Source organism: Hesperophylax consimilis, chromosome 21 (assembly GCF_061612785.1).
Source record: "Hesperophylax consimilis isolate HC1 chromosome 21, BYU_Hcon_1.0, whole genome shotgun sequence".
Classification (NCBI taxonomy): domain Eukaryota; kingdom Metazoa; phylum Arthropoda; class Insecta; order Trichoptera; family Limnephilidae; genus Hesperophylax; species Hesperophylax consimilis.
The window spans coordinates 30,394,910-30,466,998 of NC_142856.1; the positions used below are offsets into that span (position 1 = coordinate 30,394,910).

The 72,089-nt window shown below is 34.3% G+C and overlaps 1 protein-coding gene across 1 annotated transcript; it reads right to left on the bottom strand.

The window, feature by feature from the left end:
* Window positions 1–12,264: 12,264 nt before the first annotated feature.
* LOC149413838 (lymphocyte antigen 75-like) lies at window positions 12,265–25,317 on the bottom strand. The gene is made up of 6 exons (XM_089644481.1): window positions 24,986–25,317; window positions 24,386–24,571; window positions 19,256–19,513; window positions 16,768–16,968; window positions 13,831–14,052; window positions 12,265–12,545 (listed from the first exon to the last, which is right to left on the bottom strand). The coding sequence occupies exons 1-6, from the start codon at window positions 25,080–25,082 to the stop codon at window positions 12,265–12,267; spliced, it is 1,245 nt and encodes a 414-aa protein (XP_089500607.1). The 5' UTR covers window positions 25,083–25,317.
* Window positions 25,318–72,089: the final 46,772 nt, after the last annotated feature.

Consider the following 72,089-nt stretch of genomic DNA (forward strand, 5'->3'; position numbering starts at 1 on the left):
TGACGTCATCTGCAAAGAGCAATACCTCGACATCGTTGAAGCAATTGGTTATATCATTGATGAAAATGAGGAACAAAACCGGGCCAAGGTGACTACCTTGCGGTAGGCCACTGGTAGCCCGGAAAGCTTTCGACATCCAAGATTTTATTTTAACAAACAGTTTACGATTTGACAAATAGCTACTAAACCACTTTAGCATGTTATCCCTTATTCCTAGAGCAAATAGTTTTTGGATTAGTAGTTTATGGGATACTTTGTCGAATGCCTTCGAAAAGTCTGTATATATACAGTCGACTTGTTTATTTTCTGCAAATGATTGTATAATGAAGTTTTGAAATACCGTTAAGTTAGTTGCGGTGGATCTTCCTTTGATAAAACCGTGCTGTTTTTGATTAATTAATTTTATTAATTTGGGATAGATTTCATCAAGGACCAATGATTCAAAAAGCTTTGGCAGTACTGACTGTATACAAATGGGGCGATAATTAGCTATGTCAGTATCGTCTCCTTTTTTGTAGATCGGTGTAATGAAGCTAGATTTCCAGCGGTCTGGAAAATGTCCAAGGGACAAGAGACGGTTAAATAGTAATGTAAGTGGTTTAGATAATGTATTAGAGCATGTTTTGAGGAATATTGGTGGAATGTTGTCTGGGCCAGCGGATTTGTCAGTGTCTAAGGAAAGTAATTTTTGTTCGCAACACTTTTGTGTGATTTGGCAGTTTGTTAAGTTTGTGGTCATATTAAATTTGTATTCGGGTATTTTATCATCTGGAGTGTCTTCATCATATGCATTTTTGAAGAAGTCCGAAAAAAGGTTTACAATATCCTGTGTATTGTTTGCACTGATTCCATTCATATGCATTATTGGCGGGTAGTCTGTGTTTTCATTGTTCATTTTTTTAAGAAATTTCCAAAGGTTTTTGGATTTAAAGACAGTGTCCTCGACAGAGGTTATGTACATTTTGTAACATTGTTTGGAAAGATCTTTACATTTTTTCCTAGTTTCGCTAAAGATTATATAATCATTTATGGATTTACTTTGTTTGAATTTTTTGTGTTGACTCTTTTTTTGCTGAAGAGAGGCTGTAAGCTCTGATGAAAACCAAACCGGGTAGGTATAGCTTCTTGGTGTGTAAAAAGGTACATAGGATTCAATAGTATTAGAAAAATATAAATAAAGTTTATCTAACGATTCATCAACGCTTTCATCGGATAAAAAAGACCAGTCTGTATTTGAGAAATGGCAGTTAATTGAGTCGAAGTCGGCTCGTTTAAAGTTTAGGACGCTTTGTGAAGGTTTCCTTTCATTATCACATGTCATATTTAATTTAATGTATAGGGGAGGATGATGATTATCTATAGGTAGAAGTGGATCATTTGAGAGTTCAACAGACATTTTAGGATAGTTTGATAAAGCTAAGTCTAATAAGCGATTGTTACTGTTATATATAAAATTATGTTGATGAAAGTTTAGAAAGTTTACCATGTCCAAAATTTCACGTGCACGATCGTTTTCACTTTCGTTTATGATGAGACCACAGTTATTTGCTTTCCATATTAAGTTTGGTAAGTTATAATCCCCAAGAATAACAATTTTCGAGTCAGGATATTTTGATGAAATTGTTTCGATGTCTTGACAGTGGTTTCTATATGACTGAGGGTCAGAAAGTGGTGGTAGATAGGCCGTTCCAAATATAATTTTCTCGAGAGGAGTCGTTATTTGCACAAAAATATGTTCGATGTTATTGTGTTTCGTGGTTAATTTTCTTGCTGACAACTTCTGTTTTATTGCAATTAAAACTCCTCCACCTCTTGACTTGGAACTTGATCTGACGTTTCTGTCGCAACGAAATACTTTGTAGTTAGTAAGACCGAGTTCAGTCGATTTGATTTCCGAGTTTAGCCAGGTTTCCGTAAGTATAATGATGTCATGATGATGAGAAGGTAGAGCTGCTTGTAGGTCATCGAGTTTTGATCGCAGTCCGCGGATGTTTTGATAATAGATTTTTATGGTTCTGGTTCGGTTAGGTGGGATTTCTTGAATATTTTTGTAACTTCCTAGTTTTTTGGTCGATTCGGCACGATTCGGGGGGTGGAGTTAATGTATTTTATGGTGACATCTTCACCATTTTCTTTCCTTTTTTCCAGCTGAACCCTCAGATCGCTCAGAAATTTTTGTTGCGCCGGTGTTGAGTCGGGGTAAATTCTGACATTGTTCTTGAGAAGACTTCGTTTGCTTAGAATATTTCTGGATTGTGTTGAATTTTGTAGTTCTATTTTTATTGGTCTAGGCTTGTCATTTAATAATTTTCCAACCCTATAAAATTTAGAAATATTTTTATTTGCTGAATTGTCGATTACACCGATTATACTGGTGACAGCTGCCTGGTCATCCGAGATCCTGCCAGCTTCTGTCGCTTTAATGCTTTCGGGCACATTGCAAATAATAATATTTTTAGATCGCACTTGTTGTTCATTCATTTCCGAAATTGCCTCGCAAATATTAACGTTGTTTTGCGAAGGATTTGCTCTAATATCCTTGTATGCACGCAGTTCACCTTCTAAATTAGCAGTTTTGGATGCTACAGCTGAAGACATGGTACTTATGGCACTTAAAATTTCACACGCAATTGGGGAAATTTTAGAGAGTTGATCCTTGTTAAATTTGTTGGCCGGATCAAAAAGTACTTTATTTAAGGCATTGACAGCTATTTCTGCTTTGGAGATGAAATTTTGCACATCCATTGTGAAACGTTTAAAAATTCACTGTTCACTGCTTATCACTGTTGGGAGTCGATGATACTTAGGCGTGATAAAGTTTTTCCGTCCTCTTTTTGTAGTAGTTTCAGAAACCGTTTGAGAGGTGGTTGGCAAGGGTTCCTCGAGGCTTTCTTCAGAGCTGGTATGTTGATCGGTATGTCCTTGTGTTTGTATAAAATCTTGTGTAGTAAGAGATGACGATAAACTCGCGAAACACATTTGCTCATGTCTTTTCTTCTCTTTTAATTTTCTCTCTCTTGTCCTTTCTTCTTTTTCGGCTAACTTTTTGTCTACACCCGCTAAGCATCCTGGACGGCCTGGTTCTCTTTGTTTTTGTAAAAATATTTTGTCTTTTTCTATTTTCATCCGTTCCAAAGCATCAACGTGTGCTATATCGAATATATTGTTTAAATTGTTTTGAAAGTCCTCCTCACGGCGCTTGTAAACAAGTGTTTTTTTTTTTGGAATTTTTTTGCAACTCCCTCCAAGCATGGTGAAGATCCACAAGTTTTTTTACACAGTTAGGTATAGCTCTAGTAGGGATTCTAGCTTTTTCCCAAAATATAATACACTCTCGAATGACGAGATTCGCGCTTTCACTAACAGTCAATTTAACTTCGCGAATGTTAAAAAAAAGTACTGCAAGAACTTGCCGGTTAGACGGTAACTTTGCGCCTGTTATTTGATAATTTACGTCACCAACTAAGAACATACTTTTTTTATTGCTTCTTAATTCCACTGCCATCTTTTAAATGTAAAACAATACGTGATAATCACGAGAATAACTGAACACAAATGACAGATACCGCGAGTGCGCGCCGCTACTTCCGCGCAACTTGTATGAACATGATTCGGTGCAAGTCGGCACGGGTTATCGTGCTCCGAATAAGGTTAAAAAAAATCCGAGTGTTTTAGAAGCAAAGAAACAAAACTAAGACCTATGCATTAGAAAATAAAAACTTTGAAATATAAGGGACACCCTAATATATATAGCGTATCATATCCTCGCACACTCTTCGCGTAGCAGTGTTACACAGTTGTTTGTATTGGTGTATTTGTTTCCGATTTTTAACAAAAATCTCTGATTTTTAATCGAATTTGAAAACTATGATAATTTTTATTTTTTAATTCAATTTATAAATGTATAACGGAGGAATATCTAAAATCTGAACCCAGAATTTATTATATTTATAGAGTTATTAAAGTTATTAGAAGCAATGTGTAGTAAATACACACCACAGATAAGGAAAGGAAAGACCCTGTCTCAGAATGGCATTAAGAAAATGTATTTAGAACCTTATGCAATTAATTAAAATGGCCTAGCAGGTTGCATACGGTTATATTATTAGCTATATTCTTTAGTCTTTGCAAACTTTGACACCACATATCTCAGAACAATGTCAAGTGAAGTCAGAACCCCGTAGAACCAAAGTGACGAAATGTAATATTGATTTAATGTAGATTAATCAATGTGGATAATTCAATCAAATTTTGGTGAATATTAAAAAGTGTAAAAGAACAATAAAAAATCAAAAAACATTAATCAATCCAAGCCAAGCTGAAGACAGAGTAAACAGGAAGCTGGTATCGAATAAGAAGAGACTTGCTACACTATCGATAACCTTGGAGAGTATTTTTCTCGCACATAAATAAACGACCGTAAATTCGATTACGATCTCTATTGTCCAGCTTGAAAAGACCACGAATGGCGCCCGGTAGCTGCTGGAGGACCGCGCAATCCCCTGTCCCGGCGGTGGCAGCGGGGGGGTTCGCGTAAACCCATTGGTTGTAACCCGCCTCCGAGAGGGATTTGCCTGCAAAACAACAATATAGGTATGTAAATGTAAGTACAAGTTTATTCCTACTATTTATGTCATGTTATCTTGCATCATTTATTTATTTCACAAAAACAGAGTAAAAGCCAATACATTGCAAAAACTTTAAATAAAAAAAGCATAACAAATATATAAGGTTACATGTAGAACAAAAAAGGTTAGGCGAAGGTAAATTAGAATTATAGTTCGTGCTTAAATATTGAAGTAAATGTGGAAAACATCCTCATTTTCTGGGAAGCAGTTAATTAACCTGGTAAGTCTTCCCAGGGTATTAGTTAGTCAGTTTTGCACCTGGGAATAATCTTGTGTCGGCGGCCTAGCGTGAAATTATTTATTTATTTAGTATCAACGGTGTAAATATATCATACACCATAATAATATGTCTCAGAATAACAATTAATTATGGCATTTGATCACAAAATGACGACAGAAATTAATATTATAAATAAAATTAATACTAGAAGGTAAACAAGTACATACAAAATATTATCAACAAGTATGAGTAGACTTACGTTATATTAGTAATAATTTAAAATATAATATAGTATAGCCTTTTGTAGCTAATTTGCAAATAAACAGATCCGTTACATCTGCGTACCTATTACTAACTTCATGTAATCTAGGTATAAGCGAGTGTTTGAAATGCTCAGTCTTAGAATTGTTACAATTAAACAGGGTTTTAGAACGGGTAGCTTATTATCCGGGCATGGAATCCTATTTCAGCCAGAATGTCTGATATTGATAAAAAACTGATTTAAGATTTTCACGGCCAAAAGTATTTTTGTTATTTGTTTTTGGGGTGTTATGCCGTGTTACAAAAATGATAAAAAACTGTTCATTCTTCTTCTCTTCTTCGATGGCGCTACAGCCCATATCGAGCTTTGGCCTCCTGCAACAGTCGCCTCCAACTCCTCCTGTCCTCAGCGGCTGACTTCCAGTTTGTCACCTGGAGAAGCTGTGCTGCATCCCCTCTTACCTCATCTTCCCACCTCAGTCTGGGTCTTCCCACTTTTCTCTTTCCACCTGGGTGACCAGTCAGAATTCTTTTTGGGACGCGTTTATCCGGCATTCTCTGTACATGCCCAGCCAATCTCAGCCTGAGGAGTCTCATGTGTGCAAAGATGCTAGGGGCCTTATATATATCGTACAATTCTATATTGTGCCGGATACGCCACTGTTCGCCCTCTTTCACGGGTCCACATATTCTTCTCAGCACCTTTCTTTCAAAAGTATCCAGCATTTCAGCCATCTTTACCGTCAGTGTCAGCGCCTCACATCCATATGCCAATACAGTTCTTACAATGGTCTTATATATGGTTATTTTGGTTTTTCTGTGGACACTACGTGACTTAAACACTGGCAGCAAAGAGAAGTATGTTTTGTTGGCTGCTGTGATTCTCCTTCTGATTTCTGCTGGATCCTCATTGTTCTCTGTCAGGCTGGAGCCCAGGTAGGTGAATTGATCGACCACTTCGTATGAGTAGTTGTCTTTAAATAGTGCACTACTTCTTCTTCTGTGTGAGGGGTTCCTGCTCTGTACCATCATTTTTGTTTTGTCAACATTAACTCGCAGTCCTACTTCCCGCGCCGCTGTTTCTAAAGGGTCGAAGACCTCTTTAATGGCTGAAATTGATCTTCCGACAATGTTGATGTCATCCGCATATCCGACAACTTGACTGCTCTTGAAACAAATATTGGAGCCAGTGTCTATTAGTGTTTTTCGTATTACATGTTCGAGCACAATGTTGAAGAGAGTGGGAGCCAGAATGTCCCCCTGTTTAAGTCCCTGTGATACTGTAAATTCTTCCGACAATTCTCCGTCTATTTTTTAAAAACTGTTCATTATAAGACTTTAATATCGTTAGACCATTTCCCCACAAGTGTAGGCAGACAGGATGGACCGTCAAACAACTTGGACTTAGCACCCCCAGCTTGGTTCGTTCACATTTGTACATCGTCTCATACATTGTATGATATGAACAAGACCGTTCATATCAGTTGTTTAGCAGTCGAACCTCTCTGTAGTCATCCTGCAAGGAAACGGCCTGATGGTATTAAAGTATGAGATGATGTATGGATGTGATTGAAGCAAGAATGATGTGCCAAGATCGAGTTGTATAGCGGCCAAACGTCTCTGTAATCATCCTGCAACGAAACGGGCTGATGGTATTAAAGTATGAGATGATGTTTGGATGTGATTGAAGCAAAAAGAATGTCTTAAATATTTTACAAGCAATAATTATTCGCCTGAAACACTCATCCACATTGAAAAATCTCCTGATAAAAGAAACATTACGCCAACGGGACTCGAATCCGTGTCCCTTCGATTATAGGCGAATAATTATTGCTTGTAAAATAATTGTTACCCTTTGTGCTATGCATAAAAAATCTTGTCTTAAACATTAGTTTACCAAAAAAATAATAATCAAAAAGAATGTGCCAAAACCGAGTTATTTGGCAGTCCATCACTTATGTAAATCGTATAGGCTTTGTCAGTACTGTCGCGACAGAAGACCGTATCGCATCGCTATGTCGTGTAACTCATGTAATATAATTATAAACGAGTGTCTTACGTTCATTCAAAACATGACAGACACTCTGGATGAGATTGCAATTACACAATTATGCATCTCTACTTACTCTGAAGAGGAAATAAAGGATGCGAAAACTATCCTGTTTGAAAAGCTTCAGGATAAACGTACTTTGCGGAAAGGTGATGGCAGAATCAGCCGAGACCTCCAGGACATCCTGAAAGCATTGAAGGAGATCGATCCTGATAAGCTAACAGTGTTCGTTGCTAAACAATTGCATAAATTGCCTCCCATCAACTTCGACAGCATAGATGTGTCCAAACTCCTTAAGGAACTCAATGCACTAAAAACGGAAATAACTCATATAAAAACCGAACTAAAAGATTCATCGACCACAAAAAATGAAGACATAAAACAAGAACTGGCACTAATGAGAGAGCAAATTGCAAATATTCAGGTCCCAAACAAACAAAGTAACTTAACTGGGAATTCGGAAGTAATTATTAACCACTTAAATGTGGGTAAGCAACAATTTCCAGATAGTAAACAAATACCGACGGGCGGCGCATCCTACTTATTTATTTATTTATTTATTTGTTAAGATTATATTATTATTATCGACTGGTTCTAGTAATACAATGTCAACCACACACACAAAGACAATGAACGAACACACTCCAAATAGTCCAGTGCAGCCGGGAATGAACTTCGCACATGCTTTAAAACGAAATAATAAACAGGTATCGCGTGACCACGGCCCGCGGCCCCGGCCTCCTGCGGAAGATGAGAGAGGATTTACATTAGTTACTAGAAAACCCAAACGTAACTTGAGAGGAAAAGCAACCTCAACGACACTGAAGTCGGCAGATTAATTTACGTCAATTTATATTTCAAGGTTTACCTTGAAACTACCGAGGACGACGTAAAGACCTACCTTGCAGATTATAATGGTCTCGAAAATACTAAGATCGAAAAAATTAAGCCTTACCGTCCCACGCCATTTAACACCTTCAAACTTTCTGTAAAAGCAACTGAAGGGCCGAAATACCTGGTGGAAGAACTATGGCCGGAAGGAATTGTATTCCGTAAATATATAGAATCGCGTGCATCAACCAAATATCAAAATGACAACCGATAAATTAAGAATTATTTCGATCAATTGCAGATCGGTCCGTAGCTCCGAAAAATTTATTCACGATCTCTGCGAATCATATGACATTATACTAGTCCAAGAAACGTGGCTACTGCCAACCGAGATTGAATTTTTGTCCAATATTCACCCGCATTTCAATAGCTTGGGCACCTCTGCCGTCAATATAGCTAACTACTCTAAGTCCCCTACTAGGTAGGCCGTACGGCGGAGTTGGGATAATTTACAAGCAAAATTTAAGGGTTACCACAATCCCGATGGACAATTGTCGTATGGCCGGAATCGAGGTGAGTCTGAATACTGAAAACTTAACCATCTACACGATCTATATGCCGACTTGCTTAACTGACAACTTTGAGGAGTTTACCAAACGCTCATTGACGACAAAGATTATATAAATTCAATTATTATCGGAGACTTCAACGCTAATCCCGACTCACTCTTTGGAATAGAGCTAAAATCTTTTTGTCAAGAATTCGAATACATTTGTGCCGACACACAAATTTTACCTGAGAATTCTTACACATACGTCAGTGACGCGCATAGTACTATCAGGTGGTTAGACCACTGTCTAGTTACGAAAAATATTTATAAACAAATTATCGAGATGAAAATACATTACGATGTTGATTGGACTGACCACCGACCCCTCGAACTAACTTTAAATACGAATGGAATAGTAACATTGGAAGAATTTTCATCTATTTTAAGGGATCCAGCATTATGAAATCCGAAAAATATATGTGATATCGGAATTTATAACTCATTTTCGCAAACTTATCTAGCTAAAATCAAGCCAAAAAATACATTTCGTGAGGACGGTGGCAACCCTGAACGTGCCAAAATAAAACACCTCTACGGATGTATAGTACAAGCATTACGATAAAGTGCCACTTGTATATTTAGAAATACTACTACACCAAAATATAAGCAAATTTGCGGATGGAATGAATTTGTTGCAGACAAATACGAAAAATCAAGACAAGCGATGCTCACCTGGATTGATAATGGGAGACCACACAATGGTCCCATCGCGGAGGATAGAAGGACAAAGCGTGCCGCCTTCAAAACAGCTCTAAAACAATGCCAAAATAATTCGACACAACTCCAGATGGATAAAATAGTAGCGGACTTAGATAATCGGGACTTCAAATCATTTTGGAATAAGTCTAATAAAATGTTGAACATGCGTTCCAAAGTCTCGTGTAACATAAACGGAGAAACAAATCCTGAAGTAATCGCCAATATTTTCAAAAAACATTTCGCGACTACCACGCCGACCATCTCCTCAAACGTAACGCATTTGAACGCCTATGATGACATTGACCCTATAGTTACTGCAAACATGGTGAAAACCGCCATCAAAAACATGAAATCCGGAACATCAGCAGGACATGACGGCTTAAGTACCGAACACGTCAAACATGCAGGGGTAGCGATTCTAAAACTACTGGCAACATTGTTCACCGATATCATAAAGAGAGGTTATCTACCCAAAGACATGACAAAAACAATCATAATACCGATAGTAAAATCTAAACTGACAGACATAACTTTACAGGAAAATTACAGACCGATATCCATCGCCACCGTCACCAACAGAATATTTGAACGAGTTCTCTTTGATCAAGTCGGACCCCAATTAAAAACGAAAGATAATCAGATGGGTTTCAAAACTGAATGTTCCACAGACTCAGCCATATTCTGCGTAAAACGGACGCTGGAATACTATAGGAAGAGAAAAACAACAACTTACGCATGCTTTTTGGACCTTAGTAAGGCCTTCGACAGAGTCTACCATCCATTATTATGGACCAAACTAAAAAAAAGAGGCCTACCATGGAAAGTAGTACGAATTCTCGACACATGGCACCGTCAACAAGAAAACCTAGTTAAATGGAAAGATGGTTTCTCAGAACCCCTTTTCTTAAAGAGTGGAGTCAGACAAGGAGGTTGTTTGTCCCCAGTACTGTTCAACATATATATGGATGAATTAACTCACAGGTTAAATAACGCTGGGGTAGGCTGCCATATTGGAGGAAAATTCATCAACAATGTGAGCTACGCAGACGATATGGTGCTGATGGCACCGTCAATAAGGGAACTAAGAATTCTCTTGAAGATCTGCGAAGAATATGCACTCGAAACAAACATGTTATATAACGCGAAAAAAACAGCACTGCTGGTCGTCAAATACAGAGAAGGACCAAAAAATATTCCCCCAGCATTTTTGAATGGAGAACCTCTCATAATAGTAGAAACAACGAAATATTTAGGGCATATCATCACCAACAACTTGACGGATGACGACGACATCGACAGGCAGAGGCGAGCACTGAGCATAAAAAGTAACATGCTTAGCAGAAGATTTAGACTCTGCAGCCCGAAGGTGAAAAGGACGCTATTCTTAGCTTTCTGCACTACCTTGTATACTTGCGAGCTGTGGGCCAATTTCAAAAAGCGTACCATGGAAAGGCTTCGGATTCAATATAATAATGCTTACCGCATAATGTTCGGACTTCCAAGGTACTGCAGTGCCTCCTCGATGTTCATGGAGGGGAGAGTTCCCGGCTTTGCAGCCCTAATGAGAACCAGGATAGCAGGAACGAGAGGAAGGATCAACAACTCCAGAAACGTCCTCATCATCGAAACCCGCCAGACCTCAGGATTGAGCATCGAAAAACATTGGAGAAAAATATTGGCCCCCATAATTATCGCTCCGATATACCAATAAGTTCCAAGAAATGTAAATGTTTTATGTTATCACTCTCCACTCTATATATTTACTTTTACTTTTTCTTATATTTTATTTGTTTTATCATACTTTCATATTTTATTTTATTTGTACCTACTTATCTCTGTATATAACATTGTAGTTATATTTTATGGAATGTGTGGGATTGCACTCACCTCCCCACATTCTGGAATAAACAATTATTATTATTATTATTAATGAGATTGCACAAACTCATTGATACTACTGTAGTATTACTAATTACTTTCTCAAATACTACTGTAGTATTACTACTTACTTACTCAAATACTACTGTAGTATTACTAATTACTACTACTGTCGTCACCGTCACTAAAACAGTGTAAGTTTGTAGATGATTTTGCGTAACGAAACCTAGCATAAAGGGTTTAACTAAACCTACTATAGATGCTTTGTAGATGATTTCTCCCAACAAAACCTAGCCTTAAGGCTTTGTAGATGATTTTTCACAACAAAAATTACTCGTGGTAGTGAATGAAACGGTATAAGTTTTGTAAATACGCCACTCGAATGAGCGACGTTGACCACCACTCGTGAGAGAGGAAAAAATAACATTTACCGACGTATTGTATGAAAGTAATTAACTACTTGCCGTGATCACTACTTGAGTTGTAACATTTTACTGTATAAAATAAATTATTTATGAAAGCTCTATTAGAAATAAACCTAAGGCTTATTTTGCACATTCCCCTGGTTACCAAAAGCATGATCAATCCTTCATTGACTGGATTAATGCATAATAAAATGTACACTTCCACATTCCCCGGTTACCAAAAGCATGATCAATCCTTCATTGACTGGATTAATGCATAGTAAAATGTACACTTCCACATTCCCCCGGTTACCAAAAGCATGATCAATCCTTCATTGACTGGATTAATGCATAATAAAATGTACACTTCCACATTCCCCCGGTTACCAAAAGCATGATCAATCCTTCATTGACTGGATTAATGCATAATAAAATGTACACTTCCACATTCCCCCGGTTACCAAAAGAATGATCAATCCTTCATTGACTGGATTAATGCATAATAAAATGTACACTTCCACATTCCCCCGGTTACCAAAAGAATGATCAATCCTTCATTGACTGGATTAATGCATAATAAAATGTACACTTCCACATTCCCCCGGATAACATAAGCAGGCTCAATCATTAACTGGGTTAATGCATAGTAAAATGTACACTTCCACAATAAGTTAATATTACGATTACAATCCTAAAGCTTTGTTTTTACCATCAATTGTCCTGAATTGTCCATCAATCCCAATAACGCCCACCATGACCATATCCTTATCAAATTTTCCAGACGGATTACTATTAGCATAATCAATGAATATGTCCGCGCAGAGTTGTGCTTCCTCTGCGCTGTTCAGGATAATAAGGTGCCCTTGTTCGGCTGCACACACTTTGAAGGCGTCGTTCCAGGAGCTGTCGTTGTTGGTGTGAAGTTTATAACTGCTTTCTGGCATCGAAGGATAATGTTTGTATCCTGTAACAGATAATCTTCGTAAGTGACCATTGTAAAAAAATATTTTTTTACATTTGTCGAAAAGAATGTGACCTTACTGGGGTACCTCGTTTGTGTGAATTATAAATTGTAAACAAGTCAAGTTTTTTTAATACGTTAATTAGTAATTTTTGTAAGCGTTTAAAATATAAAGATAACCATAACATTATACAAGAAAAATGTATAGTGTTTTTCCACTATACAGCAAAGCAAATATTCATTAGAAGAAAAAAAAAATTTCAACAAAATAGTGGAGGTCAAGAGAAAATTTCTTACTTCAAACGTCCAAGATTGAATATGCCATTTTTAATTTGTGTTCGGGAATATTCGTTGTAACTTCGGATTTAACGATGTTTCATACTAAGATCAAATCCATTGTTAATATTTTGTTGGAATTGTCCACAGACATAGGAATTAATAGACGAGAAGATAATGGCGAGGGGTAAAATCAACTGTTGAAGAACGAAGGGAGTAAGGCTGACTGTGATTCGTCAATAAATCAATCTGACAGTAAATAGGCATCTCGCATTATAATATCACCATTTACTTCTTAAAAGTAAAATCTGCTTTAGAATGAATAGACATTTTTACATGGGAGCGCAAATTACTCGCCACGTTATGAACAAATTTGCGAAGTCCAAATTCGGCAAAAAAATTCGGTTGCCTTTTCAGAGTCGAATATTTCGTTTAAGTATTTAGTTAAGACACTTTTATAAATGTTCATAATTTACTTCCCAGCAACCAACCAGCTTTGTGTTTCGCGTCCAGACGTTTCTCGATGTGATAGTATATGTTTCTAAAACTGATCTATATTATACGATGTGAATATGCTTAAAATAAAGTAAAATAATGCTTATATATGGAATGTAATACGACAATTGGGTTTATTCTCTTTTTCAAATCTATTTTTACAAGTTTTCATAGTACAAGTCAACATTTTGCCGTGTTATTTCGTAAAATGAACCGATGATGCCTCGACCATAGTTCGCACAAGAATGATGACGTCACGTTTTCAAATTTCACTTGAGGCCATATGCGAGCCCAGCCGGCTCAATGGAACCGGTATGGGGAGTGGGGATAATACGCTATTAATCACTTAGGGCAGGTCTACTAATATTCATATATCTATGGAATTGTCTTAAAATGCGATCAGGGCGCCACAAGCGACAACATTTTTAGCAATTTTAGCCAATCGGGATAATATCGCTGCCCGTTTTACACTCTTAAAAAGCTATTATAATAATATTAAAGAGTTTTTGATACGTACCACAGCCTGTAGATGCTTTAAGGGCGCTGGAGTCCTCCTTCGGATTTAAAATGTTCTGCTCGCACATGAAGAAGAGTTTTGATGAGGCACAAGGTACATCGTTTAGTCGAAAGGATCCACCCAGGGTTGCCGCGTGTTGCGATAGCGCACCGCATCGACCCGTTCCAATGGAGGGGCTCCCGGGACCCCAGTCTCGGTAGCCTGCATCGAAGAGGGTCATTCCTAAAAACACGAGATTTTATCACCAATAAATATATGTTTAGTAAATATTAATTATATTTAATGCAGATAAATTGAGTTTGTATTTTCCCAATTTATGATGTAAATATAGCTGTAAGTATTAGGAGGAATGGCGAAACTTAAATTTGTATTTGAGGCCAAAATACTTAACTAGACTGAAAATATTTTTACAATCAAAGTGTACGATAAATATCTAATAAGGATATGTGCTATTTTTTATTTGAATATAAAATTATAGAATACAAGCCATTAAAGCAGATGATTTTTTATGATTTTAGAGCGATTTGAGTAAATAGTTTTATTTTTATTTTCCGACTTTATGTCCGGGTTAAATCTTCTCCAAAGGAAAAACTAAACTTTTCCACACACTTTTCCACAATTTTATTTTATTTTTTAATTTTTTTATATTGAATTTTCACAAGCACCATGTCGTTGGCTGGCACGATTTGAATTTTTATTAAAGTTGTTTGGTCGCGTACAAATAAATTTAAGACATTGAGCACTATAGGTCTGCTTAAGGTCCAAAATTTCAGTTTCTTGGAACAATTGTTTAGAGGGATAGGATTTAGTTTTTTGGTACATTATCATAATAATTGATTTTTGGGCAATTTCTAGTGGTCTAAATGATTGTTGAAAGTTCCGCCCCAGCCAATTATTCCATAGGAAAGAGATAAATGAACTAGTGAGTCATAAACTAGTTTCATGGTTTTTATATTTACTACATTACTTATTCTTTTGAAAATATATTTTAGGTATCTCAATTTGCTAACAGTTTTTTCAATATGGCTGGTCCATTTAAGTTGACAATCTATAGTTACACCTAAATACTTAATACGTTTTCATCTCCTCACAGTTACAGAATGTGTTTGGATTATAATTTACGTTATGAAACTTCAAATTAAGATTGGTTTTAGGAGCCGACTTCTGTGTGTTATAGAAAGAAATACAAATAGTTTTATCATAATTTAGGGTGAGTAGGTTTCTATCTAGCCACTCTTTGACAAAAATGATCATCTAGTCAATCCACATTATGCAAGTGCATTATATAAGCATAATAAATACAAAATAATACAAAAACAACGCGTCAAATCACCAGAGATCAAATGGGAAAATAATTCAACGACTCCAGATATTTTCATATCAGAGGGTTCGGCTCGGTAGAACTTCGAATTGGACCTATAAATCCTACTGATCCCTCAGTATAAATATTTAAAAAAATCTTTCGTAATCCTACATGAATTTAAAATAACTTTTGCATTTTTATGTATAAATTCTTTGACTGAGAGAATGAGAGAGCTAGGTATAATGCCATTAGCCAAAATAACCACAATATTTTAAATAGAGTTTATAATTTGTTTAAAAATTATAATTTGGACTTACCACTGTGTAAATATAATGTAATATTTAATTTAAAACTTTTAATTTTTCCTAACCACTGTGTACATATAATCAATACAATTTTTTAAATTATAATTAGGCCTTATCACTGTGTAAACACAATGTAATACATAAGTAAAAAAATATAATTCGCCCTTACCACTGTGTTAATATTATTTAAAAATTATAATTTGGACTTACCACTGTGTAAATATAATGTAATGTATAATTTAAAAAATATAATTTGGCCGTACCACTGTATAAATATAATGTAATACATAAGTAAAAAAATATAATAAGCACTTACCACTATGTTAATATAATTTAAAATTAAAATTTGGCCTTACCACTGTGTAAATATAATGTAATGTATAATTTAAAAAATATAATTTGGCCTTACCACTGTGTAAATATAATGTAATACATATTTTTAAAAATACATTTATGTAATGTAATAAATAATGTAAAAAAATAAATTTTGATTAAAATTTTTACAAATGACTAATTTATGTAGAAACATACATTTGTAGAAAATAAATTTTAAATTTTGACCCTTAAAACCCTATTTTTTAGATTTTTTTATTTCAAATCAGCTGAGCAAGTTTAAAAAAAATAATTACTAGGTACTAACACATATTAAAAAAACAAGAAAATAAAATTATTCTCACCATCGATTGTCCTGTATTCATTTGAAAAAATCAAATTATTAAAGCCCACCATCAGGCTGTTCTTATAAACGTCACACAGCTGTGGATTAGCACGGGTATATTTCAGAAATAAGTCCGTGCTGAATTTAGCTTCTTCAGGGCTATTCAGGATGATAAGATGCGCTTTTTCAGACTCACACACTTTTTGTGCGTCGAACCAGGATTTAGCCGATGTGTAAAGTTTGTAACAGCTTCTTGGCATCGATAGATACCTTTTGTATCCTGTAATGAAAATTTTGAAAGATAAAAATATATCATTGAATTGAATTAAATCCCTCAAAATCGGTCGGTTAGCAACACAAGTAGGACCGATGTAACCAAATTTTTATTTAACTTTTTTTATAACATTTAGTTCAATATTACACAAGAAAGACCAACTTTAAAAAATGCTTGAAACCTGTTTGAAATTAGAAGCAATCAGTTTTAAACTTAACCATAATATTTAATTCAGTGTTAAATCCTGGAAATGCTTTGAAAAAAAAGCTTCAAGGCATTATTTTTTTAGGATTTTTTTTTCTCCACGAAAAAAGCCACATTTTAATGAAACTGCTAGAGTTTTTTTTAAATTTACCCCGGAATGATATTGTACTAACTTGGTAAAAGGTATGCATACCTGAAGTACAAAGATCTGAAACTGCTTGAGGTTTTTGTGATATCTTTCTCTCGCACATGAACAAGAGCTTTGACTCACAGGGATTGTAGTTCAGCTTTCTACCCAGGCCTACCATCAAAGTTCCACAGTGTTTATCGTTGTTGATGTCGTCGGGATGCCCGGCCTGCCAATCGCTGTAGCCAGCTTTTTCTAGCTTCTGTCCTATAATATCCACAAGAAACTTTAAACACAAAAGTTTAAATAACTATTACGTTCAATTCAATTAGTTTAAATTTCATCCAATTCAATTCATAACTGTTCCTTTCTTAAATTAAATAGCCTGTTCTAATAGGCCACTTGCATAACATTTTTTGAAATTCTTGTTCGGTTAAAGCAAATTTTTTTAATCGTATTTTCTGAAACCATGGCGATTTTCGGATTGTAATCGAATCATTTTTTATACACCGGAAAGATGGGACATAGTTTATGATAAGTTTATAACATTAAAAAACAGCCGGTACGAAACAAGGTGCAAATTCGTGTGAATATCCCCAGATTACGGGGATTTTTTGTGAATTTAAATGATTGTTGTATGAGGAAAATGTCAAGGATTCTACAATATGAAAACTGACTTGACTAATACCGCTTACAAGAGCATTTTCTGAGTATCAAACCATATTGAAAAATATGGTTTGATACTCAGAAAATAAATACAAGTAAAAATAAACTATAATTTTCTTTCCTTTTACAGCAAATTTTTGAACAAATTTCTATCTTTTGAGCCCGAAGGGAAAATAAAATGACTAGATAATAAAAAATAAATGCTAAATTACATAGATTTTTGTTTAATTTTAGACGTAAAGGAAATTGTGGGGAATTAGTACTGTTGGTATTTTAGAACAGACGCATTGGCAACCTGTGTTATAATATCTGTGACATTTGTATGATTTTCTACGGCTTATAATATAATGTCTTTAAATAATAAAGAAGGTTAGGAAATAAGCACAAATTATTAATTACCCAAACCAAACCCATAAAAACCTAGTTTGTGCATGTTTACTTAAACCCCCGACTTAAATACTTGTCTCCATTCGATAATTAAGTTGAAATCAAGTGTTGTTTTTTAAAAAGCCTTTGCAGCAGCGGATTTCAATCATATATTTAATCATATGTTTATCAAATATTAATTGGGTGAAATACATTGGATACCCCAACGGCGAAATAGAGAATTGCTATTTTATCCACATGTCCACCTACAAATACATGGTAAAAAACCTTATGGGCGGTCATAAATTACTATCCTTTTTATGAAATTTAAGTTAAATGCAATGACATTCTCAAGTTTGTCCGTGACTGTCGCGACAGCTCGTAAAACAATTTTGAGCGATAAATACAGCGTCATCTTTCTAAACAGTCAAAACATCACGATGTCGTGCGTGTCATGGAATGTAAAATGTCAAATATATTTACGAGATGTCAAAAAAACGGAATACAATGTTGCTATATTCAATAATAAAATCAGTGTGGAATTTTATACAAAATATATTGAACACGGATTAATTTTACATGGTGACGTCACAAGGTAACAACGGATTTATATATTTTATTATTAAAAAAACTACAAATTTCTAGTAATCTTAGTAGGAACGTCTATCCACGTAATTTTTTTTCAAGTAATTATAAAATACGTGCAAGTGGCCTATTGCTTGCTCCTTCAACCCGAGTCTCGTCAAGAATCGCACTTTCGTTTTCTTTGAGAGTTTCTCCATTCAGAATTTTCACAAATGACAGGGCAACGCCGATTAAAATATTAGCGTAATTAAGATAAAGGATATCTTGACTTGGATATTAAAAAAACGGTAACAATCTTTATGTAGGTTCTTGCCAATGCGGATGCAAGCTTACTAAATAATGAATTGGAAGGGCTGTCTTTAGTAAACCTAGCCATATTACAAATTACAAAGGGCGACTTTGGTTGGGAAAGACATGCACAGATTGCTCACATACGAGACCGGCCAATGTGCAAGCAAATAGTGATTTAATGGGAATGGTGAATCGGAAATAAAATATGGAGGTCTATTTCCACATCCAAAAGGTTCAAGAAATAATAAGGAATAATCATGGTCAGTAATAAAAGTAATACAATTTGAATGGACTTTGAAATAGTTATAGTGATTTGTTTTTGGAGTTTTATGCCGTATTGCGATACCCCCTTTTTATCCAACGTTTTGGACAGCATTGCAGTGTCCATCACGAGGGTAGATGTTTAATAAATGACAACACATCTGCCCTGATGCACAACTGTAATGCTGTCCGAAACGTTGGCTAAAGAAGAATAAATACCCCAAAAACAAATCACTGTAATACTTTTGGCCGTAAGAATCTCAAATCATACCTTTAAAATAGTTGCCAAACTGTCACCCCAACACAAGCGCCCTGTGGTCCTAAGACGTAGCCTCAAACATAACATAAATTTAATGAGGTTTAATAAGTAAACATGCAAACATACCGTCGATTGTCTTATATTTTCCCGGAAGAACCATATCATGAAAACCTAGCCACATATTATTCCTGTCAAAGTTGGTGTTCAGTGAGCTGCTAGCATATCCATTAAACGTGTCCAAGCAATGTTGAGCCTCTTCGGCGCTGTTGAGGATCACGAGATGACCTTGTTCGGCCGAACAGACTTCATATGCATCAAACCAGGACTTAGGTGTTCCATGAATTTTATAACAACTATCTGGAAACTGTGAAAATTTTTGATATTCTGAAAAAAAAAACGATTCTTAGCATAGCATTAGAAGGGTAAAGCAGTAGAATCAAAAAACTTGTTAGTCATTAAAGCAAGTATTAAAAAGAGAAATGATCAATGATTGTTTCAACATAATATTTGACCTTGAAAATTTTTTGAGCTTCAACTATAATAATTATGTTTGATTCGATACCGTTATGGTGTGATTTTTTTTTTAGAATTTAAAAATCCCTATATGATTTTATGAATTACTCTACACAACATGAGAAAAATCACAAAGTTGACTAACGAATATAAATCGATTTTCACCCACAATTGGTACTTTACAACATTGCAATAAGTTGGTAACATTCTGTATTTAAACATTTGTAGTCCACCAAATACGTTTTTGTGTTGGGCATTTTCATGCGCTTCGCGTCTCACACAATTTAAGTTTGTTTTAAAGAAAGTCAGTAGAAAAAGTTTCCAAAGCGTGAAATAAACATGACACCATAATTAATAAGAGTTTTTTTTAATTTAAAAATTTTCTCATATAGTATAGGGTTATTCATTTGACATATGGTGATTTTGAAAATCACAAACTTAAAAAGTCACTCCGCCCTAACCGTTATGCTATTTGTCTAAAATTCTTGCAAAATATTTAATATATTTTTTGTTTTTGTTTTTAAAAGAAAGACAAATATTCTCGGGTTACAAATAAAATATAGCAGATGTCTTTTATTTGCGGATGATCTCAAACTTTTGATGGAAATAATATTTTACGAAGACTGCTTAAAAATGCAATCTGACCTTGATTCTATAGCAGAATAGTCAGATAAAAACAAACTGGAATTTAATATAAAAAATGCGTAACAATGACATATACCCGCTCTCAGAAGCCCGTAGTTTTTGATTACACCATTAAAGAGAAAAAATTATGCCGAGTCAATAGCTATAAAGATCTCGGTATCGTCTTTGATCCCAAACTAACATTCTCGGACCACATATCACGACTTACTACAGCATGCTACAAACTCCTGGGATTTATCACCAGAACATGTAAACAATTTCACGACCCAGATGCAATGATAGCCATGTTTGATGGCGTCATACGAAGTAAGGTGGAGTATGCCAGTGGTGTGTGGACTCCGCACCAAACTAAGTATATTAATATGCTGGAACAAATCCAGAAAAAATTCCTCAGGTATGTCTATATGCGGATGCGTGGAACTTATCCAAGGTTCATGCACCATGTGGACTTACTTGAGGCAACAAATAGATTTAGCTTGGAAACTAGACGTCATTTATTTATTTTATTTATTTTTGTTTATTGCAGAAACAAACAGTACATAATTACATAGATGACAATAGTTACAAAGTTATGAAAGTTAGAATAATAATTGGTACCAATGACATGTCGCTGACATATATACATAGGAGGTATATTATACATTTACGGTTAAGTTACATTTTTAAGTTAAGTTAATTAGTGTGCTGGGGAAGGAGAGAGGTGTGTGTGAGTGTTTGTGTGTGTGTACGTGTGCGTGTGTGTCTGTGTGTGGTTGTATGTGTTATGTTGGCGAATTTAGTGTGCTAAAAAAGTTTTTCTTAAATAGAGGGAGAGAATCAAAAAATATATCGGTACTTGTGCTTGTTTGAATTGAGTTGAATGTTTGAAGGATGCGAGAAATAGGGGAATTGGCTGCAGCGTTTGTATTATTACTAGTTGTGTAAAAAAGGTTGGTGTGTCGAGTTCTTTTAGATGGGGTGTTAAAATTTATTTGGGATAGAAGTTCTGAGCAGTCTATTTCGTTGTGTATTATTTTATGGAGAAATGTCATGTCAGCTACCGTTCGCCTGGATTTCAGGGATTGGAGAGTGCAGATATAATTATTGTTGTATTTATAACCTAGGTACTTAATAAATTTATTTTGTATGCGCTCTATATTATTGACATAGTAAGTGTATTTGGGATTCCAAACAGGCGATGCATATTCCAGTGTACTTCTGACTAGTGAGGAATAAAGCATTACTAGCGTACTTGGATTTTTAAATAATTTACTCAGACGCAGTATGAAACCTAACATTTTGTAAGATCTAGCAGTGATTGAAGAAATGTGCGTATTAAATATAAGTTTACTATCAACGTAGACTCCAAGGTCCTTACATTCGGTTTTTGAGATCACGGGTTCATCGCGGAGTGAATAGGGAAAGTTAATTATATGCTTGTTTCTGGTGAAGGACATAGTGTGGCATTTTGAAACATTGAGGTCCAAATAATTAGCTGTGCAGTAGTTGCAGAGCCTATCTAAGTCACTTTGTAGCTCTCTGCAGTCCGATAGAGAGATTACCGTTTTATAAATTTTCATGTCATCTGCAAAGATTAAAAATTTTGAGTGTTGGAAACATGAGCCTATGTCGTTTAAGTATATATTAAAGAAAAGCGGACCAAGATGGGAACCCTGAGGAACGCCCGAGGTTGCGTTTATTATTTTGGATAAGACACCATTTATTGAGATAACTTGACTACGATTACTAATGTATGACTTAATCCATCTAAATAAATCACCATGTATTCCAAGACGAGTAAGTTTATTTAAAAGAATTGAGTGAATAACGCGGTCGAAGGCCTTTGAAAAATCGGTGTACATAGCATCGACCTGTACCCTTTCGTCCATATTGCTGTGCAAATAATTGACAAATAGGACCAGGTTAGATGTAGTAGACCGGTTTTTCATGAATCCGTGTTGGTTGTGTGTAATTGCTGTAGCGATAGTCGGGTAGAGTTGGTCGTAAACGATTTTTTCAAGAATTTTACTTAAGATAGGAAGTTGAGAGATAGGTCTATAATTTGTAACGTCATGTTTATCGCCTTTTTTATAAATGGGAGTTATTACAGCAGATTTCCACTTATGAGGAAACGTTCCTTCACTTATTGATTTTTTGAAAATTGCGCTGACCGGAATAGTGATATATTTACTACAGTTACGTATGAAGATACCAGTCATGCAAATCTTGCAATACTTAGTTTTAACATAATCCATAACTATATTGATAGCCCGTTCCTCTTGGAATGCTATGGTTTATACGTGCCCGAAAACTTCAGCCGTAGTCGTCGACACGACTTATTCAAAATACCATACGGCAGAACAGATATTCTAGCACAACATAGCATGACAAGAGGAATGGTGCTATTGAATGAAATCTCAGAAGCACTAGATATATATAATTCTTCTTTAAAAAGCCTAAAGTTTTTTTTGTATAATAATTATCTTCATAGGTGTTAAGATTGTCAAATTGAGAATTGTACAGTAATTGGATAATCTATCTGTTGTGCAATAAAATAAAAAAATAAAATAATAATAATAATAAAAAAAATAAAAATAAAAAAAAACCTGACAATATCTGAAAATCTCTTATTACCACCACATTAAGCGGAAAATGTTGCATGTGTTGTGATGGAGGACTTAGCCGGCCGAGAAATTGAACACACTGGGTGAGACCCAAGAGCGATGTCAACTCGGCCACCGACCGGTCAAATATCTTTGTAATACTAGGAAAGACATTGTTAAGATGAGACAATACCCAAAAATAATGCCAGAATCTTAAAGGCGTAAGCGATGCAGCCGCGCTCAAAAATATGAAAAGCGTCGACCTAGTGTATTGGACAGACCCGCGGTTGAATTTGCCCTATCAAATCAAATAAAAATGTGTGTATTCTTGGTATACCTTATATTGTAGGTAATAGGCATTAAAATGGCTAGACAAACGGAGTTTAGAAACGTTCTATTTCAAGCACAAAACTGGTTTTTATTTATTTTGTAAATAATTTTATAAGCAAGAAAAAAAGTTAATTTAGTGAAACTGTCACAGATAATCTTAGCTATAATACTATATTTTTTAAATGTTTTTTCCTTTACGCGTTCATACATTTTTATTGAAAAAATTTTTTTTTAGAAGTTTACATTTATATTTTTTATTGAGTAATTTATTTTATTATTTGTATTCTACTCAAGCGAAACGATAGGAAAACCTTCAATTTATCTAAAGCATATTTTTTGGTATTCATAATGCACACCAATTCGTTATAAAGATTAATCAAAATACTGATTTAGCATTAAGCTTCGCCTTACTATGTTTCTTTTGTTTGATCACCTCAAGGTATAGCGCTCATGATTATATCAAACATTACATTTCACTATCATTGAGCTTGAATTTTAATGTTATCTATTCACGGAAGAGTTTGTAGTGTTTGTGTCCAAATATACAGGATTTTCCAATAAGAGGTGTTATTTTGATATTCAATCGTAAAAGATCAATGGTTTCGTTGCTTGTGTGGCACGTAGCGCCGTCTTGTTAGTTGAAAGTAAACGTTGTCCAGATCAATACCATCCAATTCCGGCCATAAAAAATCATTAATCATCTCTCGATAGCGCAATTCATTCACCTTAACTGTTGCTCCAGCCTCATTTTCGAAAAAGTAATGTCCAATGACTCCGCCGGACCATAAACCGCACCAAACAGTCACACGTTGAGGATAGAGAGGCTTTTCAACAATAATTATTGGGTTTTCCGAGCCCCAGATGCGATAATTTTGCTTGTTGACGAAGCCACCGAGGTGGAAATGGGCCTCATCACTCAAGATGATTTGCATTTGATTAACTCAAGTGAATTTTAATAATTTCAATAATTTTAATTTTTCATGTATCGTTCCATTTTTATTAATGGCGTAGTTTCTACTTGTAAAATGTTAAAAAATTACAGCTTCAAAAGTAACATCTACCGAAATAGCGGGCTATTTAAAATAACACCTCTTATTGGAAAACCCTGTATGTTATCGTGCCTAGAATTTGTGTGAACAGTTAAAGTATTGTCTATTAATTATTAATTAGATGCATTTTTCCATACCTGTATCGTAGGTTCCACAATCCGCATTGACTGTCAAAGTGCTGAGATGTTTCTTGCAGATAAACCGATTTGTGGCTTCGCAGGGCCCATCAGAGTACTGCCCATTACGCAGCATCCGCACGCAATCTTTTTCCTCACTCGGATTGGGGTCTGGGTGGTTCAGGTATAACTCTGAAGTTGGAATATCTACAAAGAATCGCAAACAAAAAGGTAATTTTTAGTTTTAGTTAGGTAATTTTTTAAACTGAATTGATAAATCCAATATCATCACAATTTTTTTAAAATTTACAAGTTTTACGGAATAAATTTTTTCAGATTATGAATATTATTTCATAAATCCGCTTTGTGTTAAATACGTAAATTGTAAAAAATTCACACTTTCAGCTAAATCAATTTTTAGAAATCTGCCTGGATGTTTTTTAAAAAAATTATACAAAGCAATAAATAATAAAGTTAATGAAACTATACTTGAAAATACCCATGTCCTCATCGGGGCACACAACCGAAATTATTTTTTAAATTTGTTTATTTTTATTTTTAGAATTATAAACAAAGTTTTTGATATAAATTGTTTATTAAAAATAAATAATGATGATTTACCATTGATTGCCACGTAGTTCTGATGTTTGAAAAAATCATGAATTCCAATCCACATGTTGTTGGTGGTGCTGACCACGAATGTTAGCAGGGCCTTCATCTCCTCCTCAGAAGTTGGCACCACAAGCTCCGCGCTTTCCAAGGAACACAAGGACACTGCTTCTCTCCAGCCTAGCGGTATCTTGTGTTCTTTGTAAAACGACTTAAAAGTAGCTGAATAAAAGTAGTCATTTCTAAAAAATGGTTCCGGCTCCTCCGCTGATACGACTAGAATAAAACAATGTTGTAATCATTTGCTGGAAACAATTTTAAAAGGTTTCAATGGGTACTTGGAAATAATACGAGATGGCAAAGAAACTCATGAGAAAGTGGGTGCCACGGTGGATTTAAAACCACCTAGATCACAAGACAGTGGCACTGAATCAAATCAACCCCTGAACTTGTATAAGAAAACAAACAATAATGTTTATTAAAAAAATGAAAAATGTCATCTTAATATATAAAAATCAGCCTGCGTACGTTTGTGCTCGCAAAGCTCTAAAAGTTGTCCACCGATATCGCTGAAAATTTGAATGGTTGTTCTTATTATTGTGTTTAGACAGTAATTAACGCAACATCTCTGCATTGGAGTGAGATAAGGAGTCGAACTAGAGTCGATGTAATATTGTTTTTTAATAGTAACACTGCGAGATACCAAAGAAATATATTAGCAACAGCGAATTCACTAGTAATAAATAAAAATAGTATAGATAGTAAGAGTAAGGGGCTAGAAGCAAACCGGAGAAGAGTTAGGCACATAGACTGTTAGGCAGGATGAGATGGCTGGAGAATTGAAAAATATTTGTTAGGGACTTCAAGTCATAATTAAGAATATAGACGGATGAAACTCGATATTGAAATGTAGCGCTAAAATGACACGAAAACAATTGCTTTATTTAGCGTATCGTATGACAAGAATGTAGAAATCTTTAGCAGTTACATACCATCTACACAAGATATTGCCAAGCATAGAAATCCCAAAACGAACAATGCACTGCGAAACATTGTAAAATAAACTTATGGGATAATGTTTTGAACATCTGAGCAACACGGTGAAAGTGAGAATGTCTTATTCCTAGAAAGACCACCGATTATTTATACGGTGTTTTTTTAAATAATTTTGTGATAAGCTTTAACCCGGTGCGAGTAATGCGGGGTACCGCGTACAAGGCTAGAGAAAAAAAATATTCGCCTAAATAATTGACTGAGAATCGCGAAGCATTATTTTAAATCGACCGCTTGCATTTCGTCTGTCTGTAAAATTGTTTGTAGATTCCATTTCCGTTCCAAGACGATGATAGTTTTAATGGTTTACTAAATATTTCTTTTTAAGTGAAATCGTCATCTCTTATTAGCACTTTTTCAATATTAAGGTACCTGCCGAAGAAACTTTGAAAAAATAATTCTGATAGATAGTGGAAGTTTCTTTGGACAATTCTTATATTCTTAATTTGAAACAAAAAAAAAAGATTTACTATTAAATGAGAAGGTATATGTGCCTCTTAAAATTTTGTGATTTTAAAGTAAATTTTAGTTTTGATTTATTAAATATGAGAAAATTAGAATATTGGGAGCGAGGTCTACTGTTCACCTCAGGTTGGTTGACTAACGTATGGCGTTTACTTGATAAAAATATATTTCTCAAAAATAATCACAAAGGTCATTCGACATGGAATATTCTAAAATTGCATGGTGTAGTGTTAAACAAACTTTAAAAAATATTATTAAGTCCTGTTACTAGTAGAATAGAAAATATTAAAAAAAATTTTATTATTTATTTTCACATTATTTTTATTGTTATTTATGTACAGTTGTTTTACAAAGCTCAGGATGTGAGCATAGAAGTAAATATTAAGTTTTTTCTGTTTGTTTTGAGAATAATTTCTACTTAAAAAGTAGTTGCCTACGTTCTTTAAGCATGATAATTTTATTACCAATTAATAAAAAAGTGGTATTTTTACTGTTTACAAGTAAAATTTGTGTTATTATAATGTTATTTCATCAGCATTTCCGTTTGTAATATTAAAACAATAAAGAGTTTTTATCTGCTTTAAAAAAATGTATTTTATTTTGGGAAAGTTAACCACAGCGAATCTATTTGAAATTGAATGTGAAACGGAAATAATAAAAATGAACTTAATCATAAATCTGACAGGTCAATTTATAAATCTCAAAATCTCAGAAGGGTTAAGTTGTAATCTTTGTTTGTTATTAATACCATTATCTAAATTAAGTAAAATAACAGCGTAACCACAGTGATAATAATGGTCACTCGACCGACCTGGAAATTAACAGTAAACAAATTCAAAGAAAAATAAAATTATTAATTGAAATGCTATCTTTCATTGACAGCAATATATTATAATTAAGTACAAATTATAACTTTATCTGGATAAAAACAATAAGCCACTTGCATGAATTTTATAAAGGCGTGGAAAAAATCGCCTGGACAGATGTTTCTACTAGGAATACGAAAATGATACTGAAAAAACATATATTTTTTTTTTTTTAATAATAAAATAAACAAATCCAACAATTAAACAAATTTTTTGCTCGTGACGCGATACACAAAAATGTCCGGCCGGTCTCCGATTTAATTTAATTCTTAATTTGTTTTTATAAAATTCCACACAGATTTTTTTAAATATAGCAACACTGAGGCAGGGCGGTATAACTAGTACCAAAAATTGGAACCGTGAATATTTTGACGTCATATTATTGCCTAACTATATCCACCAATGAAAAACTCTGAAAGTCTATGTAATAAACTTTCAGAGTTTTTCATTGGTGTAAAGTATAATAAGTAGGCTCCGAATGAGAATTGTACTGTCTATATGTTGGCATATCTATTGTTTTTTTGGACTTTTTTTTTAATACAAAAAGCCCAAAGATGTCGATCTAGTGAGTGATTTATTTATGGACTGAGGCTTCCGTCAACTTTTTGATGTTGACATTTAACATTAATTCTCTTACGTTTACAGCCTGCAAACGTTGTTTAAAACAATTATACAATATTTACAATTATCTTCATTTTAAAACAATGAAAAAACATCCGCGCCCTCTGAAATTTGCATTTTGACCGATGTAATTACCGTACAGATTCTCACAAGCAGCTGAAGGAGCACAACGGTGAGGACACCGACTTTATTTGTATTTTGACAGATGTTATTAAGTAAAGATCTTTAAGATTCTCACAATCAGCTGAAGGAGCACAACGGTGAGGGCACCGACTAAACTTGTATTTTGACAGATGTTATTAAGTAAAGTTCGTACAGATTCGCACAAGCAGCTGAAGGAGCATAACGGTGAGGGCACCGACTAAACTTGTATTTTGACAGATGTGATGAAGAAAGTTCGTACAGATTCGCACAAGCAGCTGAAGGAGCATAACGGTGAGGGCACCGACTTTATTTGTATTTTGACAGATGTTATTAAGTAAAGTTCGTTAAGATTCGCACAAGCAGCTGAAGGAGCACAACGGTGAGGGCACCGACTAAACTTGTATTTTGACAGATGTGATGAAGAAAGTTTGTACAGATTCGCACAAGCAGCTGAAGGAGCATAACGGTGAGGGCACCGACTAAACTTGTATTTTGACAGATGTGATGAAGAAAGTTCGTACAGATTCGCACAAGCAGCTGAAGGAGCATAACGGTGAGGGCACCGACTTTATTTGTATTTTGACAGATGTTATTAAGTAAAGTTCGTTAAGATTCGCACAAGCAGCTGAAGGAGCACAACGGTGAGGGCACCGACTAAACTTGTATTTTGACAGATGTGATGAAGTAAAGTTCGTACAGATTCGCACAAGCAGCTGAAGGAGCATAACGGTGAGAGCACCGACTTTATTTGTATTTTGACAGATGTTATTAAGTAAAGTTCGTACAGATTCGCACAAGCAGCTGAAGGAGCACAACGGTGAGGGCACCGACTAAACTTGTATTTTGACAGATGTGATGAAGAAAGTTTGTACAGATTCGCACAAGCAGCTGAAGGAGCATAACGGTGAGGGCACCGACTAAACTTGTATTTTGACAGATGTGATGAAGAAAGTTCGTACAGATTCGCACAAGCAGCTGAAGGAGCATAACGGTGAGGGCACCGACTTTATTTGTATTTTGACAGATGTTATTAAGTAAAGTTCGTTAAGATTCGCACAAGCAGCTGAAGGAGCACAACGGTGAGGGCACCGACTAAACTTGTATTTTGACAGATGTGATGAAGTAAAGTTCGTACAGATTCGCACAAGCAGCTGAAGGAGCATAACGGTGAGAGCACCGACTTTATTTGTATTTTGACAGATGTTATTAAGTAAAGTTCGTACAGATTCGCACAAGCAGCTGAAGGAGCATAACGGTGAGGGCACCGACTTTAACAAAATGAAACTATATAATAAAATATGAGTATTAGTATAATTTAAATTTGAAAATTTGTTAAGATTTAGATACGTTTAAGAGTTTAATTACAAGAATGTTCGGCTGTTCAAAATACTCTATACCGTTTATTATAATATAAATCCAAAAAAATCTCGGATTTTATAAATTTTTGTTTATTTGTTTCAAATTGTTGATAAACCTCCCCTTTATATTTCTTTTAATATTAAAATAAGTCAATAAGATGGATCAAGGAAAAGAATAATATAAAATGATTATGAGATATATTTTTTTGGTATCCCTCATTATTTCCCTTTGCCATTGGTGTGGAATTGGTCGTTTTTTTTAATGATTTTTGATATTTTAATTCTTTGTTTTGCACAAAGTTATATAAGTTATGTATATTTTTAAATTGATATTTTCAAAAAATCACCGTGGTTTGAAAAAAAAATGATTAAAAAAAATGCATAATGTGTTAGAATTTTTGATAAGACCGAAACAAAATGATGTGATGCAAGTGGCCTATTGCGTTAAAATTAGGTACACTGTAGATAATAAAATAATATATTTTTAAAGTCGGTTTCAACAAAAACAAAATCAAGTATCTAGAAAATTATCTACCACACTAATATTATGACGAATATTATTTTTTCCATTGTAAAAAAGTGCTATATTTTACAAATATTTCTTGAAAATATATTCGGAAATACATCATTTCTAATAGTTTTTTTTGTGTATTCTGCATGAGAAACCCAACTGCCCGTAGCCAACTATTTTTGTGGAATATTTTCAATTCGCAAAGTAATTTTCATCCTAGGTCCTTTTAAAAATTTAATGTACTTGTAAGTACATACGAGATATATTATAGATTTAAAAATGCAGACAATTCTTGAAGGTAATTACAAGAAATTACAAGAAATGTGTTTTTTTTTTAACGAAACTACAACTCTATAGAAAAATAAATTCCTGGTGTTTAAATTAAGAAGTTGTTCTATTATAGTTTTTTAAGGTAGACCCACTAGAGCGATTTTTGGCGTATTATGCGAATTTTGCAAAAATGTTTTGAGCAATCGTTTGTCATAATTTGCCATGTATATGGAACCCGAAATATAGGATAAACTATTGTTAATTCAGAATTTAAAATATGAGATCTACAAAAATGACGTTTCATAAATAGGTTCCAATGGTCGAGTGGTTTAAGACGCCTGTCCCCGTAAGACAAGAGATCCTGGGTTCGATTCCTAGTGATGACCGTTATCTATTTATTTTCTGTTTCCTGTTTCGTTTAGATTTATTAGTATCATCATCTTATTCAATGATATATTACATTGATGGGAATAACCTTCAAAGTATGTTAAAAATAAAGTTTTTCCTGAGTTTCTTTTGCGGAATGTATTAATTAAATGATATGATGATGTTGTGAACACAAATCACTCGACTGACATTTTTGTTATACTGAGTTTTATTTTCCAATGTACATTTGTTACTTAAATTTTGTTTACTTTGCTACCGACTTCGACACAACCGTGTGTCATTAACTAGCAATCTTAAAATTTTTAAGATGGCTAGTTATTGATAAGGTTGTATCGAAATCGGTAGCAAAGTAAACAAAATTTAAGTAACAAATGTACAATTGAAAATAAAACTCAATGAAACAAAAAGGGAAGATAGATCATTCGTTTTAGCCAATTAGCGGACCGAAACAACTGTCAGTAGGAATAGGAAAACACCAATTTATTAATCACGTAACTGTTTTTAACAATCCTTGAAGGCTGGTTACATATGCGCGAATGAGGATTGAACCCTCCTACCCGGCGATGGATCGAAAAAAAATATTGATATGGTCTTAGAGAATCCATCATTCGTTGTTCATTGTTGTTTCTCTCTTACTGAGATATTAAAAATTGCAATATTTCACTGAAACTTCTGGAAAAATCGTTCCCCTTTTTACGGTTTTCAAAGTATTAGTATTAAATGTACCCCTTGTAATAACGACTGTGCTGAAATCATCTCTGACCAAACCATAACCAAATTCGGCAAAGGGTGGTCCAAAGTACACGAAAAAGGGCTATTATTGAAGTTACACCAAAATATCACCGTGCCAAGAGAAAACTCGAAAAAAGTTATATTAATTCTATTTTTAGAATATTATTTCTAGGAAAATTATATCCATTACACCATATATATTTGAAATTTAAAAAAATTATAATGCGTTAAATTAAAATAATACAATACCCTATAATAAATCCAGAATCTTAACGACGTAAGTGAAGCAGCCGTGAACAAAAATATGCGATACGCGGCTCTGGTATATTGGATAGAGAATTTTCCCTATCAAATCTATAAAGGTTCTCAAACTTATTTCGACCACCGTCAACTTTGAGATTTAAAGAAAATTCATTTTTCTCCATATTTTTTAAGTTATCTTTTTACATTACCATATGTTGCGTATCTTAAAAACAGTAAATGTTAATTTATAAACATACATTATTATATGGATAGGATAGATAGGGAGTGGACCCATATCCTGTAACCTGAGATCAAAGAATGTTTTAATGAGAAGAAATAATGCTTACCAGTTAGTCATATTTATATTAACATTTAAATAAGGCTTTGAATTTAAAACTGTGAAGGATATAACTTATATAATGTTAATATCACGATCGATTTCACTTAAACATTCATTTAAATATTCACTCACTAACTTGCAGCTGATTTCTTTTTTTAGTTAATAACGTTGCTTCAAGACTAAATCCACGTTCACATAAATACGACGAAATGAATACTGTCAGAAATCGTTGAACAACTGACCATAATCCTAAGCCAGGGTACAGTTGGGAGGTTCGCTTCTGCTACCAAAATTCTTGGTAGCCATTCTTGAATTTAACTTTTAATTCTTCGTCTGTTGTCAATTGTATAAGGTGATATTCTAACTGGAATGAGTCTGCTGTGTTGACATTTGAAAAAGGATAAATCACTCAGTCTAGTATGTCCATGTTTAAAATGTCCTGGAATCGTTCCTTAAAATCATCGTGAAGGTTATCTGATACTATATCGCCTTCTACTGTCCCCTTGAGAGCCTCCAGCGCCCACAAGGGGGCGTTATTGCCCTGATAAAGGGAATCTTAACGAAATAAGTGATGAAGTCGAGTAAAAACAATATTCAGCGCACGGCCCGGTGTAATGGACGGACCTACGGTTGACTTTGCCCTGGCAGGTCTAGAAAATTGATCTTTCTTAGGGGTTTATTTTAATTATTTCTGATGAACGTAAGAGTAAATTATCAAATGTTCCTGGAAGGATCCACTAGAAAGTTACTAATTCATCGTCTAGAAAAATATAATCTGGTGTTTACCGCTAATTTCATGGTTGAAAAACGTTTTATAAAGATTTCAAACAGTTTTAACTATTTTTTTTATTAAAATGTTAACATCGTTTGTATTTGTTTAGACTTTCTTATTATGGTACCTACCTGCCTGAAAAAAATTGAATTGTCATTGATACGTGATGTTTTTTCGGAAAAATTGTATAATTCCATATTTGAAAATAGATGTTACATAATATATGTAGCTTATATTTACGTAAGTACCTACGTATCTCATGATTTCCGAGGAAATTTTGGTTTTGATTTATTAAAAAAGAGATAGTTAGAATCATACATTTTTGGACGCAATGTCTGCTAACTGTTCACAGAACTTTTCGTATAATTTGAGGGAAAAACTATACTTTCAAGCAGGAATAACTTATTGAGTAAAATCTCAAATTGTAATGTTTAATAATTGAAGATAGTTAAATATGATTTTAGAGTATACTCGGCCATCCTGACAAATCGGCAATCGCCAAGCATTTGATTGAAACTGGCTACTTCTTTAGATTTGTTCCTGAAACAAAAACATATTTAAACACGAATACTCAATTAATCATCAACCTTTATCTACCAAATGAGAAATTAAGGACCTTGGGGTTATACTTGATAGTAAACTGAATTTCAATAAACATATTGACCACGTAGTCACTAACGCATCTTCTATGCTGGGTTTCATAATCCGTTCCTGTAAACAATTCAAAGATATTGCTACTTTCAAAACACTGTATTTCTCATACGTTCGTAGTATCCTTGAATACGCATCACAAGTGTGGAATCCAGGCTATGCAATACATAAAAATAGAATTGAAAGTGTTCAAAATAGATTTTTAAGGTACCTTAATTTCCGCTCTTTTCGATCTCATACCAGTAATGAAGACTCTGCAAAGTTCTTCAATATACAGACGTTAACTTTCCGAAGAAATATAGCAGATTCGGTAATGTTATTCAAAATTACAAACAATTTAATCGATAGTCCTGATCTTCTTCAACGCCTATTATTCCATGTTCCCAATCGCAACAGCAGACAGTCGCTTACTTTTAATCTCCCTCATTGTAAGACGAATTCCAAACAAAACTCATTTATCTACAGATCCACACACTCTTTTAACTTAAATTATAACCATATTGACATATTTAACTCGACTTTACGTGACATAAAACAAAAACCCAATAATCAACAAAACTCAAACTAGAAGTTCAATTCCTATATATTCCCGTCCTTTGCCTCTTAATCCTTATCCTATATTTCCCCCTCCTCCCCCCCACCCTCCTTTATTTTAATATTTTTAATATTTTCTAACTAAACAAGAAATTAATTTAAGAGAACATCTCTATGCCATTGTACACCATTGTAACACCATTAACTATTCATCAGTGGAAAGTTCATAATTGGCATAATTAATAATATTATTATTGTATCATTATATAATTAAAGATTTGCTGTCAACTTTTCCAAATAAATAAATAAAAGTCCTGGGAAGACCCAAAACTCACAGAGCTCGCCTAATTACATAAGCAATCGAAATTCACAAAAATCCATTTATATCAATAAAGACGACGGAGCTAAGCTCAATAGTTCTTGGTATTCGGTAATTGACGGCTCCACCAAAGCTAAGCGCAGAAAACCATTTTAAATTTTACTGTAAAACCAGCTCGTAGAATAGTGAGCTGGCAACACGGTATCGCACAGACGTTCTTAAACACACTTTTCACCACTATCAATTACACATCTGCCCTGATGATGGACACTGTTACGTTGTCCGAAAAGTTGGCTAAAGAAGAAGTTAGCGCACCACGGCATAACACCCCAAAAACAAATAAAAAAAATTGAAGATAGTATTCACAAGCCGCAATCGTGTATAAAGATAGCACCCAAAAATGTGTGTTAATAAAATGAAGATGATGTTAGTAGATCTTAATCAAAAATCAGCGTTGAATTAGTTCAATGGTAAAGCAAATCCCCGTCAAGGCTGAGATCGTAGGGTCAATTCCTTTCAAAAACTTTTTCTGTTTCACATTTTTCGTTTGAGAGTTGTGAATATTATTTTAAATGATTAAAAGATACAGGTTTCGTATACAACCCAGCATTTTGATACCTTTGGTTCGTCTTGATTGATTATCAGAGTCATTATATAATAATTATTTCTGTTATTTTAAAGATTAAAACAAAGAAAATCAGTATGTACTTAAATTCCCGTTTAATTTTTTTTTAAGTAAAACTGGCGTTGTTTTCCATTTGTGGGATTAAAAAATGGCCACAGTTAACCGCCCCCACGGAAAGGGTTGTTTACTTTCAGAAATAACGTTGTTATACATGTAACGAAATCAACGGCGAAATAACGAACCGTTACACCGCTAAGGGGTGGGACATAGATACGTAGGGGTGGATTCGTTACCCTCTGATTTTTATATTTTATTTTTATTTATTTTCACAATGCTATCATTTTTTCTAGAAACAGCAGAAGAATTCTAATTGCTCCCTGCAGTCGGGAGCCGAGTCAGTAGGATGATTGCAAAGCTAAAGAGAGTGGGGACGGGAAGAAGATGTATACTGGGTATATATATTTGTAAGTATTTGGCTATTCCCGTAGGGTCACTGTTAGGAAGTAAGAGATTCACAGATGCACTCATAGAGGGCAGTGCATAGAGCTTGCTTGGAAGACCGCAAGATGGCAGCCAGTGGCCAGTAGTCGCCAGGGCCAGTGAGAATGCTCCCAGACAAACTCTCTGTTTCAGATCTCAATTAGCCAGCTTCTAGTTAGGTCGACTAATACGCAAAGTATTAATAAATCACTGATTAATCATAAAGAACCAATTATTTATAATCTCCTTCCACGACGAGTTGGAGAACTGTTTGTGGTAACACAACAGTCACCAAATGCGACTAAAGCCTTTTCGAGTGACGTTTTTTTTAAATCCTTGATATAAGTATATGAGATCACCCATAGATGGAACTAGATTAGTTTATTAGGTTTCCTATTGATGGCGTTACTATCGAGAACAATATAATAATATATGAAGAGAAAACCTCAAGGATGATGTCCATATTATTCTGACCGCCTGCTAATCCAGATATCAACAATCTAGATATAACTTGCCAATGGTCATGCCTGTGGAAAGAGAAATCTTGTTCATGAACAGAATCGTGCACCAGTGCAGTTGAAATACCCACGTAAGAATTGTTATTACCAAATGTGTTTTGAAAACGCATTAAAATTAAAAATTTTGTAATGTTTTTAAAATGAATAAACTGAATTGAATCAGGGCCATTTTATATCTATCACATTAAAAGTTCAAGTATTTTGTTGAAGCCGGATTTTTATTTAATTAGAGAGTTCGTGAGAAACCCCAGAGACACAAAACTTTTGATTCTGAATGAAAAAATCTATGTATCGAAAAAAATTGTGTTTTTTTTGCAGGTTGGTACGTAGTACCCGGAGTATCTACACCACATTGATGTTTTCCTCGTTGAATAAGTTTGGTGTAAAATAAGAATAAAGGTTTAACATAAAGCTCATAGACTTCTTAGTCCGGCCTGGTGTTTACCTCCGTCTGTATCTACATAACAAAACCTACATAACATGCAATTTACAATAAACTTAATTAATTTTTAATTTCCACTCGAGTCCGAATCTGATTTAACTGTAATATCAAAACCTCCCATTACAAATATACAATGTACAGTACTGGGCAGCAGCGGGCCACACAGTTACAAGCCCTAATGAATTTGTTGAGCTGGGTGACTCTGGGAGTTATTTTACCCATTAACATCGGCAGGGATCGATGTTCTATTATTTAATAACTCTCCCAGTACTGTCGGGTAGAGGTCAGCAACATTTAAATTTATTTGATGAATTATTTTAAGTTTTCAAAGCTCATGATGTAAATGATATTGCAAGCTGAAAATAGTCAGTTTACTTAGAAATTCTAGGCAGAAATAAGTGTGTTAATTTTGTGAAGTCAGAGCTCTTCTTTCGATTGTTTTATTGTTACAGAGGGAAACAAATTAGAATGTATAAATATATTGTAATATCTGCGATAACTAGTGAGTGTATTCTTTGTTAAAACATATACTGTTTATGGGAGTCTAAATTCTAAAATATAGTTAGATTCGTTAAAGATTCGAGGAGCTTACTATCGTAAATAATTACAATACAAGTCTTATCACACGTCCGTTTTGTTTTAGTCTTTTCATTCTGTCAGAGTATAGAAACACAACTGAGTTCCCGATCTATGATCGGTTACCCTCGGGTGCAGTCGGAACCGATCGGGTGGAAGCGCCGAACAACAGTGCAAGTACCGCCACCTATGACTAGCGATCAAAACTACCTTAACTAAATATAATAAACCTCCATTTTATTTATAAAAGGATTCATATGCCGCATATCACGATGAACATGTTAAAAAAACAGAGGTTTTGTTTCGAAGTTATGTAGGTAGGTACTGCAGCTATCTCAAAATTAACTTTTTTAATTAATTTTAATGAACTTACTGCCGGAGCAATGAAGTGAAATTAAAGACCTTTTAAAAAAAGATTTGTACAATTTAGTTATCACAAAATGTTGGTATGATTATTACAGTTTTATATACTTAAACCATTGATTGCGTACTCCTGCGACAAGGTATCGGAAATGCCCTGTTACGGGGAAATCGGGGCGAGATTGGATTGAATATACAAGGGTTTAATTTTTTTTTTGAAGGGATGATTCATAATAAACGCCGTACCTTTTTTAAGAATAATGGCTTTTGTCAGAAATATTCAACGTGTTTTAAGTCAATTTAATTTTTTGTATATTATTTTCAGTGTAATTAATTCAAAGCTAACGAATTATATTACATATTATATATCGAGAGGAAATACGAACATATCCGGATTTTCATGAAAAAATTTATCGGGAAACCTCTTAATTCATTCGCTAAGGCCTGCAATTCCGTTTTTAACCGGATTACTAATAAATATAGTAATCATTCATAAATTAGTATTACATATAATAATATAAAATTTTCTCTTAAAATTGATCTTAAAATTTTTCGTAAAATTAAGTCTGTTACCGATCATCTACTGCTTCAAAGCGATCTAGATACACTAAATAACCGGTGTACTGTCAATGATATACACTTAAAAGTTGAAATATGTTACATTTTAAACTTCACTCGAAATAAGGTTACAAAAAATTTTTCCTGTGTCGTTAATAAGATTATTCTTAAAAAAGTGTCTTCTATAAGAGATCTAGCAATTACTCTTGATCCTAAATTCATATTTGATTTACACATGAATGACATTAAATTCAGATGACTTAAAATGATAGGATTTATTCACAGAATAAGTAATCTTTTCAAAGATCCTCTTTCAATCTTAACCCTTTACTATGCCTTAATTAGAAGTAAACTTGAATATGGTAGCAATATTTGGAATCCAAATGATTGCAAGTGTGAAAACATTATAGAATCTATGTTATTATTATAATCTATATTTTCGGATGGCATTGCAGTGACCATCATCAGGGCAGATGTGTAATTTGATTTTTTAACATTGATCTAATGTTGTCCGAAAAGTACGCCAAAGAACGAGGTAGCGCAACACCGCATAATACCCCAAAAACAAATCACCATAATAGAACAAAATTATTAAATTGTGTTGAGAATTATTGTCCTAATAAGATTCAATGTAAAATTCTCTCAAAGATTGAACGCAAGCCTTTGTATCAGCTATGTATTCGCTCTTCCCCGTTTCTTTTGATCAAATCATGGTCCCAAGACGAGTCAATGACAAAATTGTAAATAGTTTAAATGTCCCAAGTGTTTTTGAAGAAATCTCTCATTTAATCAAGTTTAAAAAAAAAACCTTTAATGAATCTGTACCTGTACCTGTGGTATTCAATTTTAATGACCGAAAAATCATTTCTATCAACAACTGTTCGACATGTTTCAAAAAGAAAACGCCTCCTCCAAAAGCGGCCAATTCAACTTGACTCACATGCAAACGATGTTCGCTCGCCGCCATTGTAGAGTCAGTTATAAGAGCTTTGAGTGTCGGCCATTAGAGAGTAATAATTACTCTCCAGTTAGTATTGTGTAGCACCATCAGGTTGGTACCATCTGCAGCTGGTGGAGTGAATACTTGACGCTGATTGGCCAAATCACCCCGAATCACGAATGCCAACATCGCTGGAGAAGAATAGGAAAACCAGATCGAGTAGTGATGGCAGCACCGCTTTTAAATGACGATGTTTTAAAATTTTCCAAAAGTTTACGAAAAATTGTTGTGTTTTTAAAATTATTTGAGCACTGCCAAACAATATTACATCAGCATAGAATTAAAAAAAAAAAATTACGCACATTAGATTCATTTGAAAAAAATTCTAAATTGTGTAGTGCTGTACTAACTGTATTGTAGGACTACTGCGGGGTAAGAACAATTACAAACTAATTTGAAACACTATCGGTGTGCATTGTACATTATACATATGGAAAGGAAATGCATTTCCTTTAAATTTCGAATGTTGCCGTTCGCGTTCCGCGTTGTCGGTAAAGCAGTGCATCTGAACTAATAGATGATATACTACGTGGAAAACAAAACATAACGAAAATCAAGATGGCGATATTATGTCAGATTTTTTACATGGTTGAAGTTAACGGTTTATTTATGGTTGTAGTAAGCAAACCAAACCAAATCGATTATTAAAAAGAAACTGATTCAATAAACTTTAGTGTCGTTGTTTTACAGAGCAACATAAGTGTTTTATTCAATCAATTGAAAATGAATTAAAGATTAATTTTATACAAATATACATTATACATATGTAGACTTAAAGTTCGCTCTTTAAAATGATTTGTCTGTAAGTCAATTTATAAGCTAAGGCAGCACTCACTCTAGAGACAGTAGTTGAGTCGCCCGTGTTCGCACCACCGGATCGGATGTATATGCACGCAACTAAAATCTCTCGTGTGTGCGGCCTGCCTAACACATTTTTTTAAATTTTTTAGGAACCAATCACTAATTTTGTGCTGGGAATATAATACTTACGTTGTAGGTATATAGCTACTATTGTTCTCTGATTTGAATGTAGGTACTTTTAAGATAAGATTTTAATCAATTTTTTTTTTAAATTTGTATCGGCCTCTTATTGAATGTTTGAAAAATGGAACTACAATATGTTATTCATCATCTGTTATATTAATTTTCTCAGCTCAGACTTAAATGGAAATCCAACAATTAAGGAAAATTAAAGTGGTTAAATTTCGGATTCAGAACACATTAAAACTTTTTCAATTTTCGACCCAGTTGCGTCAACTATTGAGCCTGCAAGTAGACAATTTCATAGTTTTCTTTCGTTTGTCGGAGGATTGAACCTTCCTCCCTAGAGACGAGTCAACACTAACTGTGTGCTTACACCTAAGCCATATCCTAATTGGATAGTAACGACATTTATTTCTAGTAAAATTGAGTGTTTACTGTAGTAAATTTATAAATATAATGTCTTCAATTTCAAAAAATTCATGTATGGGCGCGTGTGTGCGCATGAGTACATTGTCATCGTCAACAAGTCGATCTGCCGAGTTTCAGCTCGATCGGATTTGGGAAGTGGGTTAAATTCCACTTTCAAGATTACATCGAATTAATTTATTCATTTGATCAAGAAAACACAATCAAAATTCAAATAAATATATTCTATTTGAGTTTTGCAAATTCAAATAGAATTTATTTTATCAAACAAAGATAACAATTACCTATAACTATGGTTATTTTATCATTCGGTTTAATTATTTCATTCGGTTTTTATTTTCTTTTTTACCATCCACTTGTTATTTACATCACGAAAAATCAGAATTCAGTTGAATTAATTTTATAATAAAAGCAATCTTTCAGTACCACACGCCGCAAAGTTCCCTTTGGGAAATCAAGTCCGAACCAACGGATTTACTCTTCATAATATGTGAAAATATGACGAGACTAAATGTAGTGTGGTCGCCTGACTCGTATTTACCTCAGGAGGGTCAATTGTTTCACGACTTTGGCCCAGTGCGACTTAAAGAATGGGCACCCCAGTTAAACCGAGATTATAGGAGTGTTACAATGTCTGTTTCAATGAATAATAATGATGGTGTCGGTGGTTAAATGCCAAATTATTCTATGGTTGTTTTGAAGAAAATGGGTTTGGTTTCGTAAACGTGATTTTAAATAGTCAACTTTTTTTATTATTTTAAAATAACCCCACACAGAAGGTCCAGAGGAAAATAATTTCTCTCAGGGCCTATGTCATCTTTAGATGTTGATGTGGAGGGACTGTTTAGTAAAGGAAGGAGAGGAAGGAAGTCCAGAAATTTGTCCAGGAGTGAGGAACGAATGATCTATCCCTCCTGATGCAGGCGATAGGTCAAGAGACACCAGTTGGAGAGGTCAAAGGGTCTCCCCAAACATAACGAGTAAAACTAAATGCCGCCAACGGGAATTGAACCCGCACCTTCTGATGTCCGGTCAGGTGATCTGTATCCACTGAGCTATGTCGGCTTAGTAAGCAGTAATGGTTGGTTGAGGTACTAGTACATATTGAATCGTTTGGCGTGTTGGAAATAAGCCGACATAGCTCAGTGGTTCAGAGCACCTGACCGGACATCAGAAGGTACGGGTTCAATTCCCGTTGGCGGCATTTATTTTTACTCGGGAGATATTTTCAATTTGTATTGATATTTCAGGCGACTAATTATTGCTTATAATTATTTGTTAAATCATTTTTATCCAAAATATATAAATGTGCCCTAGTACCGCGAGTACTCAGCACTGGAGGTCAAGCACCGTAAGAAATATATTTAACTGGCAAAAAGCATTTATTCTTATCCGATGTTCCCATTAGTGACATAATACTTAATGTTTTTATCACTCTACTCCATTAAGTCTAACGTTTTTTCAACCAAATATACTCAAAAAGTAATATTTCTGGAAAAACTCTTAATTTTTCCAGCTCCATCCATTCAAATCGACTAAAATTTTCAGTAAGGATGTTGGTCTCCAGTGTTGCCAAGTTAGCATATTAAATGCTAAATTTGGCATAATTACTCCATGTTTAGCATAACTATTATGCTTTTAGCATATAGCATATTTATTTGGCTTATTTTTACAGAAACATGAAAATAATAAAAAACAAATTTTTAACTAACAAAAATGATATCGATTGAAAAACTGGTGTCTCAATGGAGAAACATAGTTCACATTAAATGGGAATCCTTGACTTCCACTGTAGAGTTTTGGAATGAAGTCATGCAATATAAAGATGCAGCTAATAATAACCCCTTCGGTGATTTATGTCAGTTTGCAATGTCTATTTTAACATTGCCGCATTCAAATGCGGACATTGAACGTGTATTTAGCCAAATGAGTCTGGTCAAAACAAAACTCCGAAATCGTTTGGCGGTGAGAACCCTGAATGCCATTTTGTACGTGAGATTTGGCCTAAAGAGAGCAGGAAAGTGCTGTTATTCTTACACTGTTCCTGACGAAGTACTACGCTGCATTGGGACCAAAAAAAGTTACGACTCCGTCTCTCAGCCTTCCACATCAGCTGCTGTTAATGAAGATATTATTTCACTGATTTTATTTCTAAGTTAAATTTATGTTAGTTTTTTTTTTGCATTTTTTAAAGTAATTTAGCAGTTTTCTGGCATATTTTTCCCAGCACTCTATTTCTCAACAAATACTAAGTTAAATTTATGTTTACTTTTTTTTGGCATTTTTAAAGGAATTTAGCATATTTCTGGCATATTTTTCCCATCACTCTAGCATAATTTGAAGTAGTTGAGTTGGCAACACTGGTGGTCTCTTCAAACCGAGATAAATAGAAATAAATTTGTGAAAAAACGTGCAAATTTTCAGGAAAAATGAGGTTGAGCATCGATTCCTCTATTTCCGGATATCTTTCTGCTTTGACGGCCCCTGCAGTTGAGAGGTAAGGCTCCAGGCTAGCAATCCGAAGGTCCCTGGTTCAAATCACAACATCAACTAAGTCAATTTATGTTGTATCACAATTAATTAATTTAAAATACATGCACAGTATATTAGCGACACGTTCCAGAGTTGAAGATACTCTCATTATCGCCTTGGTCACCACCATTAAATTACCACCATTCAGAATTGAAACGTTGACCAGATCTGAATGGCCAGGTACTTCCTGACCTTCTTCTTCCCCAACTTTTTCCCCTCTCCATTAACTTTGGCCTCAAAACATACCGCATTTGGATTTCACTGGCACCAGATGGTTTGTTGTACCTATTTGTAATTCTTTTTTTTCTTACATGAACTCCACACAGCAGACCCTGAAGAAAATAATTTCCCAAATTAAAATTATAATTTCTCTCTGGGGCTGTCATCTTTGGGGATACTGTGTGGAGGGTTTTTTGAGGAGAGGAAGGAGTGAACATGGGTCTTGAAGAGTCCGTTCTATCGATCTGTTGAACTCAGGTATGAGTCATAGAAGCGACCCGTTCTCGTGTGACAAATGTCAACTGTGTAACCGTGTTGATTATGACTATGCACTGACTCCGAAACAATCAGTGATGCTAGTTCCTCGGAACATCTTCCATTGTAATACCGTTAGAACAACGACCACTTACCTACCTGACGCCTGTACTCCAAAGATATCAATCCGTTTGTCAAGAAATCAAATCAAACGGACCGACCGTTTCTTCACAGATTCATTGGTTTTTTCTGGTATTTTGGAGCTCCAGACCAGAGGTGGCTGCCAAATTCAACAGTAGCAATTTGTACAGGGTCAGCAGTTGTGTACGAATAAAAAAACGGATTTTTTGACTACGTTCTACGTTTAAATGTTCTAACGATTTTTGCTTGTGATAATAGCTTTCTATTGAAAATAAATACATAATACGTCACTAAGAAAATTTAGTAACTAGTCAGGACCAACTGTTGAAGGCAATATTTCAGATTAAAGAGTTGATAAATAATCTCACATTTATTTCTTTAATAAAATTTTAAATTCAAAATTGAGGGTAGAAAAATCGTAATCACCGCATCGCAAATTCGTTGCACAAAAATGTCGTTTTCTTTATCTTTCCAAGCAATAAATCACACGTTTTTAGAGTAGATATCTAACGTTTTGTTCATATCAGCCGGGAAGCCTTTTTAGTGATCAGCACGATTAACTGGCGGGTGCTAGCTCCCTAAAAATACCTCGAAAACCTTCTGAAACAGCCTGAAGCTAAGACAACTGCAAAATAAGCGAAAATGATGTGTGTTTTGTATTATCATATCTTGGAGAATTGAGGTGGTATTTTAAATAATGTTTGATGAGGTGACAAAATCATATGACACGGATATTTTAATAAAATTTTGATCTTTTTACTTTTATTAAATATCAACATAAAAGCATAATTAAAAGGCAGTCCAAAACATAAACTTAATATTTAGTGCAAATTAATTAATATTTTTTATGTATATACGAGTCATTATTATTATGCACCGAGAAATTATTTGAAAAATCAATATTTTACTACACCAAACAAAACGTTGGAAACAGAATGAAAGTTTATCGGTATTTTAATTAATGGTTGAAAATCTGGAAATATTTGCAACGTTTCATCACGTGGTCTTTAGTTGTAGTATTTGGTTATGTTTATTGACTGTCTATGATTTGGAATTATAATACGAAGTTGTTAAGCTTCCCTGGAGTGATTTTCTCACGAAAACGGCGATATACAAATAATACAAAAATTGTTATTATTATTATATCATAGAAGGTTTATTAACTATAAATTCTGTCTACAAATAGAAACTATAAATTACAACCATTTGATGAAACTCTCAGATAGAAGACTTGAATTTTATTTATATAATTCTTTTTAATAACAACAATAATACCAGTCATTTAAAAACTTAGATTGCATGCAGTTGTCTATACTTTCAAAGAAATTGTAGATGTGTTCAACTGCACGGAATGTAGTAAGTTACATGAAGGCTATAACAACATACCTCAGTAATAATAACAGTTAAGGTTAGGTTAATACTATTTCTTCTGCATGGGTTCCATATAAATTTAAATGCAAATGTTACTTTTGATTAAATTTGTTACTTATTCGTATATTATAAGCCCACATGGGCGCATCAATATACGAATAAATAAATAATACATTAGGTTTATGGAGTTCCTATTTCATGTATTATAATGTTAATAAATAGTTCCATTGGTGATTGATCAAATCGGCATTGCGAATTTCAAATTCATTTTTTCTTATAGAGTAAGAAAAAAAAATCAATCGATATTCCCTGCACATCCCTGTATAACAACAACTCAATATCGACATTACTTACCATCCCATTCTCTTAAAATAATAATTCGATAACATCGATATTCCAGTAAACACACACATCCTTTCACGGCACGGAAAACTTAACTTCATTAAGGGCCTCTTAGCCGGGAGGCCGTACGCAGTGGCGTGCCTCGGTGGGGTTTGGCGAAACAATTTTCGTTCGGTTTCTCAGTCAATTAGTGCGGCGCCCCCCATAAAAGGGTGGGCGCTTTGTGTGCAAACACGCCACTGGTGGCTGGCTCGCTTAGGGTTGCCAGAAGGGGAAATTTTGTTTAAAAACATTCATGTTTAATTTTAACAAATAAAATTGAAAAAAAAGCATTGTGTTTCAACGTACTGCGAACTCTATGATTTGTGAAAATGTCAGTGCGAAAATCTAAGATTTTAATTTCGTAATTCACCCAGAATTCCCTATGCACCCGGAGAAAAACGAAAAGTATATATGCCATCAATCCCGTTTCTAACCGGATTTCCAATAATTTGAAGATATTCTTAATACATTACCTTTATTTATTTTTCTCCGTGAAACCGTAGTGAAACCTTAATGGTTACATTCACTCTGTCAATAGACGATCTCACTTAAGACGTTTACGTTTTTCTTTTTTCTTTTCTAAGCTAAGTGCAAAAGCAGATGTTAAAAGTAATAAATAATATATCCATCAAAGGTGATGGAATCATAAAAGTCATAAGAAATTTAATAATATTTATGTTGCAAATAACACTAATTAGATCAATTATACCTAGCTCTCTCATTAAAAATTTAGGCGTATTAGATCTATCAAAAAATTTATATATAAAGATGCAAAAGTCGGTCATTTTGAATACATGTAGGATAACTAAAGATTTTTTAAATATTTCTGTTGAGGGATCAGTAGGATTTATAGGCCCTGTTAGAAGTTCTACCGAGCCGAACCCTCTGATATGAAAATATCTGGAGTCGGTGAATTTTTTTCCCATTTGATCTCTGGTGAGTTGACGTGTTGTTGTTCTTGTATTGTTTTGTATTTATTTTACTTATATAATGCACTTGCATAGTGTTGATTGACTAGCTGATCATTTGTGGAAAAGTGAGAGAAAAGTGAAGATTTAACCTGGACAACAAAATCGGAAGCATAAAAAAAATACTACCTGAAGCAATACGATGCATTTGTTCAGAGTATCTTAGAATTCAGCTCCATTATTTGGGCCTCCTTTGAACTAAACCATATCCAAGAAGTAGAAAAAGTTCAAAAGAGTTTTACTCATTACCTACATATGAGGAAATATATATATTATCCATCCTTGTATCCAGCCTTGTTCTTAGCAGCATTGCTTGATATCAACACCTTAATCTACCTATTTTAAAACAGGTTAGCATTCACTTAAGAAGTACACCCTTATGAGATCTCATGCATTTTTATGCACTTGACTTCACTCAACCCAAACTTCACTGTTTCTTGTTTTTTTTTTCCTTGCTGTTATTTTACATACAAAATAAAAATAACGTATTTATTGTTTTATTCGTAAATATTAAACACATTGCTACATCGTTATTGTACTTACATGTTATTTTTATTTGTATTTTGTTATATCTGTTCTGTGTCTACATTGTTCTCGCTTTCTTTTTGTAATTAAGTATCGAAAATTGTATTCATTATTTTGTTGGTCAATGATGTAAACAATTCTTTACACTGTTAAATTTGAATGTATGAAGATTGTTTATATCCCAAACAAATATGAATGTATGAAGACTGTTTATATCCCAAATAAATATGAATGTATAAAGAATTTTTGTATCCCAAATAAATATGAATATATGAAGTCTGTTTATATCCCAAATAAATATGAATGTATAAAGAATTTTTGTATCCCAAATAAATATGAATGTATAAAGAATTTTTGTATCCCAAATAAATATGAATTTATAAAGACTGTATAAACATTAATTTTATTTATTTCGGACATAAATCCCAAATAAATAAAATAAACTACACAACGGATTTTGAAAGGGTTTTCACTAACATTTTGAAAAGTACATGAATATTATATTTATAGAAAGTAGAGAAAAATCGAGCAACGCCGGTTACACTTAGCTAGTAATTTTCAAACTTATGTATTTTCTGGCTTTTAAAATGAATACTACTGTTACCATCTACGTTTTCACATATTTTTTATGCCAGGCTGTGACTAGGAAAATATAGTATCAAACTCAAAAAAAGTTGTGTAATAACTTAAAAATACTATTTAGTTGTTTATTGCTTGGAATATAGTTCCCCAGCCCTGATACGTGGCAGCAGTCTGCCGAGTGTAAACCACTTGTCAAACAATGTGTCATCGCTTGTCAACTCACAATGGGATAATAAGTGAGAGCTATGCATTATAGCATAACACAATACAGAGAAATGAGATTTCAGACGCAAACACGATAGAATAAAGTATCCTCAAGTTTTGCAACGTGATGAATAATTTTTATTAAAATAAGTTACAATTCAGCATTCAAATCAGATCTACAAATGATTTTGAAATTGGATGATGATTTTATAATTGAATTTGAAATTGGATGATGATTTTGTAATTGAATTTGGGAGGCGGGTTTGGGTACCGCTGCTCTGGAAACCATTTATTGGATAACCATCATCTCTGCCAAGGTCACCTCTTATTAGAAAACCCTGAATTTTAATTTTATACAAATCAAAAGGCCAAAAGATTCTTTAAATTTAAGCATTTCACTGTTGTTTGTGCAATTCAACGTAGAATATTATATTTTTTATCTGAAGCTCGCAAGAACAACAAATGGAAATGATGTTACGACATGAAAATAGTTGAGTTTATTATAAACTCCATACATAATGAGATCATCGTTAAAGAGTTAAGAGATATTCTGCTTCTTGGTTCACCAGTTTATGCTTAAATAATCGGCCTTAGATACATAAATCGATAAAAAAATATGTCGTTGAAAAATTATGCAACTTTTCGAATAAAAGCTTCCTAAAAGGGTTGCCAAACTACCCCCCTCGCAAAAGGGTGCTTTTCCCTCACCCCATCTGTAGGTATGTCGGTAGACTCCTTCTGATATTGTAAAGAAATCCCAAATGTATTTATGAAGAAGGACATTTCTCACCCGCGATCATATTGCAGTGCTGCTGTCAAGCCAAGTGACAAGGAGTTTTTATATTACACGTGTCAAACCGGTCTGGTACCGATGGTATTACCACCATGACAGATATCTTCAACATTTTAAATCTACGTTTTATAATATTTTAAACATTTTAAATATTGAAGACAATATTAGTGATTTCTAAACGAAAATCTGAAACAGAAAAATCAGAAAAGGATACGGTCACATCTAGGACTCGAACCCAGGACCCTTGTCTTTCCGGGACACTGATCTACCACTGAGCTAATGGGACCCTATCCCCCTCGGTCACTTTTAACTGTATCATAATTCGAATAAGAACTACCAACATTGTCTTGACCCTATCCCCCTCGGTCACTTTTAACTGTCAAGACAATTTTGGTAGTTCTTATTCGAAGTATGATACAGTTAAAAGTGACCGAGGGGGATAGGGTCCCATTAGCTCAGTGGTAGAGCAGTGTCCCGGATAGACAAGGGTCGTCTTCAATATTTAAATACTACAATTTGAAGTTTTACTCAATAAAGTTATTCCGAAAAATAAAAATTTAACCTATTTTGAATTGAATTTAAAAAAAATACATCCGGTAAAGTATGGAGATTTTAAATTGCAATTTTAATGGTACCCATTGATATTGGTTGTATTTTAGAAATAAGAAGAATATTTTCAGTAATCATAAAACCTTTTCGATTGATCCTCTGTTTTTTATGTGAATCTGCACAAGAGTACCTACCAACTGCACCCAAACATCTGGAGCCAGTGAGACTATGACATCTCCAATTGGGGTATGTTGTGAGGCTGAAAGTAATGTGGAAGGGAAGGAGATGGGGAAGGGATATAACTGGCTATTCAGATCTGGTCACAAAACACGGCTAAAGCCATTTCAAGCAACGTTTCATATCAGAATGGTGGTCTTACACTAGGGTGATACTGAGATAATCTTCCACTCTGTAACGTGTCATAGCTCTTTAAAAATGGTGAATAATGTTTCATTTTAAATAAATGTGCTTCGACAATTTGGAACGGAAGTTTTAAAATTTCGAAAACCCTTTTTCAACAATATTATTAAATATGTAAGTAAATTTAATAGCTACGTCAAATGGAAACCAACTTCTAGCCAGCGTTCAAAACCAATATTACATATTTTCTTTTTTAAAGAGATCAGCGACTTGGGATGGTTTTGTGAATCACATAAGTGGCACAAAAAGGGACGAATTTCAAATATATTTTCGGGAAATAGTTGGTAAAATGAATTTCCAGAAATCGTATTTGATGGAAAAAAATACATATTGTAGATTTTAGAATTGGGAAAAAAATAATATTTTTGTACAACAAAGCATTTAAAAAACATTTTTCCCGTAATCAGATACAGGATCTATGACAACGGTTTTAACATAAATACTTACTGTAAAAATATAATTTTATTTAACCTAAGGGCGTTAAATAAGTAAAAAATACAAATATTGCCAAGTTATTACCTAGGCAAAATTATCAGGCTCGCACACATAGAAATCGACTGCATTGTTTTGGTTATAGATTTAGGAATGCTGCAGACACTATTTTGATTAATCTTTATAACAAATTGGTGTACATTATGAATACCAAAAAATATGCTTCAGATAAATGGAAGGTTTTCCTATCGTTTCGCTTCAGTAGAAAACAAATAAAAAAAATACACTACTCAATAAAAAATATAAATATAAACTACAATTTTTTTTTAAAATCGAAATAAACAGTATTATAGCTAAGATAATCTGTGACAGTTTTACTTGATTAACTTTTTTGCTTTCTTATAAAATTATTTACAAAATAAATAATAACCAGTTTTGTGCTTGAAATCGAACGTTTCTAGACTCCGTTTGTCAAGCGATTATGCCTATTACCTACAATATAAGGTATGCCAAGAATATACACATGTTTGGCGTGTAGCTTCCTATTAAGTACTTTTTTGAAATATTACCACTCCATATTGAATGAAATTTTTTTAATAGGTTTCTTTATATATTTTTTATGCTTTACGTTATTTAATTCGATTTGTTAATCTAATTTCTCCGAATATCTCATTTACAAATGTCGAAAAGAATGTGACCTCACTGGGGTATCCCGTTCTAAGGTCAAATTGTACATGGTTTTGTGTGTGAATTTTTTAATTTTTTTTTAATTTTTTTTATTTATTTTTTTTATTATTTATTACATTTATTATATAAGTACATTTTTGTTTATTTGTTACAATATAAGATAAAATATTTCAGGATTAGATTAAAAGAATCAGTTTTTTTGTAAGCATTTTCATTTATTTAAGTAAGTTCCAATGTTCTTTTTTTAAAATAAATTCGTAAGTATGTTAAAATATTACAACAGAAAAATTATAAAGAAGTATTTAAAAGAAATACATAACGTTAATCTTTATTAGGTTGCAATATTGCATCTATATTCTTCCTTCCCGTGTCCATAATCCATAACTTAATACTTCTATTTAAGTCGGTTATTTTTTTATGGTTGTTGTTATCGCCAATTTAAATGGGTTATTGGCTGAATGATTCCTTGGTTCTCCAATTCGCAGAATCCAAGGTTGCGTGATTATTGTCGGTGTGCAAAAATGAGAACTCGGATATCTTCAATTTAGTTTTTATTTTAAAAAAACAAAACAGTTCGCGTACGTTAGAGGAGATTTAGGGCTAAACCGGCAGCTAGACCACTGGAGAGAGAATTAATGATTTGCCGCGCGAAGTACCGCGCGCAGGTTCACAGTGATACCAGCCTCACAAGAATGTGGGTAAAAGTAATGTTGTCATTATTTTCGGGAGATGTAAGCTCCCTATAATTTACCCTACAGTTTTTTTCAATAGGGAATTGTTTAGTAGTAGGATGATGGAATAAATGTTGGAATGATAATAATGTAACTTTACCATTGTTACAATTGACAACAAATATTTAGTTAACACAAATGAACTACATTTACTTTTATTTCATGTAAAAGTCAACTGGGGCGTAATTAAATATCTAGTTAACATAGCTGAACTACTAACATTCACTTTTATTTCATGTAAAAGTCCACTGGGGCATAATTGAATATCTAGTTAACACAACTGATCTACTTACATTTACTTTTATTTCATGTAAAAGTCCACTGGGGCGTAATTAAATATCTAGTTAACACAACTGAACTATTTACATTTACATTTATTTCATGTAAAAGTCCACTGGACGTAATTAAATATCTAGTTAACACAACTGAACTATTTACATTGACATTTATTTCATGTAAAAGTCCACTGGACGTAATTAAATATCTAGTTAACACAACTAAACTATTTACATTGACATTTATTTCATGTAAAAGTCCACTGGACGTAATTAAATATCTAGTTAACACAACTAAACTATTTACATTGACATTTATTTCATGTAAAAGTCCACTGGACGTAATTAAATATCTAGTTAACACAACTGAACTATTTACATTTTCTTTTATTTCATGTAAAAGTCCACTAGGGCGTAATTAAATAAATACATACATAAACGGATGGTTCATCTGCCATGATGACCAAAACGTTGGCTAAATAAGGAGGTAGCGCAACACGGCATAATACCTCATAAGTAAATCACGATTAATTTTGAAAGCTTTGATTTTTACACGCTGATTCTGAATGTTGAATTATAATAATAAGTCGTATTATATAATGCATTAGAAAATTCTCAGAACTGAACTCGTTAATCAACATGATATTGTTATTCCCATTAACTTTTGTATTTACCTTACAGACGTAACTCTGTGTCACGTGGTCGCGTTTATCAAGTTGTCGGTCTGGGGTTGCTACAAAGTTACAGAAATGTATAAAGAATTATTACTTCAATAAACTTAAATTCCTACCCACTTAAATGTTATAATTTGTCCAAAGAAATCTCACCATCTCAATTACAATAATTCTTTTTTTTTAATTGCCAATTTGTACCCACAAATAATCACGATGATTTCGCATTTGATAAAATAATATTTACTGAACCAAAGTCAAAGTTACCCATCTATTCCTACTGAGTCTTGCTTGCATAAGATAGTACATGAAGCAGATTAAAAAAAAAACGAAAACGAAACGCACAAACAAATTTACAGAGAGACGACTGTCGCGAAATTAAAGCAACAGGCCTGTAGGTATTATTTTACTGGATCGTAGTAAAAATATTATCCAAATTTACGAAGATTGCTTTACCATAATAGCATAGTAAAAGTTTGTACTGGTTTTCGTGCAGAATGCAACATATAATTCAATCTTCGCCCCGAGTTCCAACATGCAAGGAACTTTGGACCGTCGTAAAGCAGTCGTCCTACGAAAACATTGGACAATGTCAACTTAATATTCTATTTCAACGTTGTTGTTTTCGTCGTCGTTCTGTGGCCAAATTTATTTCGTTAACTTTTCAGCAACGGAGTGCAAAACGAAAGCGAGGACGAGACGAAACTTACGATTGCAGAATTACAAGAGAGCAGGAGTAAGTTCAAAATAGAGTTAACCCTATTTTTCAATAATCTTCAATTAGTTTTATGCCTTTCTCTCTAATGTCATCATCCAAATACATATTTTTCTATGATAATCAAATAATCACTAATTGACTGTTTTAACTCAACCGCTTGCATTTTATCTGTATGTAAATTTGATTGTACGTTTCGTTTCCGTTTAATGATGGCGGCCGTTTTAATGTTTTAAGATTATTATTCCAAATGTGAAATCGTCGTGTTGATTTGGTTTTTTTATTAGCATTTTTTCAATATTGTGGTACCTACCTACCAGCGCGAAGAAAATTTGAAAAAGACTTGTCATTTTTTTACAAATTATTTGTATTGAAAATATTCGTTTTTAGAATGCAACGATGCTGAGGCAAGTATTTAAAAAAACCTTTGCAAATCTAACAATTATAATATCCCGTGATTTTTGACGGATCTGCGCTACTTTAATGATTAATTGCAGATCATTGATGGGAATGAAAACTTAAACAAGATGGACACATATTAGTGGATTGATGGATTAGATAATTAACTAACCGTCAGAGAGGACGGACCGCCAGACACAAAGTCCTTGCCTCATTTACATTCATTCACCGCCTCATTCATAGATACTCTTCTGTTATACGAATCTTACTTATCCTTAGCCCTACTATAGTGTCAAATGACAAATTAACTGACAATATTTGAAAATCTCCTACTACCACCACAGTTAGCGGAAAATGTTGCATGTGTTGTGATGGAGGACTTAGCCAGCCGAGGAATTGAACACACTTAGCCTGGGTGGGACCCAAACGCGATGTCAACTCAGCCACCGACCGGTCTGGTTACAATGATCTTGCCATCTATTCCTCGGGCGTCCCCGACTTCTACCGTTGTTAGATCCAAAGTTTAACGTTTCTCCCTGTGTATCAATATATACAGATTGATCGAACAACGCAGCCTCTCCAGTTATTTCGTAATTTAAAGTAGCGTCTAGGAAGTTCTGCAAGTCGAAATTGTTAGTCCCACGCTTTGTAAGGTAATTGGAAATATTATTTTTAATGGCTTCCCCCTGTACCCGTTCTCCGCTGGCGCTGGCTCGGTCCGCGGAGAAACTGTCGTGTTTTGTAGATGTGATTGGAAAATCAATTTAACTGTTTACATAAACGTTAATTTGTTTTTCGTTCCCGTAATTGGTTATTTACGTCGGATAATATGTGTGACGTGCATGAAATGACGGTAGGGTTTATAGGTGACCATCAAAACATAGCAATATCACAGTTTTCTTAGCAAATTAAATCCCAACAATGTTATTTTGTGTAACCCCAGCGCCGGCCCGTAAAAAACCATAATAAAACAAATTATATATTTTTGATTTGTGAAGCTGAAAGTACTTTATAGAAGAAATGATTAATAATAATAATATATGGATGATTTATATAGCGCCGTTTTTGTGCAAAATCACCTCAAGGGCGCTGTACAAATATAGAGAATACACTTCTAAAATGATCTACTAACTATACATGGAGATAATATGCAGTACCATACTTACCTGGTAGGTCAATTGAGAGTAACACTTAATTAACATAAATTAATTGTTTATTGGCGAAATTTAGATACAGGATTTAAGACATAATTGGAAAATTGGATATAATTGGACTTTCTCTCCGGAATGGTATATCTAATTTAAGGGTAGGTATGACAGTTTAAAAAGGTAAGTTTTTTTTTGCCTCTGATCACTAGTTGTAATACATATTGAATAATTATAATACATTGTCCGTGCGAGCAAGGACGTATTTTAATATAGTGTTTTTCTGCGTGCAAGGATGTATTTTTAATATAGCGTCCTCTGGGTGCAAGGACGTATTTTAATATAGTGTCCTCTGCGTGAAAGGACGTATTTTGAGCTTTCTAATAAAAGGGTATTTATTATAAGTGACTTGTCAGGTCAAACAACTCGGTCTTGGTACACACTCCTTGCCTCATTCACATTAATTAATCGTCTCATGCATGCTCTTCTATTATAATCACTCTTAACATGGCCCGACTCAAGTACGAGTATCTGATTCAGAAACGATCAGAAATTTACCTTTCGAACGAACACTGTTAGTAAACATGAATTACACAAAACCTCTCTAATATTTTAACAAAAAAAATAGACGTTTCATATACAGAATCACACAAACTGGCATTTTGGCACTTTAGTGAGAGCATTTGGTTAGAGATAGCGCACGACATCACGTGACGCTTTCAGTTTAATTAATACCAAAACCCCTAAATTGAAAATACGACAATTTTCTTTCGCTTGCATCTTTTGATATCTCCATAAAATGTCTATAGTTTGTAATGTCATTGCTTGTTGACGATTTCAGACATTCATCTGTTTAAAATTCTTACATTTTTACTGGAATTCCTTACTCCCCTTACATTAATTGTTAAATACTTCGCTTTGATTGCATTTAGATCAATTTACTTAAACATCCCAGCCGTCGCAGCACTGACAGAAACTGTCGTTAAGTTTTGTTTATGGCACCAGATAGTCAACTTCCGTTTGTCCCCGTTAAAGTTTACTGCATTTGCCAGAAACATCTTAACCTAGTTTGTCTATTATTGTATGCCAAACTGGAGACGCTTTTGTGATTTGTTTTATGAAAACAAGTACCGAGAAAGTAATTTTGTTAATGCGTGTTAATGATGCATTTTTCAATTTGTTTTGTTCTTGAAGATTACCAAACCTTTTCTCTCGGAAAATTGTAGGTCAATGCAATTATCACTGGTTCAGTGAGTCATTTCGATCACGAGCTTTTATCCTACCAGCTGCGCCACTGTTTTAGTAATAATTTGGGATTATTAATAAAATAAAAATTTGAGTTTAGATAACTTTAGTTTATTGTTTAACGAAGTACAGATATAACGCATCAATATTCAATTCACAGATAAAAAAATAGTAAATTGTAATAAAATAAAACAAAACTGAGATGAAATTAAATACAACAATATAGAGAAGAAACCAATACATGGGCTTTTTTACTATTATAATACATCTGTCTCGCTCAACACTAACGAAGTCAAACAAATGACTTGATTGTCGCACATTCTGTTTGATGCATATTTTTAAATTTTCAGTAAAAAGAATGTTGAAACTTGGTTGAAGCCTTGTGGCAACTAAACATTTTTCTATAAACATGCTGTTTTGAAAAACATCGCCATCTATTGGACATAAAAGGGGGTCGCGCTAAATTTTATCCGTCTGCATAGACAGATTGATCGATATGGCGGGATACAGTTGGTTTAAAATAAAACGATAACTTAAAAGTGGTTTATTTTATTTTAAGGCGATGCATTACGTCGTGTAATATTTTAAATCGAGCCACTATCAATAACACCCCTTACGTAGATAGCGATAAGGTTTAAATTCCCGCTTAAAACTATCCGCCTGTTTTGATTTATGCAAGAAAAAAAATGGCCAAAAATGGCTCTTTTATTTTTTTTGTGGATGTTCAGGCATAAATATTTAATGAGTTTTTATTATTCACAATGTACATTTGTCACGTATAATTTTTTTTATAAAATTAGCGACCGGTTTTGACACGTCCGTGTCATTAACTAGCTATTTTAAAACTTTTGTTTTAAAATAGTAAATATTAAGTTTTAAAATAGCTAGCTAATGACACGGACGTGTCGAAACCGGTCGCTAATTTTATAAAAAAATTTATACGTAACAAATGTACATTGGAATAATAAAAACTCATTAAAAACAAAAAAAATGTCTAGAAATTGTTACATAGTGAATGCCAAAGAAATACAAAAAAAAAAAATATATATTTAATTTTTTTCCTATAAATTTATAAATAACTTAATTTGCCACATTATACAATAAAATCAAAACAGAAAATGGGTTCGAAAGTAGGAGATTTTGAACTTTTCAAAAAAGCAGTTTTCATAGGCCATACACATTATTTTTTTCTGGGCTTATAAAAAGACTTAGCTAAAAAATACTCGAGTATTTCAAAGGCCAAGATGTATTCTACTCGCAGTATTTAATTAAAGCATCTTAAACATTTCTAGGCGACCAAATTTTCAAACCAAAAACACATGATTTTACATTACTACGTAGTGCATCGCCTTAATTTAAAAGTTTAGTTATTGTTTTATTTAAAAATAATAATAGTATTTCACATTCGGCTACAAAGTTTTTCTCCATTTTCAAACATAAATCTAAACAAACTTATTTCCTCCATACTTTGACGTATTTGATTTAGTCTGTTCTGTTTAGCCAATAAAATCAGGATTCGATATCTAAATCTATCATCAGTAAAAAAATACAAATTACGAAATATCAATAATAATACACTTATATTAGACAAATTACAAATTGACAAAAAATACACTAAAAATTTACATAAGTTCAATAAGTTCTAATGGTAATTGACGAAAACAGTTCTTGTAAACAAGTACAAAGAGATACAATTCGATTTAGGTGGCATTCGTTATTACGGAAATAAAGTATGCTTTGATCCACACTAGCATGCATCCGAAGCATGCGAAACCTCATAATCCAAGTCAGCACAATTTTGAACTGATTCACTTAAATATTACCGTTGAAATTGTTGAATTCCAACAACTAACTTAAGCCCAGCTGCAGAAATTCTGGTGTGACAAAGTCAATCAGCACCATTTTACCTTTTTATCCGTTGAAAGGTTCTCGTGAAATGCTGATTCTACGTTTGTTTCAGCTTTTCAACAAATTGTGAGGTTGTAAACTTATTACAATTTGATGGAAAGCTAAAACGTATCTAGAATCAAAGTTTAACGGGACCTTTCAAATGTAAAAAAAAACGTAGCGGCGCTGAATAGCTATTTGATGACAATGTTACATTTGAATTTAGGCAAAAAAATGAGGTCCTTTTTAGCCAATTAACAAAGGAAGATTGTTATTATTGATTTATCATTACATAATCAAATGTGTTATCAATTTCCACTGTTACACATATATAAATAATTTATGTAACTTTTCGTTACAGATAAAACAATTAATTTTACAAACCATTCGTTTTTCCATATCTTTTAACATTTTTTTAAAGTGGGTATTGAGAGCGTCAGTACGATGTAACTGAAAAGCTTGCTTTGAAAATTAACAAAAATACGCATGCTGTTATTTCGTTTGTCAGAACAAGACCTTCCTTCTGTAGTTTGCATAGTTGATGTTTATTTTAAATCCAGAAGTGGGACGGAGTAACAAGCGGACGAGAAAGGATAAACGGAGGAATATACGGTTACCAATTAGTAAAGACAGTATTATTTTTCAAAAACAAAAGCTCATTTACAAGACCTAAAGTTCAATCGATTGATTATTCGGCTAAAAAGGGTTAAAAGACGTTGTTAAAGTTTTAATTGATGTGAAGATTAATTTACGTGAAAAAAAACATAACGGTAATTGATTTAATTATTAAAAAAATGATAGCCATCATCTTTACAAATGAATTCTTATGGATATCTTATGATAAGATATAATATTCTTATGATACGATATAATATTCTTATGATACCATATAATATTCTTATGATACGATATAATATTCTTATGATACCATATAATATTCTTATGATACGATATAATATTATTATGATAAGATATTGACGAAATCCGTTATCTATGGTCAATTAGATAAAAAAAGGTCAAAAGGTACTGTTTCTCGATACTGCCTGACACGCAGAAAGTGGGCAGATGCATCCGATGCCAAGACCCGGACAAACCTCACCCCATGAGTATTTATATACCTAGCGACATTTGCGAGTGCGGTCATATTACGATTGCGACAGTCAATGGATAAAAACCGCTTTTTTTGCGCGATCCAAGGCGTCGGAGCTGTCGATATGCAAAACTTTTTGGACAGTGCCGTTCATTATGCAAAATAACTGGATTATTAATGAATGGGGGTGAACCATCCAAGCTCTTGGAACTGAAAGAAATCGTAAACACGATTCATAAATTTGATTCATTCATCTAAGACGCGATCAATTGATTCCGTTCCAGGACCGAGAAGCAAAAGTTGTTAGTTGTGACTAATGACCCCATGTATGTACTCAATTTTCAAAAGGTAGAATTGGATTAAAATTAAAAATTGTCAATTTAGTAGTATTTTAACTTTTGCGTAGTCGTCTGACGTTTAGAAATGTCAATTCATTGAAATATGCGCCAGTGTTGCCAGCCTGTGTCGATTTAGATTATCAATATTGGTCTGGTTATCAACAGCGCGACCGTGTTCGAGAAGTCAGATATGCCTATCGATCGATATAGACTCCCACGCGTCCAGTTTGGGGATGCAGTACAAAATGTCTTTCTAAGCAGAGAAAGTAGCGAACGCCGATTGTACCGTATTTTTCAATAAGAGGTGTTATTTTGAATAGCCCGCTATTTCAGTAGATGTTACTTTTGAAGCTGTCATTTTTTAACATTTGACAAGTAGAAACTACGCCATTAATAAAAATGGAACAATACACGCTTCAAAAACGCATTGAAATTATAAAAATTCACTTGAATGAATCAAATGCAAATCATCTTGAGTGATGAGGCCCATTTCAACCTCGGTGGCTTCGTCAACAAGCAAAATTGTCGCATGTGGGGCTCGGAAAACCCAAGAATAATTGTTGAAAAGCCTCTTTATCCTCAACGTGTGACTTTTTGGTACGGTTTATGGTCCGGCGGAGTCATTGGACCTTACTTTTTCAAAAATGAGGCTGGAGCAACAGTTACGGTGAATGGATTGCGCTATCGAGAGATGATTAATGATTTTTTATGGCTGGAATTGGATGATATTGATCTGAACAACGTTTACTTTCAACAAGACGGCGCTACGTGCCACACAAGCAATGAAACCATTGATCTTTTACGATTGAATATCAAAATAACACCTCCTCTTGAAAAACCCTGTAGAAGAGTCAAACAAAAAATTGAAATGTTTATTTTAAATTAATCCTTTCTATTTCAACAAAAATCCGGCTTCAAAAAAATACTTGGACTTTAATGTGATGTATTTACAATGTATCTGATTACTTAATTAGCAGGTTAGAATGATCTGGATCTTGACCTTGAGTTTCTCACCTTATTTATTAACCTATTACTCACGATAGCTAACGCCATCAATCATCAATGGGTTAGCTCGTACATTAAGATCAAGGATATTACACTTTCCTTTTAGATTAAAAATAAATAAATGTCACGAAATAATATTATACCTTTTAACTACTAGGCCAAGACAGGTATTTCAATCCTCTGCCCACGTGATATAGGATGCTGAGATCGACGCTTACATCATCGTTCTAGCATACTATTGAGGTGTCGTGTTAGTTAAAATAAAGATGGTTGTGTTTCACAAAATCTATTTTTATTACACTTATTGCAACATTACTAACAAGACATTAATTTAGAAGATATGTAAGCGAGTCACTTACGCGAGCAGCTAACCGAACCAGTTCCCAACTGCGAATGAAGATGGCCGTTTATTACTCCGCTCAGCAGGTAAGTAGAACGCTGGGGATACCATGCGGGAAAAATAATATTATGGCTACAAAATGCGCGCGTAGTGACTGTCTATACGTGGAATATTCGTATTTATTTTTTAATTGATTTTTAAAATGATTTTTTGGTGCGCGCTCAGGTGCTATAGAACAGGTGTGGCGAACCTAGGGCACGCGTGCCCGAGATGGCACGTTTGATTATTTGGATGGCACACTAACGATTTAAGTTAATTTTTTTTTTTTTTAATTTTTAAGTTTAAAAAATATTTTTTTTTGATTTGACCAGTTGTTTCAAAAATATCTGAACAATCGTTCATATTCTTCTTTTCTTTTCAAATGTAACAGTCATTCTGTTGATTTTTTTCAAACCAGAATTGGGTTGTTTCAACTCAAATTTATGTTACGTTACATTTGAAAATTCCATTCAATGTTCCCCGCCGAAACTGACAATTTTTCCAGAGAAATCGATAGGAATATTTTTTTTTACGCTTGCAACTTGATTGGTTTATTTATGAGATTGAATGATTTGTTGAGTGTTTGGAAGAAGTTAGACTTTTTTAATAAATGAGAATCTCATTGAAAAATATAATGAGTTACTAGACCTCGAATAGCTTTCAAAATTAATGTTTTTTACTGATTTGTGCTTACATTTAAATGAATTAAATATTAAATTGCAAGGCGTTAACAAAACAATTATTGTTATGTTTGATTTAATCAAAGCATTTCAAGATAAATTACAAATTTTTGGTCGTGGCGTTGTATCTAACACCTTGAAATATTTCCCAAACACAAAAAAACTTTTTGCAGAAGAAAAGCCAGATCAAATCAAATTAACACAAGAATTTTCTGTAGTTATTCAATCGATAGTCAACTAGTTTTCTTCAAGATTCAAACAGTTCAGGAGATTTGAAAAGATATCAAAATTTATTTTATATCCGGATACACTATCAGCAGATGACCTCAATTTGGAGATTTTCGAGTGGCTAAATCTAGAATATTTTGAGTTCGCTATGGAAACAAAAAATTGTTGATTTGAGAAATGATTTGGAAATAATTGAAAGCGATCGATTAACGAACATAAATAATAAAAATGCAGAAGAAGAAATAATGAGAACTTGGAAAGCCATTCCAGAAATCTTTAGCGATTTAAAAAAACTAGCGAGAGCAATATTATCTGTATTAAATATTTTGGATTTTTTATATGTTGTGCCTGCATTCTGTGTAGATCAAATCAAGTTGAGTGATATTTTGACTTTATATTTATTTTTCTGCAATTGTTTTAATAGTCGTTTCCTGCACTATTTTCATGTATAATTTCGTAAATATTTTTTATATATATGTATGTAAAAGCCTTAATAGGCGTGAAATAAATAAATAAATTATCAATTTTCTCTTCTACATATTTTTGTGAGTCATTATATTCAGAAATGAATTTCATAAAATGTGATTCAAGAACGAGAATGACTGATGAATCCAGTTGGTCGTGTGTGTTACTAAAAGTGACGAAATATGATCCAGAAATTAAGAATTTGTCATCGAATGTACAACAGCAAAAATCTCATTGATAAATAACTAATATGTACATTTATTGATTATGACTTTATTTTTATGAAACTCTATTGTAATTTTTAAGCTTATTAATAAAAATATTTTTTTATTTTATTTTATCTATTTGGTTAATTTTTTTTACAGCTTGGGCACGCCACACAATCTAGAAATAATATTTGAGGATTTTTGGCACGCGGGCCCAAAAAGGTTCGCTACACCTGCTATAGAATATCACCATATCATTTGATTTATGTCGGATGAAAAAACTGAATTAACTAAAAGTAAATATTTTAAATATCTGAGGTAAGTAGTTAATAATATTTAAGAAGAAGATAATTCTGATAAATCTAAACGAAACATGAAACAGAACAAGACACAGAAAAAAGGTAATAGTCGTAACTGGGAATCGAACTCGGGATCTCCATCTTACCGGGACAACGACTCTAACTACTCGTACATGACAATATTGTTAAATCGCTATTTAAAGTATGAGACCAACAAAAATGACCGAAAACATTAGGTCACAATTGCCGAGTGGTTTGTGGTCTTGACCCGGTAAGACAGAAATCCTGTATTTGATTCCCAGTTACGATCGTTACCTTTTATTTTATGTGTCTTATTCTGTTTCATGTTTCGTCAAGATTGTTTAATATAATCTTCTTCTTCAGTGATTAAATGTTACTTTGATAGATTTAACCTTCAAAAGTTATTCCAATATCATTAAGTAGTAAATAAAGAGTTTAATATATATATTATAGTTGGTTGAGAAGATTTCTTACATTTTTTTACTAGTTTTTAGGTTAATTATTATTTTTATTTTACATTAGCTCCACACAGGGCTTATGTCATCCTTGGGGATGCTCTGTGGAGGATGTTTTTAGGGATAGGAAGGAGGGTAAGTTCTTTGTAGGAAAATGTATGAGGGGTCGGAAGGAATCTGGGGTCAATGGATCCAAGAAATCCAGAGAGAGTCCGGCTGGAGAGGTCTAAAGGTCTCCCTCAACCAGTCTCTCCTGACCCAACTATGTTTTCTGATCCTAGGTGGGCAAACGCATCTGCCGCCAAGACCTGGACCACATGAACCCGGACACCCCTGCTAAGTCACCAAACGTACCAGACTTAGTTTTCCAACAAATGGTTCCCGGGGCGGCGGTACCCATACCCGCCTACCAAATTGTAAAATTTAAAGATATATATGAAAAAAAAATATAATGATTTTTGGAAGACGGAGATTACATTGATTGATTGCTTCTCATTAAGATGATGAAAATAGAATTTATTACCTACGGTAGGTAAATATAAGTTTCAGTGTGTACCAGTACAAAGTTGGAACTCGCTACTCGCTCCGAGACATGATGTAAGTAAGGAATAGTTACACATACGATATCCAACTACTTTGAATGCTGGAAGTTTAAAGTTTAGACATGGAGCATTCCAGAACCTGTATGTACCCACCTAAGTCGAAAGCTTCACCTCTGGGATTATAGAGTTCAAAGGTTGCAGCTCGAATATATCCAATATTCGGTGAACAGTTAAAAAACCTCGCGTACACAAAGTACATATGTTTCTAAATTAAACGCATCTCCATCTAACACATGTTCCTGAACTCCCCCACCTAACCTGTTACCAATTTCTTGTCCTTATCTAAAAGTGGCATTTGCAACAATTTATTTATACCTGGACAGTCTGTTAAGAAAACCGGTACAGTGAACATGTTCAGTTGGTGCGCATAGTATCGAATATATTACGGAAACCTTGTGCAGTGATTACCACCCTATTCTACAGCTATCCTTAGTACATAGTTGCGTCAATTAAAAAAATAGATGAATTTAAGTCCATCACAAACTGATTCGCATAATATATTGCGACAACAAAATCAAATACAAAATTTCATCTGAAATCATAAGATTTGTATTTGAACGTGAGATTAAAATGGCCATCATTTTGAGCCAGAATCGGAACGTAACAAACTAATTTGCATGCAGATGAAATGCCAAATTGTCTAGTTAAAACAGGTCTTTGTTTTTAGTTTTTATTTATGTGTAACACCATTTAACCCTTTGAAGGTTTTGTGAAATTGTTTAGTCAATTTCAGCGGACTTTTGAATTATATACATTTTGATTTTTTAAAGCCTAAAGTCATGTTGTTTGAAAGAGAAAGTAAGAAAACAGTGTGCATAATATTAGTGAATGATGAATATTTGGAGCTGGTGGATGATTTTGTGTATTTGGAAAGTATGTTTACGAGAGATGGGAAGGCTGATAGAGATATTGAAAGAAGGATTGACGCAGGAAACTCTGGCAGAGAATGGACGAAAGTAACTAAATGTTGTAGAAATGAGATCCCTGAGGCGTATGTGAGATAAAACATTATTATCATCATGTAAGAAATATAGACATTCGAAAAGAATGCTGATGTGAGCGTAATGAGTAAGATTAAGAAAGGAACGCATGGATGTTTTGGGTATGTAGAGCGAATGGACGAAAAAGAGTGTAATGAGAATATATGATGCGAATGTGAACGGTAGGAGAAGTCGTGGACGCCCAAGAAAGACATGGCATGATCTAATAAACGATGTATGAATGTGAATGATGCAAGTGGTGTGGCCCAAAACTGAGTTGTTTGGCTGTCTGTCCTCTCTGCGTCCCTGTGGGAAACGGAGTGATGGTTAGTTAGTTAGATTTTTTACTACTTTTTGTACATAATCTTCCAATACCGAAGATATATAGTAATTCAGAAGGTAGTTACGAAAATCAGGGAAAAATAATAATGGTCAATACCTTCCGAACAAAAACAAAGCATCCTCAGTTCTGCGTAGGCCATTGTTTCACACCTAAAGAACGAAGGCTTTAGAGAGTTAGCAGCCAGTATGTTGGGGAAGATTCTGAATTGGCTCAACTGATTTGCATAATTTCTGAACGTAAGATTAAAATCAAGTTTTCCAATGGATGCGTATATTTTGATAAGAGTATTATAAGAAGATCGATTGTATTGCAGTTAGCAACAATGTAAATAATAGTGGAGTGCAGTGACAGTCACTGGGCATAGTTTAAATTATTTTATTCAGCTTACTTTTTAGAGCACTTCAAGATCCACACGACGACGCACGAATGTCGAAAATCTCACATTTTATTTGCGGAGTTACTACTGATTCTTTGGTCGCGCAGACTGAATTTCGAGGCTCTTATTTTTATTTATTTAATTTAATTTTATTTTATTTAGAAAACAAACAGTCATTTACACATTTAGCATATACAGCAATTATTTACAATATTAGACCAATTGTGCTCCATTAATTCTAGACGTTGATTCAATATTTGCACCTTTACAATATATTTATAAATGATAAAGAAATATAAAAAAATAAACATTATAAGCAATTACAAAATGTTATAAAATAATTAAAGACAGTTTACTAATACAGTTTACAGTAATATAGTTTTCGCATGATTATAATAAAAACAATAAAATAAACTATGATGATTATTTCACAAAATAAAAAATTGAGTTATCAGTTAAGTAAGTTGCATTTTATATGTTTTCAAGTTACAGTTGAAAATGTCTACATCTCGTAAGGTATTGTGAGTTTTACAGATATGTCCTATTAAAGAGTTTTGCGCATATTTGGCTTTAGAGTGTGGTGTTCTAAATAAGTCGTTTGATCTGGTGTTGTGTTTAGGGCAACGAAATGCAATCTTTTCTATCAGATATGATGAATCAACAAGATTGTTCACTAATTATAATTAATACCCCGCTCGATGAAGTAAGACCATAATGACGTAAGTTTACTAACATACGTAGACAATGGTATATTTTTAGAATATATACGCCACTTGCCACAACCCTTGGGCCACGACATAAATTTAAATATTTGGAGACAACAAAAGCGTTTCAAGACGAAGTCTAGCATCATTTTACATTTAATGGCTCATGGCAGTTTTCTGCTACTTAATACCTTTTTGTTAAAAAAAATCACCAGCAAACTAAATATCACCATGACATTTACTGCAGGGTTATGCAGAGAGGTTAGCTTTCCACATAACTATGTCTTGTCATAACACACTTTATGTCTTTCTCTTACACGTATCCATTGCCGATTTGGTTTATTTTTCAAGGGATACCTCAAAAAAGCGCTTCTGTGTATTAAATGTATCACCAGCATTGTTGGGCAGCGTTGTGAGGTGGTTTATGGTTGAGACGGTAAGAATGGATTTGTTGATACGGTTTTTGAAGAGGCCCGGATGATATGAAGAAGGAAAAACATATGTTGGTAGCTAGTTCCATATACGATACAAAACCCAAATGGCTGTTCCGCTTGTGTCCGTTAAGTTTCACGTAGATGCACCGGTGCACAGTGTATTGTTTAAAATATTCCTTTAAAAAAAGACTGTCAGTCAGAGGACAGCCCTCCTTTGCACATAATCAATTAGGTGGCTCACAAATTGTTGGACGTACTTGAGGTTTGTACAGGATTAGCAGTTGGTCCATATCGAAGAACCTGCTGGCCCAATACTTGAGATACCCTATGGCCTATAAGACGCCAAGTTTCTTGGAAGCCAGATTTACTCTGGCTTCTATGGAGCCCCGTTACTTGAGCCGGTCTGAGACACTTATTTATAAGGGAGGGTGCTTCTGTTCGATACTGTCATTTTTTATTTGAATTGATTAGTTCTCGTTTTTCTAGGGAACCCTAATTATTTGCATATCAGATAAATCACACGACATCCCTTTCTCAGTCGATCCGATCTACTTGTCCGAACTTCATCCAAATGACGCCATTTCGTCGCAGGGGTAGGCAGAGAGGACGGACCGCCAAACAACTCGGTCTTGGCACACACTCCATGCTCAATTCACATTCTTTTGACTTCTTCTATATTTAATTAAGTTTTTAGATTTGTACTTTTGTAAAAAGAACTATTAATTCGTAAGCAGATTTTATTTTCGAGGAACTAATTGTGGTATTGTAATGCAAATTGCCTGTATACTGTCAGATTCATTTGTAACAAATCAATGAAAGTGGGGCGCTCCGCACAAGTTGATAAGTTCTCCTCTTACCCTGATTGGTTCGTCCATTAATTTAAATGTCTACGTAAGTAGGATATTATTAGAGAACTTGCGTAATACATCCAACTTCTAGAACGAGTAATAAAAACACAAAACACATCGCCGTAAAATTTAAGCATCACAGTTAATAATTAAAGTGCAGTTTTATCTGGGAATTGTAAAAGTAGTTTGCAGCGGTTGAAAAATGACAATGCTCTCCACACCGCCCTTAGTCTGGTGAAGTTTTATCTGTATTGCCCCGCCGCGCCTGTACCGCCTCGGGATATTCATTACCTTTAGTGTTTAAATACTTGTATATTAGAGTACGCGACTCAAATTCTAAGAACCAGATAAAACACTCGTTTGCATTTCAGGGTTGACAGTCACATTCAAAATAAAAGCTTTAATTAAACATTTGGGGATCAATGTAGAGGCACAAAATAAAAGGCGGTCGTGAAGGTCACTATGTTTATTGAGTCAGTTGCCGTGACGAGGAGATGATGTAGGACAGATGTAGAATATTTCGGTTGCTGCGGTGATGTGTTGGTCAAGCGCGGGTCAGTGAGTCGACGCCGGGCGCTGGTGACCAGGACTCGATGACTGTCAGGCACTGGCGATCTGGGGAATCAATACTCCAGTGCTGACGGAGGCCGAAGGTGCGGCGGACCTTGTAGGCAGTTGAACGGGAGCGGCGTAGACCAGTGAGGAAACTGCGTGTCCTCGTGGTGGTCATGGTGACGTGGAAGAAGCGCTGGTCAGAGACACTGGAACCAGGGCGCTTGTAATCCGAGTAGCGCTTGCCAGGAACGGCGATCTGGACAAGGCGCTATGATGATGTCCCTTTGGAGTCCATGATGGTACGGGCGAAGCCGGGTACGTTGTCCTTCGCGCTAGTAAAAGGAGCGCGAATTATCACTCGTTGAGATTTGTCCACGGACGGCAGATTGATGACTGACTGACTGACTCGCTGCGTCGGGCATATTTACACTACACGGCCGACGGCAGCAGTAGGTAGGTGGATGGCAACTAAATCCTAGGCACTCGCACAGACTGTATGTTTCAGGAACCTTCGACAGCGCGGCAATTATGCCTAGGCGGTAGACTCGAACCTTTTGTCGAGTTCTCGTAACGTGAAAGACGGACTTGCGATGTTATTGTCGTCGATAGACAAGTAGGTGCTTGAAGTACGTAGGTTGCTCTGTTTACGATGCGATTTCGACTGCAGGTACATAATTCGGGAGTAGGTACTAAGTAGGTCGAGCGGTTTATTATTAATTAGTTAATCTAGATTTTCTCGACGCCACAACACCCCCTTCCCAGCAGCTTTGCTGAGGGCTGCGATAGAAGAAATAGCTCGGAGACGAACGTCTTTTAAATGTGACACTTCATAAATTTTTTTTTTGCGAAAACATATGTTCACAACACAGGCTGAAGATACACTCAGACAACCATGGTGGCACTATTATCCGCGCTTGTGCGGAGATGGTCTGGTGCATGATGCTCCGTGGTGCCTTAACTAATCACCCATTTTAAGACGGGGTTACCGGTGTGTCGGGGTAACACAATCACATCGGGTTGCAGAATTACGTCAGGCTGCAGATCACGTCAGGGTCACCACTTTGGGGATCAATGATGAGGCACGAAAATGAAAGGCGCTAAGACGCCGGGCGCGATCACGTCGGGGTGCAGAATCACGTCGGGGTCACCACTTTGGGGATCAATGTAGAGGCACAAAATAAAAGGCGGTCGTGAAAGTCACTATGTTTATTGAGTCAGTTGCCGTGACGAGGAGATGATGTAGGACGTGTAGGTGCTTGAAGTACGTAGGTTGCTCTGTTTACGATGCGATTTTGACTGCAGGTACATAATTCGGGAGTAGGTACTAAGTAGGTCGAGTGGTTTATTATTAATTAGTTAACAAAAAACAAACACATACTGGTGGTCCCGCGAAATGGCCGACACGCGAAAAACGGGATTTTTTAAGGCGATCTCATAGTCCAGGTGACCTTCGAATTTGGAAGGGGCGCGGCCTATTGGGACGGGTTATAGGAAACTTGAGAGCCAATGAGAGAAAGCCAAGCCCAGATAAATAAATACAAAAGCAACTAAATACAAAAGCGTGAAACCTTTATGTAGACGGCATAGAGGTTATTTCACAATTGCAAATTCAATGTCCATCTCCCCAAAAATCGATCAATATTCGTGTAAAAATAAACAACACGAAAATGCATATTTTTTTTTATTTTGTGAAGTTCTGGTACATATATGAAAATTTCCTCTGATATCGAATAAGAAAATTAATTTTCCACATTAAACAATAAAAACACATCCGAAAATGGGTTTGCAAATGGGATATTTTGCACTAGACAGTTTTTTTTAGGCCTGATACTTTATTTTTTTCTAGGCTTATAAAAATTCTTATAAAAACAAGATCGTTTGCTGACAAGACCAAAATATGTTCTACTTGCAGTATGTAATTAAAGCATCTGTAGTATTTCTAAGCAACAAATGTTCAAACCAAAAACACTTGATTTTTCATTACTTGGTATTGGATCGCCTTAATCTGAAAATTCATGTAAAGAATACATCAGAACAATAACAATTGCTGCAGAAAGTAGAAAATTTTCTTGATCAATCAAATAAGTCATCAACTTACGTCTGAATTCTTGACACATCAGTTTCAATTTTGAAAATAAAATAATATATTTTTTTTTTGGTACAATATTTTTTACATTTCAGAGTTATCCAGTAATGTTGGCCTCACTGGGTGGCTTACCCGTGCTGAGGCCTTCATTTAATAATATAAAAATATAATAACTGTTATATACAGACTTGGTGGTACTGTGAGGATCTCAATAATTATACGCGTGGGCCGATAGAATGTTTATTAACACTTTAGAACGGATTGTCTACTACTATCTTCTTAGCTGTCGGTTGGGAAAAGAGAGCGAGCAGATGCATCCATCATCTTTTATACGTCGATCTGTCAAATTGCTCTTACACATTCAAAAAGCAGGCGTACTACCTAAAACCTTTCTTACGTTATGCCGTGTTGCGCTAACTCCTTCTTTAGCCAACGTTTCGGATAACAACTATTTACAACTATTTAACAACTATTTAACAACAAATTTTTAACAAATAACACATCTGCCGTGATGATGGACACTGCAATGCTGTCCGAAACGTTGGCTAAAGAAGGAGTTAGCGCAACACGGCATAACACCCCAAAAACAAATAACAAAAAAAAGAAAATAATACATTTAAAATATAATCTTGTGTGTTTGTGAGTGATGTGTGTTTTATATTGGTTTTGTGTGTTACGTGGAGGTTTTTTTTTATTTTATGTTATGAGATTTTGGTAATATTGTATTTTTAGTTCTTTGATCTATTTTGTAATTTTGTGTCTGAATTTGTTTTTTTTTCTCAATTTTATTTTCAAGTGTTAGACTGTTGAATGCTTTTATATCACGGTATTGATAGTGTCTTTGTCCAAAGCTTGTATTTACTGTCGGAGTTTTTACGTTTTCTTTGTACGCTTTTCTAACAGTCTGTTAGTGATCTTTTGTTCAAAAAAAGGCATATTTTTACGTGTCATAATATAGGTATATAAAAAAACTAGAAATTATCAATATGGAAATGGAATTATCAAATACATTGAAATTTGTAAAAATGCTTTTAAATCCATTCTTCGTTTCCGTTTTATTGCCAACCCTGTTAGTTGGTGTGAAATGTGAATCATTTTAACCCACAGTAAGGCTCTCACCTTCTGCTAATAACTTACACTAGCTTTCTACAGATGCACAAAATTTGTTGCTTTTTGGCGGCACGAAATAATTATCTGTAATTTCTTAGAACTATTTTGATAATTGTAATTTTTTAAGTCATTTTTTGTTTCTAATGCTTCTAATGGTAAACTTTTTTAATTTTAAGTTAAAAAAGTGACAGCATACCAACTTCCTGATAAAATATTAGTCATTCAGAATATATCGAGAAAACGTGTTCTTTTCCTAATAGGTATCATGACGGAATGCAACAATATCAGTATGACAATATCAATATCAGTATTTATATGAACACTTGTTCCGCCGTTCTCATAAATCATTCCTAATAATGTTAGGAACTCTTTCAATTCATTTTTTATAGGCCTGCTGTCCCGTTTTTAACAGGAAAACGAAAAATTTTGACCAGGTTTTAATAAATTAGCAGTATTTCATATTAGTAAATTTTCTCCGTGAAGGGGTGTTTTGGATACTAAACCGACTAATGCACTATGACGTTACCAGTCATTTTAAAACACTCGTCTTCTACATTCTACGTAATTGCCTACACTGGCTTTGAGTTGCAGAAAGAGTACAGTGTTTAAAGCTGCCAGTATACGTTGGGCCAACGTGCTGGGCAAATGCGCTGGCCCAACGTATACAGTATCACTTGACGCATTGGCCGTTGCAACGCGTTGGCCGACCGACCGATAAGTGTGTCATGATCTGCCCTTTCTACTTCAAACTTTTCCTTCTCTTCTTTCTACGATAATTTTCCTTAAGTCCCGTAGGTAACTTTTCCATAAGGCTTTGGTTATATATATATATCCGGGGAGGGAAGGTCCTCCCTGCCGTCTTTTCTTTATTACACACCCCTTCAAGAGTGTACATCCTAGTTTGTCTACGTGACGTACGACCTTGAACGTACTCATTACACGTGACGGTTCAGTATAAAAAGGCTTCACCGAACGTTGTGTTGGGTTTTTGTTTCTCGGTTTAGAAACCTAGTTATTTATGTATGTGTGGTATCCCTTGGTTCTTTTGAGATAGAGTGAGTTGAATCCATTACCGCTGTGTTTTAAAACCATTTCATAAACCTTATCTTCTAAGTCGCCTGCTCCCCCCCCCCCACTAGCTACTCGATTCTACCTATCGTAGGGTAATGTGAATATAATAAAGTGTTAGATTTTATATATGTGATATACATACGATAAGTCTATGGTGTTAGTTGTCGGCGCCATCCATGTATATATTTTGGGAGGGGAAGGAGAGGAAAGGAAATGAATTTTTTTCAAGCTAAGATTGACTCCTCCTCTTACCAAACAAAACTGATGGATGATAATTTGAGCAAGGCGATCGATATCTGCGTGTCTGGATATCACAACCGGCCGGGTCTCCCCTTGTTCCAAATCGGCAACCTTCACGCCAGAATAAAGAAAACCAGGTCTCATCACCAATTTCAGAATTGCCCCAATCTCAAACACCTCCAGGAAAATCTACTTTACTGAGTGTAGTAGGGGAAAACCATGACATCCCTTGTCAC

What these genes read in the sequence shown, in the direction of transcription:
- LOC149413838 (XM_089644481.1), bottom strand. Translation starts at nt 25,082, where the DNA reads ATGAAGGCCCTGCTAACATTCGTGGTCAGCACCACCAACAACATGTGG. An exon ending in GAACTACGTGGCAATCAATG is followed by an intron (nt 24,572 to 24,985) that starts GTAAATCATCAT and finishes GATTCTTTGTAG; the next exon opens with ATATTCCAACTTCAGAGTTA. An exon ending in TTGTGGAACCTACGATACAG is followed by an intron (nt 19,514 to 24,385) that starts GTATGGAAAAAT and finishes TTTTTTTTTCAG; the next exon opens with AATATCAAAAATTTTCACAG.